Below are 69,540 nucleotides of genomic sequence, written 5' to 3' on the forward strand. Positions count from 1 at the left end.
CCACCACTCTGAAACATCAGAGGCGTGAATTCTCTGTGGAGGATGTCATTGGCCATCTGAGTGTTGAGCAGAATTCGAGGGCAAAAGACACGCACGAAAAGGGGCCGAAGGGACTTCTATCGCCAACATGGTGAACCAGAAGAACTTAAACTCCCACAAGCCCAAGGGAAAGAACGGTGTCCAACACAATACCGACTTTAAGAAGAAGGGTAAGAAGACCTTCAAGAAGAATAAGAAGGATGAGGGCTGCTTTACTTGTGGTTCGGTTGAACATTGGGCCAACAAGTGCCCAAACAAGTACAAGAAGTCAGGACAGGACTCCAAGTCCGTCAACATGATTGTGGGCAACAATGAGAATGGTGCATCTAGGTACGATAATTTATTTACTTTTTTTTAGTGTTTCAGCCCACAGATTGGTGGGTGGACACAGGTGCAGGTGTTCATGTGTGTGCTGACATTTCATTGTTCAGTTCTTACCAGGTCACAGGCCATGGGTCCATATTGATGGGGAATGGCGCGAGTGCTTCTGTTCATGGTGTTGGCACGGTCGATCTGAAATTTACTTCGGGAAGGATCGTGCAGCTGAAGAACGTGCGGCATGTCCCCGCCATCAAAAAGAACCTCGTTAGTGGCTCCCTTCTATGTAGAGAAGGGTTTAAGTTGGTTTTCGAGTCTAATAAATTAGTTGTTATGAAATATGGACTCTTTGTTGGAAAAGGTTATGAGAGCAGAGGGATGTTCCGCCTTTCCCTCGCAGATTTTTGTAATAAAGTCGTGAACCACATTCATTCGAATGTTAATGAATCTGAAGTTTGGCATTCACGTCTTTGTCACATTAGTTTTGGTGTTATGACGCGGCTAGCCAAGTTGGATTTAATCCCGAGTTTCACTTTAGCCAAAGGTTCTAAGTGTCTTTCATGTGTGCAAGCTAAGCAACCTCGCAAGCCTCACAAGGCCGCGGAGGACAGACAGTTGGCACCATTAGAACTCATACATTCTGATCTTTGTGAGATGAATGGTGTGTTGACTAAAGGTGGAAAGAAATACTTCATGACATTGATAGATGATTCCACTAGATATTGCTATGTATATCTGTTAAATACTAAAGATGAGGCTCTACACTGCTTTAAAATCTATAAGGCAGAAGTTGAGAATCAACTTGAAAATAAAATTAAACGAGTCCGGTCAGATCGTGTTGGAGAGTACTTCTCGAGTGAGTTTGATTCCTTCTGTGCGGAACACGACATTATTCATGAGAGGACGCCTTCCTATTCGCCCCAGTCAAACGGGGTTGCCGAGAGGAAAAAATGTACTCTAACTGATTTGGTTAACGCCATGTTAGATACATCGGGTTTATCCAAGGCGTGGTGGGGGGAGGCTATATTGACGGCATGTCATGTCCTGAATAAAGTTCCGACAAAGGATAATGAGATCACTCCCTATGAGAAATGGGCAAAGAGAAGGACAACATTCTCGTACTTGCGTACTTGGGGCTGTTTGGCGAAAGTCAATGTGCCGATCCCCAAAAAGCGTAAGCTTGGACCAAAGACTGTGGACTACGTTAATTTGGGCTACGCTAATAACAACGTTGGCTATAGATTTCTATTAGTGAAATCTGAGGTACCTGACCAGAAGGTCGGTACAATTATGGAGTCTAAGGATGCTACATTCTTTGAGGATATTTTTCCTATGAGAGATATGCAAAGCACTTCTAGACAAGAATCTGAGGAGACTCCTGAGCCTGCCATTCCTATGGATTATTATGAACAAACACATGATGAAAATCCTGAGGAGGATGACGAGGAAACCCTTGGTAGGGGCAAGAGACAATGGACTGCAAAGACCATTGGTGATGATTTCTTCGTGTACCTCGTGGATGATACTCCCACTTCTATTTCAGAAGCGTATGTCTCTCCAGAAGGTGACTACTGGAAGGATGCGGTCCGTAGCGAGATGGATTCCATCATGGCTAACGGGACATGGGAGATCACTGAGCGTCCCTATGGTTGCAAACCATTGGGATGTAAGTGGGTGTTCAAAAATAAGCTTAGGCCCGATGGTACGATTGAAAAGTACAAGGCTAGGCTTGTGGCCAAGGGTTATGACCAGAAAGAAGAGGAAGATTTCTTCGATACTTATTCACCTGTGGCTAGACTGACCACCATTCGAGTATTACTCTCGTTGGCGGCCTCGCATGGTCTTCTCGTCCACCAGATGGATATGAAGACGGCTTTTCTGAATGGAGAGCTGAATGAGGAAATCTACATGCAACAGCCAGATGGCTTTGTGATAGATGGTCAGGAAAGAAAGGTGTGTAGGTTGCTGAAATCTTTATATGGCCTGAAGCAAGCACCTAAGTAATGGCATGATAAGTTTAATACAACTCTGGCATCTGTTGGCTTCGTTGTTAATGAAGCTGACAAATGTGTACACTATCGGCATGGTGGGGGCAAAGGAGTTATATTGTGCTTGTATGTTGATGACATACTGATATTCAGAACCAACCTCAAAGTCATTGAGGAGGTTAAGTCGTTTTATCTCAGAACTTTGAGATGAAAGACCTTGGGTGTGGCTGATGTTATATTGAACATCAAGCTACTGAGAGATAATGAGGGTGGGATTACACTTCTGCAATCCCACTATGTTGAGAAGGTGTTGAGTCGTTTTGGATATTCGGACTGCACACCATCTCAAACACCATATGATCCTAGCGTGTTGATTCGAAAGTCTCAAGGCATGGCTAAAGATCAATTGAGATACTCTCAAATCATTGGTTCACTAATGTACCTAGCGAGCGCAACGAGGCCTGACATCGCGTTTGCTGTGACCAAACTTAGCCGGTTTGTTTCCAAACCGGGTGATGTACATTGGCATGCTGTTGAGAGAGTTATGCGCTATCTGAAAGGTACTATGAACTATGGACTTCACTATACCAGATACCCGTTGGTACTTGAAGGGTATATGATGCGAACTGGATCTCTGATGCTGATGAGATGAAGGCTACAACTGGGTATATGTTTACTCTTGGAGGTGGCGCTGTTTCCTGGAAGTCTTGCAAGCAAACGATCTTAACGAGATCGACAATGGAAGCAGAATTGACAGCATTAGACACATCTGGTGTCGAAGCAGGATGGCTTCGAGATCTTCTGATGGACTTGCCATTGGTTGATAAACCGGTTCCGGCTATCCTTATGAACTGTGACAATCAGACTGTTATCACAAAGGTGAAGAGTTCAAAGGACAACATGAAGTCCAACAAACACATAAGAATGAGATTAAAAGCTGTCAGAAAATTAAGAAACTCCGGAGTGATAGCGTTGGAGTATGTCCATACGGCTAAGAATCCGGCAGATCCCTTTACAAAAGGGCTATCACGTGTTGTGATAGATAGTGCATCGAGGGAGATGGGTATGAGACCCACATGAGTTGCCATGGTAGTAACCCAACCTATGTGATCGGAGATCCCGTGAATTAGGACCTGGGAAAACAAGCCAGTGGTGAACTGAGGAGAGTAACTATACTAACCCACTCCATTGGAGATGTAGTACTCTCGATAATGTATGGTAGGATGACTATTGTCTTAATGTGTTCCAAAGCTTATGTAAGCAAGATGCTATCCTACAAAGCGATCTTTCGAGGAACACACCTATATGAGCCCGACTGCTGGTCACAGTCTATGAGATTGGGGTGATCTCTAGTAAGCTCATGAATAGGCCAGGAGTGTGACTTATATGCTCCACCCGAGGGGTCAGCCTTCGGTAGCCTAGTACTAGTAAGACATGTGGTGAAACTTCTTTATGCCAAACTGACAATTCAAGGCATAGTCCATTATTCAGTTATGAAGGAGTGTAGCTACTTGCTCTAGGTGAAGCTCAACCTTAACAGGTCTTCACTGAAACACTGGTATATCAAAACAGCAATTGGAACAGAGGACACAATGGGCCCTCGAGATCTGGTGGGGGATTGCTGAAATTTGAGATGGGCTCTAGGCCCATATAGCAATTTCTGAAAAATCTCTAAGGGCCCATGTGGGTTTATTGGCACTAGGTGGAGTGGGAAGTTTAGTCCCACCCCGGAAGTGGAAGAGGAGTTGGACCTCCTTATAAGGGTTTCTCTTCTACATGCTATTGGAGCTTGAGAAGAGATGAGGCCCTCGCGCACTCCTCCTCCGCCGCCCGCCTCGCCTTGTCGCGGGTTGCGGGATTGAGCCGAGCCGAGCTCACACCTACACGCTTATTTTTGCCAATCACTAAAGGAGAGTTCTCCGACAGCTGGGCCACGATCTGAGACGTCGGATCGTGGGTTGTTACGGACTCGGACGTGGGTCGAGCCCACGTCTCTCCTCGCGGCTGCGCCTATATAAGTGTGCGGTGCCCCCTAACCCTAGCCGTCACGAACAGATCACATCTGCTCACGCGCATGCCCACCGTCGTTCCTTTGCTGCTGCTGCCGCCGGTGACTCCATCCCGTCCACCGCGTACACGGTCGACGGGAGAGCGGGTCTCCGAAACCCCGTCTCTCCGGTTCCTGTACGGGAGAGAGGAGAATAGGTTTTTGGGAAGCGACTACGCGACTGCTCGCTGTTCGTCTACTTTCACTACGTCCGCGTCGCCCTCATCATCACCATGTCCACCGACGCCGAACGTGCCGCCGCCGAGAAAGCTGAAGCCGACAAGGAGGTCGCCGAGGACTCCGCTGCTGCCACCAACGCCGCGGCCCTCTGCATGGCCTACGGGAGGGTATAACTCGTTTATCCCGCTCCTACTGTTTTCTGTTTTAGCCATGCTAGCGTTATACGTAGATCTTTCTGCACTTAGCGTAGTATGTGCTTGCTTGACTGAAATATCAGTATGCGTTTATTTGTGTCAATGCCATGCTAGTGATTTACTCGTGGATTAATTTAATCGAGAAATTGCCTATTTACTCAACACAAAAACCATGATAACCATTGTCCCTTAGAGGTAGTTCGATGTGTCTCTCAGATCCATGATATAGCAGAGCTGATCGGTTCAGTCGTTCGGTAGATAGTGATGTTCGGTGGCCACGGGGACTGTTCTAGGCATCCGGAGCGGCGGGGTGCTGGTTGGTCCGGAGGCAGACGACCAACTCGCAACGATGGCGAGATCCAGCCCGGAATCGGCGTGTGGTGGCAGGGAAACTTCCGCGAGGCTGAGTTTTAGTTTTGTGGCAGTCAGTAGTGGTGTTGCAAATTTGCAACACTTGGACCAAATAAAGGTACATCATCTGGAGCAGTATTTTTGGCCCCAAACACCTCAAACGACAATTTTTGGGCAAGACCACCATTTTACATCATTTGTTGGAGATGCACTAATAGCATGATAGCATATCAAATACAAAATGCACCTACCCACCTAAAGAAAAAAATATCAAGACTTAATGGACATGGTAACATGGAAGGTTAGGAATGAAAATAGGGGGAGGGAGGGGGCCACCCGAATGAAATTCGGTCGGGGGTGAGGGAGGAGAGTTGGAAGTTTCCGGTAAACATCTGTAGCGTGCCCATAGATGTAGGATTATTGTATCAATACTGTCCTCTGATGTTGAAGAATCAACTAATGAGTTGTGATTAGGAGTGAAATGACAGTCCAACAGCCAATGCACTAAAACTGCAGCAGGTCACAAAATATATGCTCGGATGCATACGCCAGTATCAGGTCTTAGTCAGGAAAGCTGAATGATACACGCACCAGGCATTCAAACAGGGAAAACTGAGGCCAAACGTGTCATCTCTACAAAATTGTTACCGTTACACAATATCACTCTCAATCTTCATCGGTTAAAAAGGAGATGCGGTCCCTGTCCACCCTGTGCTTCCTGCTCTTGAGCTTGGGCAACGCCACCATCCAGGAAGGAACCTCGCAGCCCGAAGATACCAGTACGTTGGCGATGTTCCGCAGGAACGGCTTGTCCTCCTCCGTGAAGAACGTGATCGCCTCCCCCGATCTGCCTGCTCTTCCAGACCGTCCTACATATAACAGGGGAAGGGAGTTATTAGAATCTTATTGCAACAACTATGGTCCGGGGGGGGAAGCCGGATATCTTTCTTACCTATTCTGTGAATGTAGGCAGACGCGGACTCAGGGAAATCGTAGTTGATTACACAGTTGACACCTTTGAAATCCATTCCCCGCGCAAGAACCTCCGTTGCTATTAGCACCCAGCTTTTTCCAGCTCTCAAGTTGTCAACAGCATCTTGACGCTAAAAGTAAGGAAATACAGAATTCAGTCAGCGAGCCTGATGTCAACAGTATTAAAGCAGTGAAAACAGAAAACTACAGGAACAGTAATCAAAATAAGTATCGGTAAATTATGCAAAAGTAATACCTGCTCTTCAGTAAGGTCTCCATGAATTACATCGACTCTAATGTCGTCATATACCAGCTCCCTGTAGAGCTCTTTTGCCCTCTCTTTGCTTTGAACAAAGACCAATACCGGAGGATTCAGAGACTGCAATTGAAGACAATACAACAACAGCAAGTTTCAAGACACACACACAGACTCCTTTTTTATAAGGACAAATGTGCAGTTCAACATTTTCAATACTTTGCAAGTAGTGAGTTTACAGCTATGAGCAGCACAATAGGGCTTAGTTTTGCTACTTATATGCGGGCATGCATTAGGCTGCAGTCTGCTGGTTTGGCATGGCCAGTACAGACCAGTTCTAAAACAACCGAATGCATGGAAACCAGGAGAAAGAAACTGCGAGTGAAAGATCACAACATACTTCTGCAAAGCTTTGGCGAAGAGCTATCAACTTCCCCCTCTCGGTTCCAGCAAAAATCAACTTTTGCTTGATCATTGAGGAAGCTGAATTCCTGTAAGTTAAAAATTACATTATGAAAATATCCCATGCAAAACAGATCTGCTAGTTCACAAGATAGGATACTCACTTTCGTCCCACAATGATCCGAACAGCATCATGCATTATTGTGCGTGCAAGAGCCTCTATTGTTTCAGGCAATGTGGCACTAAACAAAGAACGAATTATCGAAGGGTTCGAGCATGCTTTGACAATTGAATCAATCACTTCAACAAATCCAAGCTCAAAAAGTTTATCAGATTCATCCAACACAAGGTACTCCACCCTGCATGAGGCAGTTATGTGTTATTGCTGAAGTTTGCGCAGATCTGAAAAATGCTTAAGCAAAATGCAAATTCATGACTCCTCGGTAAACCACATGACAACACAAATGACCAAGATGATATGGAACAGAGAATAAAGCTAGCTGATTTGGTCTTGTTATGTTTTGATTCTGGAACAAATTCACTAGAAATGAATGTAATGCAGGTTATTCAGTATTTCTTGGCAAATGAAAACACTCAACAGCCACAGTTTTTCTGATCAACTTAATTTCTTTTCATTTCGGTAAAATTTACCATTTTGTAATGTAGGTGCTATCTGTGTACCCATACAATCATTTAGTGTCGATGAAAATGTTATTAATTGGAACCCCAAGTAACAATTATGATCAAACATAAAAAGGATCACAATATATCAGGAGTGCAATTAAAACATTATTTATGTCAAAATAATTGCAATATGCTAAATGGGTAAACAGAAAAAATCATAACATGATCACAGACCTACTTAAGTCAAGGTCTCTCTTTCGTATAGCATGATCCAAACGAAGCGGGGTGGATACAAGGATGTCGCAGTGCATATCCTTGAAATTACCATCTTGTGACAGATCTTTGGTCATTAGTTTGACACCAAACTTCCTCCCTTTTGCCAACTTCTTGCACTCTCTCGTAGTCTGTGCTGCCAATTCCCTTGTCGGGCAAAGAATAACAGCCTTAACACATCCTTTAGACCCTGGCTATTAGAACAATATACTCATCATAAATCCTGTCCAACAATTCTAAACAACATTACACAATACCATGAAGATTAATACCTTGATTTTCATAAGCATCGGGAGCAGGAATGCCAGTGTCTTGCCAGAGCCTGTTGGTGCACAAGCAAAGCACTCCCTGCCCTGAAGCAATTAATGCAATATAATTACTGTAAACAACTATATGTTTCCATGCATAGGGGCTCAAGTCCAAAACAGAGTAAAAGATCACTCACTGAAAGGAGAATAGAAATGGCCTGCCTCTGGATAGGTGTAGGTTCTTGAAACCCAAGTTTTGACAAGTTCCCAACCAAATATGAATCACAGTCATACCTAGTGCACAAGTAAAAGAGGCTCAGCTTAACAGCTTCAAATGATTACAATAATCCACAATGACAAGAAATGCTAACCTTGAAACCAGTTCTTCAAAGCTCTCCAGTGGTGCTGGAACATTATGTCCCGAAATGTGGATGTCGTACCTCTTCCGGAGGATGGCGGCTCTCTAGAAACCAATACAGAAAATATTAAAAACCAACAGTTCAGTGGTTACAGTTTGCAAACAGACCAATCCTAAGTCAAATCTACCACTATTTTCAATTCAATCAAGACCGTGCTGGAATCGTAACAAAACCACTTTGCTCATCAGTATTTACATATACAAAGGTTTGTGTTGCAAAATAACCTATGATGCTTACTAATTCAGCTCAGCAGAATTTGCTTACCAAAATAAATACATATACTACATTACTACTGAACCCTGATTATGAACATTGGTACATAGCAAAACAGCATTACCTCGATTTCCCTCTCGGCTTCCTTCCGCCGCCTCACGACGGCCGAGTCCTCGTCCTCCCTAACCACCACCTCCACAGACTCCTCCGTCGCCTCCTTCGCCTCCGCCCCCTTGAACACGCTGAACCCCTCCACAACATCTGCAGAAACAAACCAAGCGGGTTCAAATCACCAAGCACAGCCACTCCAAGCACCAAACAGGCAGGAAGCGAAGCCTCACCGGACGCGGAGGCGGCCCCGTCGGCGCGCTTCTTCTTCTTCTTGCTGTTCTTCTTCGCGTTGGCCTTGCTCTTGCGCTTCCGCTTCTTCTCCGGTCCCGGCGGCGCGGCGTCGGGGGTCGCGGGGGCGGGGGCAGCAGGCTGCGCGCCCGTCCGGAACCGCGCGATGTCCCCCGCGAAGCGCTTGCGGTCGAAGCGGGTGCCGGCGAACAGCGCCGACGAGAGGCTCGGCTTCTCCTCCATGGTTGGGTTTGGATTCGCCGCCGCCGGGGAAACCTCCTCCTCGTCTTAAACCCTAGCACGGCCCCACGAGCAGCGAAATGAACCTGGTTTCCTCGCCTGGCCCCACATGTAAGCCACAGAGCTCGGGCTGTTCCCGCGGATCAAAATTCAACGGCTGAGATCTGACCACGAACGCCATCCAGCGCGTCGGTCGCCGTGGGCTCCACGCTGGCGTGCTTATCCGACCGTCTGCCCCACGTCTCAGCAAAGCAGTGAATGACAGGTGGGACCCACAGACCATGACCATTGCCGTCTGCTTCCGCTTCTGGCATGGTATCCAGTGCCTTGCCCGCCTCGCCGTAATCCTGCCCTAAAATAAAAATCCGTAGCTCCAGCCTCGCCGGAATCCCGCCCGCCGGTCCGCCGTCCGTCCCCGCTCGCCGGACCATTTCCCCGCGCGAGATGTTGGTCCCGTGGGGCGGGGTCGGGTGCTGCCTCAGCGCCGCGGCGCTCTATCTCCTCGGGAGGAGCAGCGGGAGGTAAGGAATTTTTTTTATATAGAGAGAAATCGTTTCCTGCTTGGCGATTTCTGGGTTGCTGATTGGTGCTGGTTTTGGTGCTGACTCAGGGATGCGGAGGTGCTGCGATCGGTGGCGAGGACGGGCAGCCTGAAGGATTTGGGTGGGTGAGCTAGGGTTTGGTCTGTCACTCTGTTGTAGGTTGTTTGATTGGCTTCAGGAGTAGCAGTTACTGCAGCGGTGAAATTCATTTCAGCTCTAGTTTTCGGCGAGTGCTGCTGCTCTGAGCTAATCTGGTCCTAGTCTCCCATGTTGGTGATTTCGTTTGCAGCTCGTGGTGATATTGTGTGCATCCCTTGGTAAAATGGCACTCCTTCCGATCCAGAAAAAGTGTTGTGGCTTTAGCTCTTGAACTAAAGCCACAACACTTTTTTTTTGGATCAGAGGGAGTACCTGTTTTGGATCATCAGTGGTTTCTTTGGGTTTGTAGGTAGATAAGTACTACCTCTGTTCCTAAATGTAAGAAATTGAAATTGGCAATTTCAAAATTAAATTGATTACCTAAATTTGTTGGGGGTGCACAACAGTGAAGACAACCCAAATTAGCAAGGGAACTAGTAATTGATTTTTATCCTTCACCTTGCATGAACTCACTGAGATATACTAACATAGGCATTGGTTCCTAGTGCTTGCTACCTGCCACCGTCCTGGCGCCCTCAGCGGATGGCACCCATGGCCCTGCCCACTGCTGCAGCTGCCGTGCGGCCGACTGACCAGCCACTGCAAACCACAAACATGCACTGCGCTTTGCCCACGCATTGCTCGCCCAGCCGCCCTGTCCTGCTCAGCTTGCTGCCTGCCTGCCTGCCTGCTGTGACTGCCTCCCTTTGTCCGTTGCCACGTCCGCTGGCCGCCGTGGCTCCGTTTTCAGGTTCAGAACAGGCATCAGGTGAGGCTGTTTGAGCGAGAGAAACATGGGAAGCTCCCAATAGTTTTTCTGTTGATGGCTTGATCACCTCTGTGCTGCTCGGAAGAAGCAGGACATAGATACATGTAGCAGGTCCTGGGTCTAGCCGGTGCAGTCCTGCGTTTTTGGACCGAGTTTTGCTTTATGTAGGCTTTTGCTAATTTTCATTGGGCCTCCGAACTACTCTGAATGTTCTTGGCAAATGAGCTGGGTGGTCATGACTCATGAGACCAACATGAATACCTGCTGGCTCCGCCCATGTTTGTCACCACTGTCTCCACGGCAGCATAATTTGTTCTTCTGCAATCCAAGAGTTCTGGCTTTATCTTGTTGGCTTTAAATGAAATTCAAAAAAGCGGTTGGCGCAATTCCTAGTTTTGCCTCTGTGTAGTGCCTATATCGCCTAAGTGCATGCTTAGCATGAATAAGAGCTAGGTGTTCTGCTGACGCACAGCGTATAGGCATGCCTAGTGTGATTAAGCGCTGAGCATACTGCTGATGCCCAGCGCCTGGGCATGCGTAAGCGCACATCTAGGCTCGCCTTTTTTACCTATGGCTTTAATATGGTCAAAGTCCAGCATTTACTTCAGATATGGTCAAGAGTTAGAGTGTTAGACCTTTCTTATCAGCATGCTTTACATGTGATATACTTTCTACGGAGATTGTCATTTGGTATACTTGGTTAAATACGTAAAAAAGAGGATATGTTTTAACATTTCTTATCTCTCCTGAACAGCTGCTATCTTGGACACTGCAAGTAAAGTCCTGCCACTTGTAGTGGCAGTTTCTGGGCGAGTTAGTTCAGATACACCACTTATATGCCAGCAAAGTGGTATGAGAGGTGTAATAGTCGAGGAAACGGTAGCTACTGATTTGTTGTTTCTGTTATTAGTAGATGGGATTGTTGTTGGTAATTGTGGCACTATGCTAACTTTTTGTTCTTTGTAGGCAGAGCAACACTTCCTGAAGCACAATGATGCTGGATCCTGGATTCAAGATTCTGCTGTGATGCTTTCTGTTAGCAAAGAGGTTCCATGGTACCTGGTAATGTGTTCTAGTTCTTTTTTTGTTGCTCTGTCAATACATAATTTAGCCTTTGATTATTCCTATTATGTGTCCAAACTTGGAATTATCTAGAAGTTTATTTCTGCGAAGCTTGGGTTATAACCTCCCTCTGTCTTCTCTGGAGTCTGGACTACCTTCTCTATTTGTAGACCAGATTTATAGCAAAGAAGAGCATATGCATCCCTAGCTGCTAAGATAGTGCTATAGGTGAGAAAATGTGTCAGAATTAATGGCCAGCACGGTGCGCATGGTTGCTAAGTCTAGTATATATAGCACAAAACTAAGCTTGGCTGGTGATGTTAAATCATCTGTTCTTCACAGATAAAACGAAACTGTAAAATATTTGGTATCAATTAGCACCTATATGCGGTGCTATATGCTATGGATGGTTCATGGCGAGAGCAGCTAACAGTATTATTTCAAAAAAAGCATGCACTCAGCACCCACTTTAGTCGTTAAGTCCTTAGCTTAGGCACTGTTAATGTATTGATGATATGCCTATACTTGTTTAACAGAAGAAATATGCATAAGCTTAAATCACACGAAGTTGTTATATAAACATAAACGAAGTGACTGCTCATAAAAGAAAAGATTTATAATTCTAAAATCACTATTTGTTTATTTAGTTTGAAAATATCTTGTGATTTTGTGATACCTTGCAAGTTCAGTTCTTTTCTAACATATAATTCATCGCCAGGATGATGGCACTGGGCGTGTCTATGTTGTTGGCGCTCGTTCTGCGGCAGGGTTAATTTTAACTGTTGCCAGTGAGGTTTTTGAGGAGTCAGGGCGAACCCTTGTACGTGGAACTCTAGATTATTTACAAGGACTGAAGGTTTGTCTAATCACGTTTTGAGCAAGACCAATGCTTATAGGATTGCTATTCATAATTTAGCATTAATCATTGTAGATGCTCGGAGTAAAGCGAACTGAAAGGGTTCTTCCAACTGGAACTTCATTGACTGTTGTTGGTGAGGTAATAACCGTAGATTTCATTGAGTTTCAAGGTACTGTGAAATTTTGTTGACATAGCTAAATTTTTAGTCCCTTACTTTTTGTTCTGCATTTTTGTGCTGTACGACCAGGCCATTAAAGATGATGTTGGAACTATTCGGATTCAGCGGCCACACAAAGGACCATTTTATGCATCTCCAAAAAGCATCGATCAACTTATCTTGAATCTCGGGAAATGGGCCAAGTAGGGAGATTATGTACAACATTCTGTGTCTTTGTTTAGGGATCTTGCTGCTAATTGCATGTCTTTGTACAACAGGTTATACCAACTTGCTTCCATGGGCTTTGCAGCTTTTGGTGTATTTCTTCTTGCTAAGCGTGCACTTGATCATTTTCTACAAAGAAAGCGCCAGCGTGAATTTCACAAGAAGTATGGACAAACATCAGTTTCTTTTATTTATAGAATAACAAAGGGGGAAGGTTCTTTGGAAAGCAATTTCGTTCCTTTTCTGTTCAAGTGCTCAGGGGGTTCATTCATCTGTGCTTGACATCATTAGAATTATGTCCCTTTTTATCTTGATCACCAAGTAGTATTTTAATGTCTTGCAAAAACTGCATTGTCCACCTGCAGCTAATATATTTCTCTAAAGATCACATGCAGTTGAAAAAAAATGCACTAAAGACACTGTATGTGAAATGTTTTACTCGTGGAACTATTTTCATTCAGTCAGTACCACAAATTAGCAATCATGCATGGAACTGAATACCAAGATACTTTGGAAGCACCAAACATTCTCTTAATTTGGAATTTCAGAACATTGGTGTTATGTAAACTTATGTATTCATTTTGTACATACAGGGCTCGTGCTGCTGCAGCACAAAGGCAGGCTAGGGACGCTGAAGGTGATTTTCTTATAGATTGATTAGTCTGTTGTAAATGTTCCTGTCTTATGATATCTTTTACTATTATTATATGAAGGGGGCAATGGAACATCAGACGGAGAGCCTAAGAAGGATCAATTGGTATTAGAAATATGTGTCATATGCCTTGAACAGGAGTATAATGCAGTTTTTGTGCCGTAAGTACCTTATTTTATACTCACATTTCATCATATAATTTTACATGTTAATAATAAAGCTGTTTTTCTTTTGACATTTTCATTGTGGATAATCCTGAGCATATGTAGTACACATTTGTACTGTTTACTGTTTCATTTTGGTCAAGAACTGGACCTCGACCAGTTGGCTAGAGGCACCTGGGTGTGAGTGCAGCCTGCTATCCTCGTTTGAGCTTCTGTGCTCCACACAGGGTGCCTCATGGTTGTCTGCCCCTATTTGAAAAGCCACAGGGATTGCATGTGGGTCTATTGGTGGAATGTTTTTTTTTGTGTGTTCAGCACCTTGCATTTAACTTGCCTACCACTATAAATGATCAAGCAAGTTAGTAAACATGATAAAGTATTAAGTTATGCATTTCAATTTTAGCTGGAATCAAATATTTGAACCATGGGTTGTTTTGCCTTTGAAATTCCAGGCGTCATTTACATTTTCTTAGCTCTGTTCATTATGAAGATGTTTTTCTCCTGAATCATCTCCAGCTATGCTTGTTGATAAGCATCTTTCCCTGCTACCTATGCTCTTATTATATTGTCGCCACCAAAATGTTCATGAGCGAGTCATAACCGACCATTATGCAGGTGTGGCCACATGTGTTGCTGTATGAACTGCTCTTCTCACGTAACAAACTGTCCACTCTGCCGACGAAGAATTGACCAAGCTGTCAGAACATTCCGTCACTGATGGCACTACATGATGCAAAATCCTGCGCCTGATAACACCAGGTGAACCTCATCTTTCGAAACCACCTGATACTTCCAGTTCCAGTCGCCGTGGCTGCCAGTGTGCCGATATCTGGAACGCGGAACTGAGCTGGAGCTTGTGAATTGGAGTTTTGCTTTACTGACGAAAACTTCAAGCAATGGAGGCTCATAGTTCGCGGTTGACGCTGCGCCAGTTGCTGATCTTCCTTGTACTTTACAGTTGTGTACAGAGTGTTCTTGTGTAGCGCCTTGTTTCTAACAGCGCTCTGATTGACAGCATGGATGCTAGTATTTACTGGTGGATCAGTTGATTCTATCCAAAGGAACTGCTATGTTGTTTGACATTGTAAAGGATAATCATTTCTTCTGATAGTATATCGGACACCGCCTTTTGATGTTCTTGTGTGCTCACTGTTCGTTTGATTTTGTCTAGCCACAGAAGAAGAAAATGTGTAAAATGTCAGGTGCTTTGTCAAGCTTGCTTTCTTGTATGCATAAACTCGGTACTGTTATCAACGGTCAAGATTCTCGACACCAGTTTTTTTTTTTTTTTGGAGAAGGATTAGGGCAAATCCAACGGTTCCTCTCGAGTATCTCTCCTGTATCGCATATGGATACACTTGTAAAAGGATTTTCCCCTGAATTTTCTTCAACTCCAGCAGCTCTCCTTAAACATTTTGCCATGGTTAAAATCGAATTAGATTGATTGTTCAAAAGAGTTCGGCTACAGGCTTACAGGCTTTGGTGCATCAGGGATTGGGATTACCACCATTGCCAAACAACCTCACGGGAAATCCTAATCCAAAGCCCATACCCTCACACACCGCGTGGCGAGGGCGACGTGGATGAGGTACATCGGGAATAGCCGATCTGTAGAGTGAACACTCCCAGTCCCATCTGCGCGTGTAACCCTAGTCCGGTACTCCTCCCCCCTCCCCTGCCCCGGATTCCCAATCCCAGTCCCATCTCCCCCCGCCGCCCCGCCCCCGCCGTCTCTCCGAGCCACCGCCGCTCCCGAGGTATCACCCCTGCCCCCTCCCTCGCTCCCCAGACAGACGACGGAGTCTGAAACACTCTCGCACTTTCTTCCGCGTCCTGCTTCAGATTACCTCTCCGGTCTCCGCTCGCACCTTAGAGTTCGCCGTCGCACCGCATGGCGGCGGCGCGCGATCCATCCTCCACGTACGTGTCTGCATCCACTTCATATCAGTCACTGATTTTTCCCCTTTAAGCACGCCATTGCTCTGCTCTGCTGTGTGACTAGCGACCCACGTTTGTTTCCACAAGTTCATCACTCTGCTGCACATCGATCAATCAAATTAAGTTTCTCATCTTCCATGTATGTTCTAGTGATGGATCAGAGCGAGGGCTCCGCCAGGATTGTGCGAGGCAGAGGCAGGAACAAGAGGAAGTGGACAATGGACGAGGACGAGGAGCTGGTCAGGGCCCTCTGCGAGGTGTCCACCGACCCCAGGTTCAGGGCCGAAGGAGGGGGCTTCAAGAACTGCTACACCCAGGGGATAGAGGGCCTCCTCGCGCAGCGGCTGCCCGGCCGCGGCATCAGGGCCAGCCCGCACGTCGACTCCCGGCTCAAGGTGCTGAAGCGCAAGTTCCACGCGATCAAGGAGATGCTCGCGTCGCCGGGGTTCTCCTGGGACGGCTCCAGGAAGGTCGTCCGGTGCGAGAAGCAGCGATACGACGACTACTGCAAAGTGAGCCATGTTTTAGTTAGTGTTGTTGGCATTGTAACCCTTTCTCTTTGTGATGTGTCTTTGTGTTGATTTGTTTCACCTCTGCAGGATAATCCTAGAGCCAGGGGGATGTACGGTGTTCCATTTCCGCATTTCGATGTGTTTGATGCGGTGTATGGCAAGGATAGAGCCGCTAGAGAAGTGGTTGAAGTGTCCGAGGAAGCCACCGCCGACATGGAGAATGGGAATACAAGTGAAGCCGGGGATGATGAAGGGGAGGAAGATCAGATGTGCACCGGACCGTCAGGTCGCTCCTTGGATGCTACTTCGAGCTATAAAAAGCAGGAAAGATGTAAGAATGGCGGTAAAAGGAACAGGGCTGAATCGAATTGCCCATCTCCGGACACGTTGAAGGATGTGCGTGGTCACTACCAACGCGCCAGCCAGCATGTCGACACGATGGCCGAAGCAATGGAGCTGTTCAAGGATGTACACAGACACTTTCAGAGTGTTGTTCAGCATGCCGGCGCCATGGCAGCAGCAATGGAGGCGTTCAAGGGCGCATATGATCAATTTCAGAGTGTTGTTCAGAATGCGAGCACAGCCACAACAGCCATGGAACAGTTCAAGGATGCGCATGATCAGTTTCGAAGTATCATCCAGAATGGCAGCGCGACTGAAGCAGTTATTGAGCCTCATGCTGATCTGCGAGAAAGGTTGTCGCCTGAGATGCCCCAACAGGATGCCAGAGTAAGAGCCATTGCCGAGATGCAAAAGCTTGGGTTTACCGGAAGCGAAGTGGTCAGCGCTGCGAGTGTTTTCGCAAAGGAACCGGACCAAATGGGCATGTTTTTAGCACTACCCGAAATCTACAGGAGGGAGTACATACTCGAGATGCTCGTCATATCACGAAGAAATCTATCCCTCCCATAGCAATAACTAGAATTCAAAAAAAGGGAATGACAATGGTATGTTAACTGATCCTAAAATCCTGTATGTGCGCATTGCCCTCCATTGTAAGAAATGTTTAAGGCTTGGTTATTCTGAATGTTTGTGTACAACATTGGCATTTTGGATACAACAAAGTAGAACCTGTATCCTAGATTCCTATCAAATGGACAATTCTAGGCCTCCTTTGGTTTAGAGGAATCTTGTAGGAATTTCATAGGATTGGATTTCTATAGGAAAAAATCCTTTAGAGCACTTTGGTTTGTAGGAATGGAATCCTATTCCTATGGAGGAATTCTTCCTATCCTCCACATTTCATAGGAAAATAAACATTAGCCTAGACTCAATGGAAAAAATCCTGTGATGTGAATCAAAGGACATCTCCTTTCCTATTCCTACTCATAGGATTTGAGCTACATGTCATCTCATTTTCTATGACTTTCCTATTCCTACGATTTTCCTATCCTATGAACCAAAGGTTAGTATATCGATTTTGGACATAGATGAGCCATTAGCTTTTGTTCTAGACTTGCATATTTTTATTCATTTTTTGTCTATGAACATTGCTTGTACTCAACTTTGTACTAAATCAGCGACACCTATTTTGGGACGGAGGGAGTAGTATTTAAGGATAATTATCAATCTCTATACAAGCTCATGCCTGGAACTGCTGAACTACCATAACCAACATTTGCGGAGTGCTAGTTTCTACTATGAGGGTACTATCTATGCTATCAGCAAGAACACACTCTTGCACGGATTTAAAAGGCCATCTGATAACTCTGTGTGCTTGTTTAGAAGGGGTAAGATGGTCTGTATCTGTTTGTCATGACTCTTATTCTGTGCATAGGTTTTTTTCTTGTTTGTTTATATTTTCTGTCAAACTTGTTCACACTTGACGTTTATATACTGCCAATCTTCTTGTTCAGACTTAACGGAATCAAATGATCTGAAATGTTTTTCCTTTTCCGGTGAAGCTTATTCATGGTTTATTCCCTTTTCAGGTGGTCAATCTCTCCGATTTTAGCTTAAAGCAACATGGAATGAGTGAAGTTCTAGGAGTACAAATTTAGTTTGGTTGCAGCAATGGCGGTTGAAATTTTAGTCGTACATATGTAAATGGTTGCATATCTAGCATGTTCTAATGCGCTGTGTTGGGGAGGTTATCCTATGACCGAGTAAAGCTCGGCGTTCCTCGGAACCGGATACTCAGTCATTCATTTCCTTACACCAAGCATCTGTACCGCTAGTGATTCCATGCTTGAAGATGGTCCCAGTGAATCCATGCTTTTAAGTTGGTACGGCCCAAGGGTAGTGGGCAATCTGTCCCGTTCCAATTTATTTTTTTAATAGGTTTTCGCCCGGTTTCCCTCAAATAAGCCGAGCAATCTGTTTTTCTTTCTTCTTTTTTGGCACTCGCCTTTTTGCGGTGCATTCCTCCTTTGGAGGTGTTCTTGTAATACCTCTTTCTAATCAATGAATTTGGCAGCTCTCTTGCCAAGCTAGACTAGACCTAAACCACCACAATACATACAAGACGCCAGAAAAAAAACCCACGCCTTTGCCGCTACAATACATACACGAACACCCTACAAGACGCCGGAAAGCAAAGGCCAGACAACACACTCGATGGAGCACTCGAGCGCCTACAACCGCAACTATTATACCGGGCTGCCACAGGCATTCCACAAACCTCGAGGACAACGGAGACAAACAGTAAGTCCAAAAGAGCGAAAAACTAGGCCGCTCCAATCCCACGAGGCTAGCAGACATAACTCACCAGACGCTGCTTGCTTGTGAAGGGTGTTCGTGTTGCTTTCATCGTTAACCAAACAACCAGCTCCAAACGGAAGCACAAAATAACATCCACCTAAAACTGCACTTCAGGTGCACAGCATGGAAATGATTTAGGAAAGAATTTAATGAAATTACATTTTGCTTCCAGCTAAAAGGGAGTTTTTCTTCACAGAATCAGGCTGATAGCTTGAGCTATTTATGCTACACCCTTTGTTAACAAAATTCACAATTCTGCAGAATAACATCATGTCTTGCATTTTCGGATGCAACTACTCGGATTTGTTTCTTCTGCACATGCAACTATTCAGAGCTTCAACCTGAAACTGTATGAAGTTGCTGCATACCACACAAATCATGAATTCACATAAAGCAAGAAGGTATGCCACGAATGGGCATGCACGGAGAATGCACCGATCAAAGAAAATAAAACGTAGAGCAGAAATAATGCAAAGTGGACGATGCTGATGTTATAGCATCATCATTGCAAGTTTAGCAAGCATCCACAAATACCAACAAAAGAGAACATGAAATGGACCCGAGTCTTTCTCTGACAATATTATTTGCAAACGAAGATGACATCATAGCTTGGGCAGTATTGCTTCCATGCCGCTTACTGAGATACTAGCAAAACCCACAGAAATTCACTCCTTTTTCCCGATCCCATTAGACATGTTGTAGATCCCACGGCCCTGATTGTTAATCAAGAAGACATGTCAATAACTGAGAGGAAGCAATATCAAAGAGCACAAGTAACCAAGGCATCAGATGGGATTTTGAACTTACAATCATGAACAAGCTGGTGCCAGCAAGCGCAAGGGGAATGGCAACGGAGGTGACCACATCGTAACGGCCTTTAAGGTGGATATGCTTGCTCAGCTTCTGGAAATACTGCTGCTTCTGAACGAGCTTCTCGCGTGGGTAAAATGGTGCTTCTTCGAGCGTCATCCTGCATACAAAAACTACTCGTTCAATCCTAACCCTTAGATGGAAGAGCAATTGCCATAGATAGTTCTAGTATAATAATTGCATTACGGCTGTGAACATCTCAAGATTCAGCAACAACAACCTTTGAATTCATGAAACCGGTTTAACTCCCACACAGATTTCTAACAGTTGTTCAGCTACTCTCATGAGCAACGACCAAAATGGGGAATGGTTACTTGATGTACAATCCACTACGTTACTTCATCTACCAGGCATTTTTGAATCCAAGGATTCTTTCTGAGCAGCTCAACGTATTTGAATTTAGCACATTAACACAACATTTCAGTGATCAGAAAATTCAAATAATTTGTATCTTCTACCGGTAACATGGCACTTTCTAGGCTATCATTGATCATGACCAGAACCTCCGTCACACCATCGAATCAGGAACCCAAAAAATTCATGTGCGTTCACCACGTTACAGCAGATCTAATAAACCAAAGAGATATCGACGAACTCACACAGCATTACTAACCTAGCAACAGCATACTGCTTCCAAAGAAAAGCATTTCAAACAGATAACCCGATCTCAAACTAGGCTAAACAAACGCCAGTAGACCACATCGGACCGAGACCAAGGCCCGAGGAGACAACTACCCATCCTAAAGCAAAAGAGCATACTCATCGAAATGTCCACGCCGCCAGGCGAATCTCCCGGGCCAGTAAAACGCATCGAGGGGTCACCGGCGCGTCGGGGACCAACGACTAGATCCCCCACGCATACACGTGAATCTAAGATATCGCACGAACGCGTACGACGGCTCGTTCGCCTCACGTCGCGTCGAGGACGCGGGGCCCCTCGTCCCCTCGTGCTGGGTTACGAGAGATCGTGGGGAGATCGGGGTAGGAGGGGAGAAGGGAGATCGCCGCGTACCTGGCTGGCTGGGGCGCGCGGGGGCCGGGAAGCGACGGGGGCGGCCGGCGGCGGCGGGTGGATCTGGAGGCTGGGGATTTGGGGGTAGCGTTGTGACCTGGAAGGGACGAGGAAGGGAAGGGAGGAGAAGGGAAGGAAAGAAGGGGTCGAGCGGTTGCCGGGGGTTGTTGGGTCAGTTGGGCCTCTTCGTCGGCCTGTCAATTATCCGGAATCTAGAGTGGGCCATATAGAATGCCGCATGGAGTTGACCTAGCCCGCTAAGTCAAACTATTACCAGAGAGATAGAATGTCTCAAAAAAAAAACAGAGAGATAGAACTTTTCCTAAAAGAAAAACCAGAGAGATGCAACCCCCTAAAAAAACAGAGAGATAGAAGTTCATTGTTTGTCTTTCATCACTTGTAATTCCGTACATGAATTTAGAAGCTCAAACTAAAGCTCACAATCTAGCTAGGCATGTCACTACTTTCAACCACACTTATGATCCTCTTTGTATTATGATGATTATTGATCAATAAAGCTTAGTTGATTGTGCTAAAAACACGTGATGTTTCAAAAAAGCATCCCTCATGCTCCGTCTAAAGATGAAGATGTTCTGGAAAAAAACAAGAAATGAAGAAAGAAGTGTTGTGGATGCGATTTGAAGAGATCATCTTTGGAAACTAGCTAGGAGTGTCAACCTGTTCACATACATTGGCACTTCCATGCGGAGAAGGTCCGGGACAATCTGAGGATTTAGCCCTTCAGAGGATTCACATTGCGACGAACTGCAAATATGTCGTGGAAGAAATCAAGCAGGGCACGGTTCAAAGCTATGGCGCCACCATCAAGAGATCCATACACGAGTTGAAGCCTTCACTATCTACACCTTTGTCCATGGGTTTCGTAATTTTAGTTTGGAAGCTCACAATCTCCACAATTTCTAGTCCAGTACTACTCTTACCCCAGGCCCGCTGAAATCTCACCCCGGTCCTCTTTTTCTCTAGTCCACCACTACTCCACTTTCTTTTCATCCACGCCCTCATCGTATGTCGTCGCCGATGTACCTCTCCGGCCGCTGCCCGGGCATCCTTGGGCGTCCGCAGACCCTACCCACGAGACTGTCGGCCTTGGGGTACGCCGTTGTCCACCCACGAATCCCTTCCATCTGCAACCAGGTACCCTCTTCATCCCTGCCAACGCCGTCCATGGTAGACACCACGCTCGGCAGGTGTTCTGTGACGCCCCGATTCAATCGTACACTAATCATACACGCAAACGTGTACGATCAAGATCAGGGACTCACGGGAAGATATCACAACACAACTCTAAAAGAAAAAAATAAGTCTTACAAGCATCATAATACAAGCCAGGGGCCTCGAGGGCTCGAATACAAGTGCTCGATCATAGACGAGTCAGCGGAAGCAACAATATATGAGTCCAGACATAAGTTAAACAAGTTGCCATAAGATGGCTAGCACAAACTGGGATACAGATCGAAAGAGGCGCATGCCTCCTGCCTGGGATCCTCCTAAACTACTCATGCTCGTCGTCAGCGGCATGCACGTAGTAGTATGCACCTCCGGTGTAGTAGGAGTCGCCGTCGACGGTGGCGTCTGGCTCCTGGGCTCCGGCATCTGGTTGCGACAACCAGGTAGAAGGGAAAGGGGGGGAAGAGGGAGAAAAGCAACCGTGAGTACTCATCCAAAGTACTCGCAAGCAAGGATCTACACTACATATGCATGGGTATCTGTGTAAAGGCTAATATCGGTGGACTGAACTGCAGAAAGCTAGAATAAGAGGGGGATAGCTAGTCCTGTCGAAGACTATGCTTCTGGCAGCCTCCATCTTGCAGCATGTAGAAGAGAGTAGATGGTAAGTTCACCCAGTATCATCGCATAGCATAATCCTACCCGGCGATCCTCCCCTCGTCGTCCTGTGTGAGAGCGATCACCGGGTTATATCTGGCACTTGGAAGGGTGTGTTTTATTAAGTATCCGGTTCTAGTTGTCATAAGGTCAAGGTACAACTCCGGGTCGTCCTTTTACCGAGGGACACGGCTATTCGAATAGATAAACTTCCCTGCAGGGGTGCACCACATAACCCAACACGCTCGATCCCATTTGGCCGGACACACTTTCCTGGGTCATTCCCGGCCTCGGAAGATCAACACGTCGCAGCCCTACCTAGGCACAACAGAGAGGTCAGCACGCCGGTCTAAATCCTATGGCGCAGGGGTCTGGGCCCATCGCCCATTGCACACCTGCACGTTGCGAGGGCGGCCGGAAGCAGACCTAGCAACCTCTGTTACAAAGGAAGTCATGTTACGCGGTCCAATCTGGCGCGCACCGCTCAGTCGCTGACGTCACAAAGGCTTCGGCTGATACCACGACATCGAGTGCCCATATCTTTCCCATGTAGTTGGTTAGTGCGTATAGACCAAATGGCCAGACTCAGATCAAATACCAAGATCTCGTTAAGCGTGTTAATTCGAAGTATCCACGAACGCCGACCAGGGCCAGGCCCACCTCTCTCCTAGGTGGTCTCAACCTGCCCTGTCGCTCCGCCACAAAGTAACAGTCGGGGACCGTCGGGAACCCAGGCCCACCTCTACCGGGATGGAGCCACCTGCCCCTTCAGCCCCCATCTTCGAACAGTATCATAAGTAATGTAACAGTATAAAGTATATAACATATGCCTGTGATCACCTCCCGAAGTGATCACGGCCCAGTAGTATAGCATGGCAGACGGACAAGAGTGTAGGGCCACTGATGGAATACTAGCATCCTATACTAAGCATTTAGGATTGCAGGTAAGGGTAACAACTGTAGCAACAATGACAGGCTATGCAGCAGAATAGGGTTAACCGAAAGCAGTAACATGCTACACTACTCTAATGCAAGCAGTAGAGAGAAGGAATAGGCGATATCTGGTGATCAAGGGGGGGCTTGCCTGGTTGCTCTGGCAAGAAGGACGTGTCGTCAACACCGTAGTCGAACTAGGAGTCGCCGGCAGTCTTAGGGTCTACGGGAAAGAAGTAACGGAGGGGGAACACAATAAATAACAGAGCAATCAAAGTATCACAAAGCGTAACATGGCAACGCGCGGTGCTAGAGATGACCTAACATAGTAGGAGGTGTTACCGACGAAGGGGCGAAACATCCGGGAAAGTATTCCCGGTGTTTCGCGTTTTCGGACAGATGAACCGGAGGGGAAAAGTTGCGTGTTCGCTATGCTAGGGATGTGTGGTCGACGAACGGGTTGCGTATCCGGATTCGTCTCGTCGTTCTGAGCAACTTTTATGTACAAAGTTTTTTCCATCCGAGCTACGGTTTATTTTATATTAATTTAAAAAGAATTTAATCCTTTTCTAGAATTAATGGATTATTTTAATTCGAAAATGCACTTATGATGTCATCATGACGTCAACATGACGTCGGCGGTCAAAGTTTGACCATTGACCTGTCAACTGACAGGTGGGGCCAGTTGCCATTGACTTAGTTTAACTAAACATAATTAGCTAGTTTAAGTAAGTGATTAGGTTAAGCTAACATATTTAATTAAGTTAATTAACTTAGTTAACTAATTAATTAATTCATTAATTAAATTATATTATTATTATTATTTTCTTATCTCCTTTTTAAAAAACGGTTCTGGGCCGGGCCCCACTTGTCATTGGCACAGTCGCCTTAGCGGGCGTGTGGGTTACGGGCGCTGGCGCCCAGCCCGATTGGGCATACGCCCAGATCGAAGGGGGGGAGCCGCCGGCCACGGGCACGGCGATGCCGGCCGCCTGAGGCGGTAGTGCCGAGGCCAGGCGAGGTGAGGCAGCGCGCGGGCGCGGCGGGTGACCAGGGGGCATGCGAGAGGAGGCGAGGTGGCGCGGCCGGGCGAGGACGGTGCCGGAGTGTGCGGCATGCTGCGGCGGTACGGGCGCGTGCGCGCAAGACAACGGGAGCCGAGGTTGTCAGTGGCGCGGCGGGCGCAGCGGTGGGTTGCGAGGCCGCGCGGCGGGAGCGGCAAGGCGAGGCGAGCCGCGGCGGGGAGCAGGGGCGTGGAGAGGTCCACGGGCATGGACGTCGGGGCGTACGAGGGAGAGAGGAGGAGAGGCAGAGGCCGAGGGCCTCACCAGCGGGGCGTAGGGCACGGGGCAGCGGTTGTCGAGGCGGTGGACGGGGACGATACACGGTGGGGAGGAGATCCGGCGAGGAAGCATTCCAGCAACGTGGTGCTGGCGACGACGGGCGACGGCATGGGGTCGGCGACGAGGCGAGGCCACGGCTCAGGCGGGAGCGCGCGAGGGAGAGGAGGGGCGCAGAGGAGTCCGGAAGGGGCGGCGCCGGCGCCGGCTGGCGGCGGCCCTAGTGGAGCGGCGACTTCCATCAGGCGCGGGCGTGCGGGAGGAGGGGATCGAACAGGAGCACCCCTCCTCCGTGCATCCGCGCGTGTGTGTGTGTGCGTCGTGGGTGGCGGCGCGGGGAGGGAACGGGGGAGAGTGGGGGATCGTGCGGGAGAGAGTGGGTAAGGCCTAGGGTTTGCGGGGCAGAGGCCTAAGTAGGCCAAGGGCATGGGCCGGCCTGGCTTGGCTGGGTCATGGCCCAATTGGGACAGAGGGGTTTACCCTTTTTTGTTTTACTTTTTTGTTTTATTTGTTCTTTTTACTGTTTTATTTTATTTAGTGCGTCTAATCATATTATAAATATGTGGTTTCACCACCATAATTACTTAGGATTTATAATTTTTGACATTTGAAAACTTTTATTGTTTGCTTGATTTTGAATTTGAATTCGAACGGGATTTGATGCATCGCGAGGTTAACAACAGTAATCGTGGTGACGTGGCATCGTTAATAGAGAATTACTGTAGCGTAACTATCAGGGCGTCACATGTTCGCTCAAATGTCATCGAGCTTTTTTGAACTTCCACTAGTAGAAAACAGGGCTTTGGTTCGGCCAGAAAAGAGCATTAATCCCGGTTGCATTACGAACCGGGACAAATGTGAGCATTAGTCCCGGTTCGAGCGGCTAGGGCACCGTACAGGCATTAGTCCCGGTTCAAATGAGACCTTTAGTACCACGAACCGGGACTAAAGGGTGCGATGCCCATTAGTACCGGTTCGTGGCACCAACCGGTACTAAAGGTTAGACCTTTAGTCCCGGTTCGAGCCACCAACCGGTACTAATGGGGTTTGAGGCATTAGTACGGGTTCATGGCACGAACCGGTACTAAAGGTCCCATTTTCAAACTCTACCCCCCGGTGGATCGCCTTTTCAGTTTTGTAAAAAGCAAAAGAAAATGATAAAAACTTCAAAAATTAAAATCCTTCCAGATGTAGTTATGTTACTACATGTACTAGTTAGGAAAATTTAAAAACTTAAATTTGGACATGTTTTGCAAAAAGTGTAGGGAAAATGTAAAACGGCTATAACTTTTGCATACGATGTCAGAAAAAAACGTATAATATATCAAAATGTTCAGCACGAAAATCTGCATCCGATTTTGACCGCCTACGGCCTGTTTGCAAATTTTTAGAATCCTCAAATTCTAAAAGAAAAAAAGTTATGCTCAAATTTCAGGGTTTTTTTGAATTTGTGTTAAATCTGGTCAAACTACTTATTCAAGAAGTATTAGTGTTACTAAATAATTATTCAAGAATATTAGTGTTACTAAATAATTATTTCAGTTTTTTTGAATTTTGGTCAAATCTGGTCAAACTGGGGTCAAACAATGGTCAAACTGATTATTCAAGAAATATTAGTGTTACTAAATAATTATTTCAGTTTTTTTGAATTTTGGTCAAATCTGGTCAAACTGTGGTCAAACAATGGTCAAACTGATTATTCAAGAAATATTAGTGTTACTAAATAATTATTTCAGTTTTTTTGAATTTTGGTCAAATCTGGTCAAACTGTGGTCAAACTATGGTCAAACTACTTATTCAAAAAATATTAGTGTTACTAAAGAATTATTGTTTTTTAGAACAATAGTTTCAAACTCAAACAGTGAAATGTGTGACTTCATGCTCAAGCTAAATTCCTAGGGTTAATAGGATTGACATCTTACTATTGTCAGGAAAACAACAAGTGCAGTCTTGGAAACGAGGGAGAATAGAACCCGGAAGTTAAGCATGCTCAGGCTGGAGTAGTGAGAGGACGGGTGACCGTCCGGGAAGTTAGATGATTTGGAATGATGAGGGGTGATTAGAGATTAGAGGTTAAATTGAGCAGTGATGAGGGGTGGTGATTAGAGGTTAAAATAATTCAGAAATTTGAAAATTTCAAAAAAAAAAATCAAAAAAAACAAAAAAATCATAAATTTTCCTTTAGTACCGGTTGGCGCCAACCGGTACTAAAGGTGGACCTCCAGGCAGCGGCCACGTGGAGGGCCTTTAGTCCCGGTTCGTGTAAGAACCGGGACTAAAGGGGGAGGCTTTAGTAACGACCCTTTAGTCCCGGTTCCAGAACCGGGACTAAAGGCCCTTATGAACCGGGACTACAGGCCCTTTTTCTACTAGTGTTCTTCTTGTTTCTAGAGAAGCACGATGGTGGGGTACTCCGTGTACGAGGATGATTTGTTGTGCGATACGTGGTTGGCCATCTATAAGGACTTTGTAGGCATGAACAAGGGCCCGGCCTTTTGGCAAAGCTTGCATGATCATAAGCGAAAGAACTTGACACCCTACAACATGCACGTCATCCATGCACACAATGTGAAGTCTCTAACGCATCGGTGATACACCATCTCTAACTACGTCACGAAGTTTTACTGTGTGATTCACCATGTGGAGACAAGTTGCCATTGGGCGCATCAGCCATCGAGATAGTAAGTGTTCTTTCTGTTACCCTACATGTTGGTTAATTCATTCATTCATTCAATTTTGATGTACACGTGTGCCATGATTTACTACATGACCGAGGGCAGACCATTCACGCACATACATTATTGGATGAAGCTCAAAGGGCAGTTTGTGTGGGACGACACGTGCCGGTTCTGGCTCTAGTGTCATTGAATTTAGAATATATTATTTTGAAAAACTCATTGAACATCTGGTTTATCTCGTTGAATTTGAACTATTGTTGTACTAGACATATTTGCATGGATGAATTGTGCTCTTTCTATAATTACTTTAGTGCTACGGGCTATATTTTTTATATAAATTATGTCTGAACTATGTTGAATTCTTTGGTGTTTGCATGAACTTTAGAGGTAATTACACCGATGGTGTTTGAACTTGTTATGGATGTTCAGTTTAGTGCCTGAACTTGAAAAATACATTGAACTGGTTCTAAAACTTGGCTAGTGCGTGCAAATACGGTGCTAAACACACATGTAAACGTATATGCGCTGACGTGGCACCCCACCTGTCAGTATAGAAGAAAAAAAATGGAAGGTAAAATTATGCTCATTTGGAGCCGAACCGCGACCTCCTCTTTGATTATTTACGCGCTGACCACTACACCGAAGAAACAACAGTGCAAACTAAGGCGTGCACTACTTTATGTATGATAGCATGACTTTTGGTGCTTAAATAGGGCTGAATAGGGTGCCCATTTAGTACAGATTAACTTTTTTTTAAATGTTAAAAGTCTGTAAATTATAATTCATAATAATAAAAGTTAGATTCAAATATTTGTGTATTATTAATAATTACTTCCTGATACACAAATATTTGTGTCATTAATAATTACCTTGTGGTATAAAAATATTCGTGTGCACGTATTGCTAATTTAAAAAAAAAGGCCCCATGTCATGTTGTGGATTACATATATTTTTGGTACATAAATAGTAACCTCATGGTACACAAATATTTATGTGAAGATACGATAAATATATAGATATATGTAATAAAATAACTTACTAAAAAATGTCTTTAATTTTTAGAAATATTCACTTATTATTTAGAAAACAATAGTTTAAATATAAGCCATGAGTGTTTAAAAATGTTTAGTAAGTACAAACTTTTAAAGTATACAATCATGGATTATATTTAAGAATGTTCGTCAAATACAATTTTAAATGTTTAGTGAATACAATCCATACATAAGGTAATTATTAATAACACACGAATATTTGAATCTAAAATTTATTATTACGAATATAATTTACAGACCTTTTACATTTCTCTCTAAAAAAATAACATGTCCTAAATGGCCCACTGGATGCAGCGCATTTAAGCACCAGAATCCTTTTTGTTTCCTCGCAAAAAAAAAAGAATCTTTTTTGTTTATCATTCATTAAAGTAATCTTGCTTCGCCACTACAAGTGGCCCCATGCCATGTCAACAAATACGGGGCCACATCAACACACTACACGTCTACATATGAGATTAGCACCGTATTTGTACGAGTCAGCCAAGTTTTAGAACCACTTCAGCGTATTTTTCAACTTTAGGCACTAAAGTGAACATCCATGGCAAGTTCAGACACCACTGATGTATTTACCTCTGAACTTTACCTGGTTTGTTAAAATCGGCTTTGAAATGCATGCAACTATGGTTGGATAGTCAGTTTCCGCATCAGTGTTCATGGACTAGTTCTCACGTGTCCACAGATGGAAACGGTGTCCAGTTTGAGGGTAGCACTGAAGATGCGTCGCCTCAAACCAAATGACCGGTACACAAAGTAACATCAAAATAAAAGTACGATCAGGATCATGCACTACGTCTACATGTGTTACTTTCTCTGCCACTGCCAAGCGCCGCCTTCCACTTGACGGCGACCTCCTCTAGCGCACGGCGCGACGGCCCCTCCGGTGACCACGCATGTGCTGCCGCTTTCTGCAGGTCCTCGGCCCGGCGCCGCAGCTTCTGACCCCCCTCCACGAGCTCCTTCACGGCGGTGGCGATCTCGTGGCGGGTCACCAAGCATCCGACTTCCGGCGGCACTCGCAATGCCACTCCAAGCTTCTCTTCCAAAATAACGGCGTTCATCCTCTGCTCCGCGTACAGCGGCCACGCGAGCATCGGCACTCCGCACCCCACGCTCTCCAGAGTCGAGTTCCACCCGCAGTGCGACACGAAGACGGCGGTCGCGGGGTGGGACAGCACGCGCACCTGAGGCGCCCACGCCGCGACGGCCAGGCCCCTGCCCCGCGTCCTCCCCAAGAAGCCCTCGGGGAGCCACGCCAATGGATCTTCCTCGTCGTCGCCGCCGTCGGTTCTTGGCATCCGCACGACCCAGAGAAACCTTTGGCCGCTCGCCTCGAGACCAGCCGCGAGCTCGGCCGTCTGCTCCACAGAAAGTGCTCCGCCGCTCCCGAAGGCGACGTACACCACAGAACCGACCGGCTGACGGTCGAGCCACTCCAAGCATGGTGACAACGCTCCCGCGTCGGCTTCGTCGGGATCTGGCCGCCGGACGAATGGCCCCACCGGGAACACCGGCGGGAAGAAGAACGCGTCTGCAACTTGCTCCGGTGCCGCCAGCCGCTTGAACGCTTCCGCGGTGCCAAGTTCCATCTCGTAGAACGTGTTCACCAACAGGCCATCGGCAGCGCGGATCCTCCGGCCCAACTCGACAACCTGCTCGTAACCCGGGTGCCTGGAACTGCCGCACCCGTCGGGGAGGTCCTCGCGGCACAGCGAGACGCCGCCGAGAAGCTCGAGAGGCACCGCGAAGTCGCGGTATTCGCCCGGGGCGGCGTCCTCGTGGAGCTCCAGGATGTGGCGCGTGAGGGCGACCAACGCCAGGTTGCTAGGGATGAAGAGGTACCCCGGGACGCCGAGCTCGGCGGCGACGGGCAGCGCCACGGAGCAGAGGAAGTCGGGCACCAGCGCGGCGAGCGGGGCGGCACTGGAGCCGTCGTTGATGGAGCGGAGGAGGGCGCGGATGTTGGGGACGGAGCGGCGGACGAGCTCCAGGAGCACGAACCCGTCGTGGGCGTCGGCGGGGAGGTCGTCCATCCGGACGGCGGGGAGCGCGGCGGTGGCGACGGAGGCGGGGAGGCGCGGGAGAAGCTGGCCTGCCGGGCCGGAGAGGTTGGTGAAGGTGACGATCGTGGCCGCGAAGCCGTGGAGCTCGACGAGCCGCCGCGCCAGCTCGGCCATTGGAATGAGGTGGCCGGCGCCGGGGCTGGCCAGAAGCACGACGTGCGGCCGCGGCCGCGCTCTGGGTGGCGCGGAGCCAGTGCTGGTCAACGACCCCATTCCGCCGACGGGTTAATTCTTGCGGTGCACCGTGCGTCCGTGAGCGAGATGCTGGTTGTGGTCTTGTGGATCTGGATTCCAAGGTCCGATCCCATTCGGCATGTTACGAGGTAGAGTATACAGTTTTTTGGGACCGTGCTGCGGAGGTGCCAGAATTAATCCCACATGCCTGGTCAGAGCCTCGCAGTCACAGCACCGCGAGGGAAGTCTGATTTAAATCTTGAGTTTGTAGAGAGCGACGCAAGAGCTGTATTATACCTACGGTTTTCTACGAGTTGAGAAGGGTTACGTAAAGACTTGCATATTTTAATTGGTGATTACCAGGGGCACGAGCCCACCCTAAAAATCCGGTGGGCAAAGTTTGATTAGTGGGAAGGAAAGCTCCGTACGCTTAGAGCATCTCCGACAGTAGCACAGAAGTTTCGCGCCTTAAAATAGTTTTAGCACGTCACTATAGCATTTTTAGTGCGTCGGACCCAACATTGGTTTACCAGATACCCAAAAACGCGCGTCCAGAAAAACACGCAATGTAAGTTGTGAAGCATGCGCAATTCAGCGCCTCAAATTTGCATCATGCGATAGTGTTTTCCAACGGGCGGCTAACCCTTTTTTGCACGCGCATTATTTTACAGCTTCTGCTGGAGCTGTCCGGCGCTCAAAAAACCCGAATTTTAGCGAGCGGATTGGGCGCCTGTTAAAGATGCTCTTACGTACTCCCTCCGTCTGGTAAAAAATGTACATATAGAATTTTAGGACAAATTATGAAGTGAAGTAAAAATGCATGGAAAAGGTACAAGCCACCATCTCTCTTCTTTTTAATTACCCAACCTCCAATGAGCTAAGTGCATATAAAAATTAAGAAGACCATGTGTAGAATGTTATTGGTCTTGATTACCGTGTGATAAGAAAGAAATGTTATTTTCTACTTTGAAGTGCATTGGGAAGTTAGGAGTACACTCTTTTTATGAATAAAATTTATAGCCAAACGTACATCTTCACCGGACGGAGGGAGTAGATGTCTTCGTAGGTATATATTTTTGGCGACACAAGTGAATCCTGACATTTAAATCCTGAAGTCCATACTCTGACCACACGGGCAATGCTATACCTATGTAAAAAAGGTACGTAAGCTAAGGCCTTGTACAATGGGAGATGCTTAGGGGAGGTGTTTAGAAAAATAAACCAGATTTTTTTTAAGCACCGGTGCCTATTTGTACAATGGGAGATGCTTACGTAAACTAAGCGTCTATCCTGTAGAAATAGGCACCGGTGCTTTAGAAAAATTCGGTTTATTTTCGTAAGCACCTCTATAAGCATCTTCCATTGTACAAGGCCTAACAGGGTGTCCAACGTGGGGGTTATTATCGGGTGTAGAGAGAGGGAGAGGCCCGCCCCCCTGAAAATCAGGGGGAGAAATTAATTGGTTGGAAGGATTACGTAAAGCTGCGCGTAAAATGTTCCGTTGGTGTAGTATTATCGCTGACCACACCGATCCCAGTCCTTTTCGACCTTCAGGCGTGTTTAGGAGTGAATTTGATGATGTTGCATTGGGAGACTCGGATTGCTAACTTTGACCATCATCACTGCAGCAGCTTGGCCTCCGCGTACTGCATGGTGGAAACGCCTCAACCACCATAGCGTCGAGCCCGTGCATGGCTTGCTGCTGCTGCCGAGTCGTGATGAAGCTCAAGAAGCCGGCGGCGGGGCAGAGTCGCGAGTGTCGTCGTGGCGCAGGTAAATGATGGAGCCCCCTGCTATGGCATGGTCGGCTGCGTGCTACTGGCCGACGCGGTCGTGCACATCAGGATCCCCTCGAGCAGCGCATGTTCCATCATTATTCATTGGCAACCACGCGCCTAGGAGCGTGCACGGACAGACGTGGATTTTTGAAGCTCAGACTTCCGAACACCTGTTATTCTTACCCTCCAACATTACTTTAACAACTATGCTACACAACTAACTTATTACATGATTTTTTTTCTATTTTTTGTTTCTTCAAAACAAAACAACAGACAAACCTTAAAACTTTGCAGGACAACAATACATTCTTACTACAATGTGGGGAAAAATCAGATTTTTTCGTCCAACATAAATAGAGAAAATGAGATTTTCTTTTTGAGTAAAAAAATATCATTTTTAGTATATATGATTCAGAAAAAAACCTTAAAGTTATTTCCTACATTATAGTTAGAATGTTTTGTTGTCCTGTAAAGTTTGAACTTCATACGCAAGTTCATATGTTGTTTCATTTGAAAGAAGCAAAAAAGACAAAAGTGCTAGCACGAATCGCGGTGCAGAAATGGATGGCTAGATAAGGGAATGTACCAATGCCTGTGCTTTGATAAATGTTAACCGTACATGGACGACGTGTGCCTTCTTATGTACTTTTAATTTTTGGTTCATGTGTTATTAATCCTGAGTATTTATTCCACCCAATCAAATCTAATTGAAATGTATTGGAACTGATTTCCGCAGCAACACGCGGTGTATCATCTAGTTTCCCTAATTCTCGAGAATTTGGAGGAACCCTAGGTTATTACTCCTTCTGCAAAGAAGTATAAGAGCATTTAGATCACTAAAGTAGTGATCTAAATGCTTTTATATTTCTTTACAGAGGGAGTATATGATTAGAATGTGGTAATGTATTTGATCTATATAATCTTGTTGTGATGATTATTTTCACTGTGTTGTGTGAACGTTGAATGCATTATATTTGACCCATGACGTTTAGTGATCTAAATGCTTTTATATTTCTTTACAGAGGGAGTATATGATTAGAATGTGGTAATATATTTGATCTATATAATCTTGTCGTGATGATTATTTTCACTGTGTTGTGTGAACGTTGAATGCATTATATTTGCCCCAAGTGAATGTCATGGATGTCAATGGCACGGTGGTGATAGAAATTGCCTCTCTCCTTAGTGGACCTTTGGTAAGGGAACAGCCGAGATCTATATGCATTAACTAAATCCAGGGGCGTTAATCATCATCATACTTGGCTACATCTATGGAGGGATGATGATAGTTTTGCGTGATACAGAACTACGGAATTAGTGCATATCTTATTATTTGCTCCGCCCTCACAAAAACATACATCAAAATGATGAAATATTTAAACATTCACTATCATTATATACTAGTGGGGAATCCAGAGCTCTCGAGAATACCTTAATGCAATTCCTATACTACTCTTCCTTTCTCTCTCACACCCCTCTTTTACTCTAATTACAAACACATACGTCACTTGACTTGACATGGTTTGAAATGTGCACTATAGTTCTTTGCTCACAAACACTACAATAACTTGCAAGCATCGCACGATGAACCTCTAGGTTGCAAGCACAACACGAGACCACTAGGCACTTGCAAGCACAACACGACAACCTCTGAAGGTGCAAATGACCATTTCCTTCGTCTCTTTCTGGGATCGCTACTACCACTAAGCAAGCAACTACCAGATTGTTTAGTCTCTCCCATCCAAACTTACTAACATAAATCTTATCTGGCTGACATTCTGAGATGGCAAATGAACCCTTTTTATTGCAGTTTTGTATGAGCGAGATCAAACGGTGGTAGTTTTAAACTATCTGTCATGTCACTCCAAAGAAACTACCACCCCTCACAAGTAAAATTGCTAGCAAAATCATTCACAAATGCCACCACTCCTGCTGAACGTTCGCCAGCTAAGGGGGTCCTTCAGCAATCATTACCAATTTATTAATTTTGATTTATGTTGGTTCTCAGGGGCACATGTTCCATCTATCCATGTATGAAGACTGGTATCACAATCTCGATGGACCCTTTGATAATAGCTAGGAAATTTTGGAACCTCAACATATTTACAAAGCTGTTGCCATGACTCCTAAGACCCTTCAGTAATCCCTTGAAAAGTTCGTGGCATGGAACTCCATATTTACAAAGCTGTTGCCCCTAGCAATTAACCGAAGACTCCTGATTCTGTGCTCAAGTCTACATCAAATTCTAAAACCAAGACAGGAATCAGTAGAAGTCAAGCACTCCTGTGATGGTGATCGGAGGGTCGATCAGTACACGTTTCGCTTGTCCTGATGAAAACAGCTGCGGCAGCATGTTTGCTTCCTTTGGTGCAACACCAGGGGCTGTCCAAAGAGTAACATGTGGCCAGTCATTTTTGGAATCGATCTTCTCGCCATTTACAGTTCCAAGTTGTGCCTCGAGAGCAGCCATCTTATCAGTGTAGAGGAAGGCGTTAAACGACACTGGGACTTCCTGGTTCTGGTAGACTCCATAGCTAGCAACTGCAGCTACACCATGGGCTCTTTTGTGGGCAAGGGTGACATGAGCCTTGCTTAGGTTATCCTCCACTTTTATGCCGTTGAGAAAATTGTTTACATCACCATCATTTTCGCCCAACTGTTACAGTTACCCAATGTGTAAATGGTTAAATTAGAGAATCATCCATGACTGCTGCATGACGACAAAACCTAGCGGCAGCAGTCACATGACTACAAAAACTAGAACTGGGAAAGTTCATACACCTTAAGGACTAAGTTGAGCGCATATCTTACCTTTCGGAGAAGGCTCAATATATCTGCCTGGGGTACTGTAACCGCAGCAAAAACGATATTCCCAAACCTTCGCTTTGCAGTATCAGGAGTTTTGACATCACCTTTTGCAACAGCCTTCAACTGTTCCAGTACTTCTTTCACCGCAACATCAAATGGAACCTAATAAATGAGAACATTATAACAAAAGAAACGCATCCTCTCTTTCTGTGCAGTGAAATTTGTAAACGTCACAGTAAACAGCTTCTTATGATTCCACAGAATACCAGTGCAAGTCCCTAATTAAAGGTCATCATTTATAAACTACAAATTGCAAAACCATTCTATTGCCTAAACACAGAAAGTAAATCTAGAACTAACATGGTTACCTGAATGGAGGTAAGATAATTAGCATTCCTTGACAAGACCACACGTAGTCTTTTCTCCCACTGAGCCCATTCTTGAGCATATGAACCTTTTGATGGCTCCGCTCTGATATGACATTATTGTGAAAATCAGCCAGCATACAAATAATCATGAATTTGATAATGCGTCGCTAGTTATGAAAAAAATGACAGCTGAAACTGCACGAAGTTTGTACTCCGAGAAGGGTGTACAATGAAAACTGCTTAACAGTTTCATACCTCCCATGCCTGCTTTGATGCAGTCTGAATAAGCTCATTCCCTCGTCTAAGATAGTTTTGACATCACCAGGCAATGGAGCTCTGCATGAAATTTAAGTAGCAAACTAGCAATTCAGTGGATACAAGTACGCAAAGCAACATATCAATCAGAATGTACGAAGAGGACGTAGCCATTTTCTCTGGCACATGACATGAAAAACCGCACATTTATCTGGATAACAAATGTATTGAACAAGTTGTCTTCCTAAATGTTTAATCAAGTGAAAATAAAATAAATGTATAGCTCTACTAACATGGTATTGTAGAGACATGGAATGAAAAATGGATTGCCCAGCCATATAAAAGAATGGGGCAGACAGCATCAAGAATATAAGAAACAGGACATTTCATAAACTAGTGGCGGAAATAGTAACATTAATCTTACCTCTCTGGCTTCAGGAGAGGCATCTTAACCAAAGAGCCAAAACGCTCATATAATTCACTTTCAAATTCTCTTCGGGACTGAAATTAGTTTATTGATGAACATTGATAATTTGGTATATTCCAGCAGGAGTTGAAACAGTTTTTCATTAAATGTACATACCTTGCCATCATAGAGGTTGTAAAACATTAGCAAAATATAGCCAGCATTTGGTGATGCTTTGTCCAGATTTCCCTTTTATAAATTATGGAAACAATTTAGAATGTATAACGGTGAGTATCAACAAACTTGTGTAAGAGCAAATATCGTGTACATACCGGATGATTGACCCGTTGGAGTACACGAAACATGAAAACAGCAAGAGCTTCAAGAGAGAATGGATTTGAATCGGTGCCTGTTGATTCAAGGAACAAGAAGAAAACTTATGAAACTTATTCAAGAACAAGGCATGACCAGTTGTAAACAGAGATGTATGCAATAAAATTTGTAATGTCGATCCAGAATTTTAACAATCCCCTTGCAGGATATATGGAAGAGTGGATTTTCAGAGGACGAGCGCCTTCAGTATCTTTATCTGGGCCATTAAATCCGGACTCGTGATTCTGGAACCGTTGACCATCTGGATTTTCGCACAGTTGATTTGTTGAATACAAGTAGCAAACGCGTAAGCGGTGGCATAGGGATGCAACACATGCTGTGTTGTTTCCTTCCAAGGGACAGGGGCTGGCGCTGGAAAGGGTGGTGATGCAAAGGAACTGGACCGACATGGGAGGCTCTACTGCCCGGCCGGGATGCTGGCCCTTTCCTCTATTTCTGCCGATGCCCACTCTCTCTCTCTCTCTCTAGACAGCGCTATAACTCCGACGACGAAAAAAAAATCAACATTCTTCTTCTTTGCGAGGAAAAGGTCTAGATCCATCATGGTCTGCTGGAGTTCATCCCAACACAGATGTGGTGCTGGGCTGCAACACCAGGAGTGAAGGCAGTAACCAAAGAATGGAGCTATGGAGCTCGTGACTCTGTCGTCTTCATGAGGGTATTGCTTATGTCCGCTAATGGAGGTGGCAGGAGTGCACGATGGTCGTGGAGATTGCTTAAGGTGGCGAGGCACCAGATCTGGCAGCGTAGACACCAACCCTGCCAAGATCTCAGCCGGCATTAGTGTGGCCTTTGGTTCCGTCAGTTCAGAATTGATTGTTCACGGCAGGGTAGATTCAACCAGTTGTTTCTGTATATTACTATTCTCTTACCTGGTGTTATAACCGGACCATATCTTACCTAATTGAGTTTTTCTAGGATTCAGGGGCAATATGGTCATATTTGTGCCATGCCAATCTTGGAGGTTAGTTTTGAGGATTTTGTCTGACCTGTACAAGTCAGATCGTAAATCTGGTGGTGAACCAGTGCATGTGTTCTTGTTGAAATTTGGTTGGACTCCAATTCCTGATAGTTATCTATTTGTTCATGCGTTAGGGCCTCTAAATCCAGAGTCTCACCACTGATTGAATGGATTCAAATGGAATCGACACTAATTGCAAATTGGTTCTCACTTAATTGAGTTACTGCATAACGGTGATGCTTTGTTCATGTTAATGCGGCAATGGTTCATGTCGTGAGAAATTTTTGATAAAAAGTGGTGATTTAGGCGTAAAGTTTTGATACTCAAAATATTGATGTCTTGTGCAGACCTGCTGTTAACTGCAGATCATGACACTGTTAATTTAGATTAGTCAAGCTCAAGCCAATATTGCAGCGAGCCTTTTCTCCTTGAAAAAAACAATCAATGGTGATGTCAATTGCAAATCTTAATCACAAACTATTCAAATTTTGAAGTAAGACCCATGTATGTGTGTCAGTGGGCATGCCCCGGCACAGAAACATGTTTGGCCGCATTGACTGCCGTGGCCCATGAGCCAGGCCACCCTTCTGCGGATGAAATAGGACATCAAGTAATCAATCTTCCCTACCTATACTGCTGGTGAATATATCAACATAGCCGATCCCAATGCACCTGTGCGGACATGATTGCGAGCTATCAGGTGCTCGTCCACCAAAAGGACTTATTGGGAACCTAAGCCCCTATTGTGGCAAGTCAATAAGAGGCCTCAAGGAGACTATTAATGAAGTCATGGGGTCCACATGATCTCTAGATTGATTTGAGTGCGATGTGTCAACACAATTCAAACAGATGCAAAAGTTCCCAGAGAAATGCAATTTGATGTTTCTCTTTTGAGTTCCTTGCGAAATGAAAAATAAATAATGAAGCACAAGTTACCTTCAGAATCAGGAATAACAGGAACAGCAGCAGCCTTTGTCATCCCACACATATCCTCAATCTGGAATAAATGATTTATCAGTTCAGTTCTTCCTATATTGTCAGAACCAATTTTCAAGGGGAAACAAAGCAAGGAAACAGTAATCTTGCCTGCCGCCAGACTTCCTCATTTGGTGCATTTTTATCAGCAAGGGTTATTCTAAATGGTTTCTTTTTTCGCTCATCAGCAACCTTTTGCCAGTATCTTCCTGTAAGGGTGGACAGTTAACAAAATGGTCAAATAAATAATGTATTACTTTGGCCGAAATATAACACCTAAAACAGCAGGAAAATTCTGAAGCAATAGGTAGCGACACAAAATTTGTGGCAATCTGAAAAACACTGACACTGATATACTGATAAATCTCTACTGCTATAATGCGGCAGTTATGAAATTGGATTTGCCACACTTCTTTTGTTTTCTCGTCAACACAACATTGGCAGTCCATTTCTCAGCTATCTACCAGGCATGCAGACGCGTAATCGAACAGCTAAGAACTACCGGATTCGCTCCCTGTTCTGGCGTCCCAGGGGCATACACATGCCAAACTCTGTGTACAATAATAAACAGAACAAAATATTCAAACTACATCGGCATCCCATGCGAGGGGCATTAAGAATATTCCTGCCACCTCATAATATGCATGTGCGGCACCGGCACAGCAACATTACTTTGCGTGTTTTGCCCCTCTCTGTATGTAAATAATACTAGCTCTGAACATGTTTATTGGTCCGAAAGTGCTCCGGAGATGTAAACTGGGGATAATGTTCTATCTCTAATCAAGCTGGCTAAAGTGGTCTACTGTCCATGGAAAATTTATTTCTTGGCAAAAAGCAAAGCTTATCAGCTGCTCTTTAGAGAATAATGAATAATATCTTTGTCAGACCAAGGCACACACCAATAATCAATTATCGTGGTGAACAATAGGGTAGTCCTAGAGAAGGCACAGCTGTGATGATCGACTATATGTGACCACTAGAAAGCTGGAACAATTGAACGCATCCACACTCCAGTTTGTAGATCTAAGAACAAGTTGGGCCCGATGAACATCACTAGAAAATGTTGCCAAATGTTCCATACCTTTAGTACGATCTCCCATCAAACTATGAAGAGGACGATTATCACCAAGGCCACCGGGCGTGTTTAATATTTGCTCACATAAAGCAGACTTCGCACAACCAGGTATACCTGAAAGAAGAATAAACATGACAAAAGAAGATAATGAGCAATAGTAATTAGTAAGCGAGAAATGTTTGGCAGCAGATATATTTTATCAAAAACTGTTTCAGGTATGAACCAGGTGTTGCATGACTTCATATGATACGTTGATAATAGATATAAGGAGGTAATATATATACAAACACGGCATTACTGAAGAAAACAAGGTTTGTCTGGCATTGAGGCATACTGACACCAAACTTAGGGCCTATACGGTCTGGCATAAAGCATATGCTCATTGGATTTATAAGCTTAATCCAAGCAGCCAAAGACCAAAGAACAAGTATTTTATGCTTACGGATATGAACATCTGCTAGTACCCAACTTCTATGGCTAATTAATCTGCTTTATCTGGTTTATAAGCTATTAAGTTCAATAGCTGACATAAGCCAAAGCCACGCCAAATAGGGTTCCTACATCTTATAAATGCTCAAGCATGTTCAAAAATTCAGAACCAAGAATCTGTCGTCCTTTTTCTATCTTTCTTGAGCAGTGGTAAACATTCTCAGTATCCCTATTATTACAATCACCGAGTACAATTGAAAATCAATAATCTTTAAGTCTCAGAATCTGGTCGAAATCAAAATTACCAGGAAAGAAGACAATAAGGCCCTCAGTTTTCGAAACAACGTCCAGGGATGTCGACGTAGGACTAGAAGGAGCTGTCCCACGTTCTGGCTGAAGGTCACCCTCTTCATCTCTCTGTGCATCAAGTATGGCCAAGAAATTTTCTGTTTGAACCAAGTCACCAGCAGCCCCTATCAAAGCCTGGTTTGCAGGACTACGCTTAGCATATTGTTCAAGGAAAGGTTCTGCTTCGCTAAGATATGTTGAGGATGGCAGCTGCTTATTTTGATACTTTCTTCTGATGTATACAGCCCTACAATGGGTAACCAGTTTAATTAACACAAACGTTTGCAAGAAACTAAGGATACATGCTATGAAGAGAGAATTTAGCAATATACCATTCGTCCAACATTTTGGTGAGCTCTTTCTGCTTACTTGCTGATGTTCCCCAAATCTTCATTTGCCTATTAACAAATTCAGGAACATTAATATCAGGGAAAGCACTGTTTGTATACGGTACAAAAGCAGCAAGACCATGTAATTAGTCACAATTGGCAACTCAGCTACAGCAATTACATGTGGTAGAATCTTCAAGCATGAAATCATCACTTGCCGAAGGAAAATTCTTGAATTTCACAAAGTTATAGACATCTGTGTGTCCCTGCCTTATAGGTATTGTCATTCGCTGTTATATATATACCAACTAGGTTGAAGGCTGGAGGATGTGTTACAACTGTTTTCTGAAATTACATAAATTATGGAGAGCACGAAACTAAACCAGCAATTATAAAGTTCACAAAATAGTTAATTGTCTCAATTGGCATTGATTTCCTATCAATTGTTCATAGAGAAGCAGAGGTGAAGCTTGAAAGTTGGATAAGAGATTGGCCTACATGGCATACCTCAGGTAATAAGTTCTATACGCAGATGGGCCATCTTTGAAGAGGGTGGACAGGCCATTCCGAATTAAAAATGTCCTTATCTGTCAGGTAGAAATACAAGAAAATTCTTAGAAAAAACATATTCAGCAAAGTTAAACCTATACAGTTGTAGACCTCTCCCATGTGCAAGAATAAAGAATCTACTGAAGGAAAGGGAGTCCATAGAGAAATGTCAGGGGGAGATCCGCAGGAAGTAACAGGAACGCACAACCATAAGCATATTAGTACCATTGCAAAACTTAATTACCAAATTCAACATGAAAGTAACCAATCCCAAGTAAACAGCATAGTATTCATATCTCAAGAAGTTGACCAATCAGCCAAGTCCCAAAAGAAGCTGAAAACGATAGCAAAGTACCTTATAGGTCAGAAATTTGAGTTTAACCATCAAATTTGAATCCTCATCAGCCAGACCATCCTTACTTGACAAACTTGAATCCAAAGCACCATTGATATTTCTCAGTAAAGTGTTACTGTCTTTGGAAAGTTCAGCAGCCTTCTTATTATTCGCCTTGAACAGGTTTACATCAACGAAGAAACCTAACCATGAAACGTAGATCAGTCAAAGGCACATCAGTGCATGTATTAATTGCAAGAGCTAAAAATTGATTGTCATGAGAGGTGAAAGTTTTATATAAGAAAAGGTTCAACTTACCTCTGTACAGTGGCCACAACTCTTGATTTTTCCTATAAAGGGAATGCAGGATTCATTAGACCTAATAAATCTCAAAAAGAGAAGCATAAAGAAAATACTTCCATAAGCTAATGAGATAACTCTCTCCAATTCATATTACAAGGCGTAACTTAGTCAGGAGTGGGAATTCAATAAGCCCATTAATAGTATAGGAAAATGACCATGGTAGCCATGAAGTCATTGTCTATGGAAGGAGAAAACAATTAGTACGAGTATTTAACCATAAAAATGAAGGGAGATGAGAGATGAACGGTGGCAAAAGCGACAAAAAATAGTTACTTCCAAATGCAGGCCTTATATTTTTAAGAAGGGTGCAAAATTAAACTTTATAGTTTGATGAAATGGAGGGAGTCATACACAAGTATGATTTCACAAGCTTACCTCATCTCTTGCTGATAGCGTCTAAAAACAGAATCACTGTACACATGGATAACCATCTTGTAACACAAGTTATCATTTGAAAGAGAATCAACCTTTTGATAATTCCAGTAAGATTTGAAAGATGCAGAGAAATTTTTCCGCTTCATCAGACCAATCATCTCCTGTAACAGTCCAGAACAGGAAGAATTACCATATAACAAGCTATTGGCTTACTGGTGTTGCAGTTAACATGCATTTAGAATGGGAGTATCTCTATTACAGTCAAGAACAATCTATTGTTGGACAAGAACCAATAAAATCTGCTAACCTGTAATTTCTTAGTTGCATAGTCCGTGGGATGTGCTTGCAAAAAATGAGTGACAACTGATTTATCAGCATTTCGAGACTGAGCCTCAAGACCACTGTATCCAAACCAATCACGGTGGTCTGGACACATTGAAGATCCAACATTTTCAAGAAGGGATTTAATTTGCTGTCATGTAAAAGTAGAAGTTACAGCAAGGTAGAACCAATACAAAGTTAAGACAAAGCACGAAGGAGAGGAGAATACCACTTCACAGCATTAAATATTACCTGCTTCTCATCTGACCTATTAGCAGCACATATGTCTCGTAAACTTGGTCCTAAATCAGAGTCACCTGCATATAATAGTAACTCTGTGAATCAGTAGACATATAAAGTGTTTACAACTTCACAGATAAGAAGTCTCAAACAATCTCGGAACACGATCAAATGCATCAGAAAATCTTTGTTAGGATAGATGCATATTGTACTACTTGAGAAGAATTGAACGATTGTGATTAACCTCTGTGATCTACAGATCCAACCATGATATATCAATTGCTAATGATTACAAAATAGTTATGCATGTAATGTGTAGGCATTTTTTTTGGAAAACGGCAAATCTCTGTATCTGTATCGGACTATCAGAATATGTATTTGACTATAAGCATTGGTGTTGCAGAGTTTAGCTCAGAGTCGGAAGCACACTAAGTGACTGGCAGGATTAGCACTGCCATGGTATAAAAACTACAAATATAATAAAACCAAAAAAAAAAAAGGAAGCCTGGTTTTCTTTATATGAGAGGAAGTCGACTTCAACTTTTTTTTAAAGAAGACACTCAATATTTAGATGAAAGCTTGGTCAAGGTCATCTATAGATAAACCGAAACCTTCCTAAATAACTCATCTATTCACTCAAACAACAAGATAGATTCATTATAGTGGCTTACCTCCATCTAATGAAGGTATTGGAAAGTTCCTCAAAACCTCTTCCATTTGAACTGAACTTTCACGACTAACAATACGGGCAACCAGACCTTCAAGAATCTCACCCTGCACCATTACATGATCCTTTGACCCTAGAACAAATAGTTAGTACTTTGATAGTGGGGAGAGATAAAAATATACCAGACCAGTTTAGAGCAGCAATGTAGACAAAAGAGTATCAGGAAAAAAGAACTTTCAAGATAGTCATACCGGGCACAGATATGTCAGCTATTTCATCAAGGGCTTTGCATACAGGTGTGGCAGTACCCTCTTCACACAAAGCGTCATAGGCAGCAAAGAATGAAGTGGCAGATTTCCTAATGGAGATGTAGACAGAAAGCATAACAACGTTATGAGCGGACCCGGCGCCGAATGAATATGTGCATTCATCCCAAAGTGATACTTGCATGCGATCAAACAGATGAATGAAATGAAAACTGTTCGGTGACAGGCACCAAGAAAAATCTGTAGGACAATTTCTAGCAATAATGCAATATAGACAGTTCACTTAAGAGCTCCAAGAGGATGCACATCAACGTAACAGTTGATGATACACAGGAGAACAGAACAAGAATTTAGTAACTTCACAAGCATAGGTTGACTGATTTTCATATTCAAGCAACAATCTAATGTGGCAAACATATTAACACAGCACTTGCTTTTGAAACACTGGACGGTTGCAAAACATGGGATGTCACAATTAAGAAGTAGATTGGAGGTCTTCTCTCTTCTGTACAGTGCGACTACATGAGGTACCATTATTAAATAAATAAATTGTACCAAGTCTTCCACCCTCCCTTAGTCCCATTAAATGGGCAATGCAGATATCATGTCAAACACTGTGGGTGTGCATATATGAGCGTCTGCATTTGTACTGTTTTTCTAAAAGTATATTGTGTCAAACAAGGCAGCCAAACACTATAGGCGGAGAACCTTCCACGCATGAAGTTATCAGATAGGCACCTTGTGGAAAATAGCCAGACATGATTTGTTGGTAGCCGCCATTTCCGACAAAATGAAATCACCTCTGGGGTAGAATAGAACTGAGGCTTGCCATGGCCCAATTCTGTCACAGCTGTAACCACAGCTGCACAAAAGCCAAAATATAATTGATATAACATCATACCAAAGGAGATTATCAATAATGAGGAAGTTGATGAACTGGAACAAATGCAGCAGGTGACTTCATACTTCAGAAGGAAAATGTAAGAATAATGCAGCATTTACAGCTTGAATGCAATATCAGAATGAAATTATGGCGAACAAAGTATACATTGAACAGTGAACACTTTAGTCAGGAGAAAAATAGGCATACCATAATCATCCTTTGGCCTTTGCCCATGGTCTCCTAATACAGCTGTCACAAGTTCCATTGAAATACATATTCGGTTTTTCTAGAAGCACAAAACAGGGGCAAAATCAGAAATCTTAAGAGAACTGCTGAGAACAAAAGGCACAGATGATAAAGAATGCTTGATTGTGCTTAATTCCAACAAACTAGCTCCAACAGTCAAATAAGCACCAAGGCGATTTGTGATTTAATTGGAAAGCATTAGATTTTATATTTGCTTATGTGAGTTTGTACAAATTTGGAAAGATGTCAAATTAAGGAGCTGGGATAAAAAAAATCAAAGTGCAAATATATATATATATATAATAATAATAATTACCCTAGTTGCACTCATACTGTAAGCTAAGACTTCACAGTGGATAGTAACATACACATATCCCTAGACTATGTTACTACCTTCATAGTGGGTAGTAACATAAGTGTGGTGTCATGCAAAGCTTCATTTATTAGGTTATAGACTCATATTGCATTGGGACATGTGATGTTACGGTAACTAGCTAAGTTACTCAAACTACCTCTCTCCTCATTAACTCATTGCCACATAAGCAAATTTGCTGAGTTGAACTCGATGTTACTGCTGAAGTTACTCCCACTGTGGCTAGTCTAAAGAATTGATGTGTATCAAGTACTGAAAGGCCCAGACACAGGAACATGGAGAACAAAAGTCAACACATGAAATTCTTGACAAAAGCTGCAATGGGTGTGGAATACCTCGAGAAAATCATTGAATTCCGCTTGCATTTTAGGAGCTTTGCCGCCCCAAGCTTCACGAAATAAGCGACCCAGGACAAAAACGCCCACGGCGGTGAAGCTACAAGCAGAATTTATGCCTTCAGTCAGAACACAAGTAGCTCAAGGAAAATAATGCAGATAAAAGAACAGAGCGTACATATTTCCAAAGCTGTTCTTGGCATATGCACCACCACGGTGACCAGCATACATGAATAGAGATCCTGAGTGCTTTTGCGTAACCTGGAAAAACAAAATATCTTAGCAGGATATACACTTCTTATTAGGCAGCAGGGTAATCACATCGAACAAACAGTATAGACTCTAGTTTTAGTTCCCAAAAGGCAATTAATTAGAAGGAAATGACGAATTAGATATACCTCAATGGTAGCTAATCCCTGCGACACGATCTCAATCATCCGAGTTCTTTTCTGCAATCACACAGGTGGGGTCACAGTGAAAATTCTAGTTAATATTCCATTTACTAAATGGGAATAAGAGACACTAAATGAGCCAGATCCCACTGTTACTAAAATATCACCTGTATAGTTAGCTCATTAACATATTCTCATCAAAAACAACTAAATACGTTCATATTAATCAAACCCATCAAGGTCTATAGAGCTACATTGCAGATTGCAGACATCATGTTCAAGCATACAATGGCTGAAAGTACAGTGGAGTGCATGGATTACTCAGCAAAAAAAACTCTTATATCACAAATGCCATGGAAACCTATCAAAGTGAGCAATACTGATTTAAAAAGTTGGAAACTAGGCTCCTTTTACTCTTTTAGCATTGCGGTAGATTCTGATAATTCCGTTGAACCACTTTTAGATATTCTTATTATATTTTGTTTGTTGTGTCCCAAATCATACAAGGACAATCACTGGAAAACTAAATTTATCTATTGATCTGATTTACTAAAAGGAGTAATAGACTTTCAAGTTTCAACACGCTCTTGTCAAACACATCAACCGCAAACTAAGCCCAAGTGTAGCAGGACAATTAAGGTGGCCTGTCTTATAACCATTATAAAGTATGGCTACTGGAAACAGCGGAACAAGGTCGCAAATCATGATGTTCAAGGTCTATACAGCTACAATGCAGACTGCAGACATCATTCTCAAGCATCCAATTGGCTGAAAGTACAGTGGGGTGCATGGATTATACTCTGATGAAAAAACTCTGTTTCTGCACAGTGGAATAGAAACCTCGAAAAAAAATGAGCAATACTCTTTTAGCATTACGGTAGATTATGAAGTTCCATTGAACCGCTTTAGATAGCCGTGTGTTGCATTTATTGTGTTCCAAAACCATATGAGAACAGTCAGTGGAAAACAGAATTTACGGATTAATCAGATTCTCTAAACAGAGTAATAGACTTCTCACACGTTCTTCTCCAAACCAACTTGTAAACAAGCACATCACATCAAACGCAAACTGAGCCCAAGTGTACCAGGAATATTACGGTGGGCAGTCCCATCAACTACTCATAATGTTGAGTAATTAACTATGAAGTTGGGTCAATGAATGGCTACAGGAAACTGTGCAACTAAACCGCTACTCGTAATGTGAACACCGAGCAGTTCCCCGACGGTTACTCAGGACACACTCGCGTTGTCACAAGGTGATCGAAGCAACGAGCAATTCAACAAACACCATGAGGGGGACCCAAGCAGCCACGCACCTCCTGATCAGATTTCTCGTTCTCGAACTTGGGGTAGAAGGTGGCCCTGATCTGCGCTTCGGTGAAGGTGTTGTTGTCGACCGAGAACTCCGCGGCCCCCTTGATCAGCCTGGAGAGCTTGTCGCCGGCGCCGCCCTGCTCGGCGGCGGTGACCGCGGAGGACGAGGACGAGGAGGCCGAGGTCGCGTAGCCCCTGGGCACCCACACCTGGGCCGCGCCTGCCGTGCTCGGCGCAAGGGCCATCCTCTCGACGGCCGCGGACGAGGGGGCGGGGGCGGCCTTCGGCTTCCATCTCTGCTGCGTCTGCTTGCCCTGCGGGAGACGCGGTTAGGGTTTGGGAAGCTCGAGAGGAGGAGGAGGAGGAGGAGGAGGAGGGAGGAGGGGCGTACGTGGTCGCGGCGAGGAGGCATTGCGAAGGGCGGGGCGGGGAGGAGGAGGGGGAGGAACCGCCTGGGGCTGTGGGAGAGAGAGAGGGAGAGCGACATATAAGTGCCGGGCACGACGCCGGGGCGGGGGATGGAAGTCGGTGGGGATAGTTGCGCCGCCGAAGGCACGGCGGGTTCAGGAGGGTTTAGCGGCGGTGGCAGGAATGCAATGCTAAGACTTGGGCCGGGCCATTTTGGGACGGCCCGAGGCTCGCCTGCAATGGCATTATGGTGGGACAGTCCACTACCAAGTTACAGCAGTAGAAGCAACAGAGCGCTCGACCAGCGGGTTTTTTTCTCAGTGAGCAAGCGCTGGGTTTTTTAGCATCAGTTTTTCTTGTTTCATCATTTCTAATGTTTTGTTCATTTATTTATGGAAAACGCTTAAAACCATCCGGCTGATTTTTCTCTCTCGTAAGCCTCCTTCTTCGAGCGCCACGTGCCCCCGTCAGGCTGTCCACCGTTTTCCCCAATAGCCCAACCTTATCTATCTCTACGAAGCGTCCTCCACACATTTTTCTTTCTTCTCTCTTTTTCCTTGCATCTCATCGCCAGAGGCCAGAGGAGACGAGTCATGGCGAGCACCACCACTAGCAGCCGGAGCTCCTCCGCTGCATTGCTGGAGGCGGCATGGCTGCAAAAGCACCATCCATGGAGGAGGCCATGGCGAACACCACCACATCAGCAGGGGGACCGGGAGTTGCAGTCGACGATGCAAAACGGCGGTCGTCGACGAGCGCCAGTGCTGCAACGCAGCAACTCGTCCATGGCCGCCGGGATGTGTTGCAACCTCGACTGCACTGCAGTGCAACCTCATGCTCCCGCAGTGGAGCGCTCGTCGGTGATGGCGGAGCTGCAGTGGAGCACTTGTCGGCGACGGTGGAGCTGCAGTGGAGCGCTCGCGCGATAGCGGCAGAGCTGCAATGGAGCGCTCGGCGCCCATAGAGGTCTGGAATGGGGTCCTCGTCGCCGGTGGCAGAGCAGCAATGGAGCGCTCGTCGCTCGCGGAGGAGCTTCAATGGAGCACTCGCGCGACGGCGGCGGAGCTGCAATGGAGCGCTCGTCGCCCGTGGGGAGCTACAATGGAGTGCTTGTTGCCGGCAACGGAGCTGCAATGGTGCGATCCGATGCAGCACTCGCACGACCGGCGGCGATGATGCGTTGTGGCAGGTTGGTCTGTGCAAAAAAGACCTGCCATGGCCGGTGGCGGTGTTGTAGGGGAGGGACCGGGTTGCTGGTGTTGGGAATCGTAGCATAATTTTAAAATTTTCCTACGTTCACCAAGATACATCTATGGAGTGTACTAGCAACGAGGGGAGGGGAGTGCATCTACATACCCTTGTAGATCGCGAGCGGAAGCGTTCCAATGAACGTGGATGACGGAGTCGTACTCGCCGTGATCCAAATCACCGATGACCGAGTGCCGAACGGACGGCACCTCCGCGTTCAACACACGTACGGTGCAGCGACGTCTCCTCCTTCTTGATCCAGCAAGGGGGAAGGAGAGGTTGATGGAGATCCAGCAGCACGACGGCGTGGTGGTGGATGTAGCGGGTCTCGTGCAGGGCTTCGCCGAGCTTCTACGAGAGAGAGAGAGGTGTTGCAGGGGAGGAGGGAGGCGCCCAAGGCTGTTGTTTGCTGCCCTCCCTCCCCCCCACTATATATAGGGCCAAGGGAGAGGGGGGCGCAGCCTTGCCCCTTCCTCCGAGGAAGGGTGCGGCCAGGGGGGAGTCCTTCCCCCCCAAGGCACCTCGGAGGTGCCTTCCCCCTTTAGGACTCTCCCTTTTTTCTTATCTCTTGCGCATGGGCTTCTTGGGGCTGGTGCCCTTGGCCCATATAGGCCAAGGCGCACCCCTTACAGCCCATGTGGCCCCCCGGGGCTGGTGGACCCCCTTGGTGGACCCCCGGACCCCTTTCGGCACTCCCGGTACAATACCGATAAAGCGCGAAACTTTTCCGGCGACCAAAATAAGACTTCCCATATATAAATCTTTACCTCCGGACCATTCCGGAACCTCTCGTGACGTCCGGGATCTCATCCGGGACTCCGAACAACTTTCGGGTTTCCGCATACATATATCTCTACAACCCTAGCGTCACCGGACCTTAAGTGTGTAGACCCTACGGGTTCGGGAGACATGCAGACATGACCGAGACGCCTCTCCGGTCAATAACCAACAGCGGGATCTGGATACCCATGTTGGCTCCCACATGTTCCACGATGATATCATCGGATGAACCACGGTGTCGAGGATTCAATCAATCCGTATGCAATTCCCTTTATCAATCGGTATGTTACTTGCCCGAGATTCGATCGTCGGTATCCCAATACCTTGTTCAATCTCGTTACCGGCAAGTCTCTTTACTCGTACCGCAATGCATGATCCCGTGACTAACGCCTTAGTCACATTGAGCTCATTATGATGATGCATTACCGAGTGGGCCCAGAGATACCTCTCCGTCATATGGAGTGACAAATCCCAGTCTCGATCCGTGCCAACCCAACAGACACTTTCGGAGATACCCGAAATGCACCTTTATAGTCACCCAGTTACGTTGTGACGTTTGGCACACCCAAAGCACTCCTACGGTATCCGGGAGTTGCACGATCTCATGGTCTAAGGAAAAGATACTTGACATTGGAAAAGCTCTAGCAAACGAAACTACACGATCTTTTATGCTATGCTTAGGATTGGGTCTTGTCCATCACATCATTCTCCTAATGATGTGATCCCGTTATCAATGACATCCAATGTCCATAGTCAGGAAACCGTGACTATCTGTTGATCAACGAGCTAGTCAACTAGAGGCTTACTAGGGACAGGCTGTGGTCTATGTATTCACACATGTATCACGATTTCCGGACAATACAATTATAGCATGAATAACAGACAATTACCATGAACAAAGAAATATAATAATAACCATTTATTATTGCCTCTAGGGCATATTTCCAACAGTCTCCCACTTGTACTAGAGTCAATAATCTAGTTACATTGTGATGAATCGAACACCCATTGCGTCCTGATGTTGATCATGTTTTGCTCTAGGGAGAGGTTTAGTCAACGGATCTGCTACATTCAGGTCCGTATGTACTTTACAAATATCTATGTCTCCATTTTGAACACTTTCACGAATGGAGTTGAAGCGACGCTTGATATGCCTGGTCTTCCTGTGAAACCTGGGCTCCTTCGCAAGGGCAATAGCTCCAGTGTTGTCACAGAAGAGAGTCATTGGGCCCGACGCATTGGGAATCACCCCTAGGTCGGTAATGAACTCCTTCATCCAGACTGCTTCCTGTGCTGCCTCCGAGGCTGCCATGTACTCCGCTGCACATGTAGATCCCGCCACGACGCTTTGCTTGCAACTGCACCAGCTTACTGCTCCTCTATTCAATATATACACGTATCGGTCTGTGACTTCGAGTCATCCAGATCTGTGTCGAAGCTAGCGTCGACGTAACCCTTTACGACGAGCTCTTCGTCACCTCCATAAACGAGAAACATATCCTTAGTCCTCTTCAGGTACTTCAGGATATTCTTGACCGCTGTCCAGTGTTCCTTGCCGGGATTACTTTGGTACCTTCCTACCAAACTTACGGCAAGGTTTACATCAGGTCTGGTACACAGCATGGCATACATAATAGACCCTATGGCCGAGGCATAGGGGATGACACTCATAGGTTCTATATCTTCTGCCGTGGTCGGGCATTGAGCCGTGCTCAATTGCACACCTTGCAATACAGGCAAGAACCCCTTCTTGGACTGATCCATACTGAACTTCTTCAATATCTTGTCAAGGTATGTACTCTGTGAAAGACCAATGAGGCGTCTTGATCTATCCCTATAGATCTTGATGCCTAATATATAAGCAGCTTCTCCAAGGTCATTCATTGAAAAACACTTATTCAAATAGGCCTTTATACTTTCCAAGAATTCTATATCATTTCCCATCAATAGTATGTCATCCACATATAATATGAGAAATGCTACAGAGCTCCCACTCACTTTCTTGTAAACACAGGCTTCTCCATAAGTCTGTGTAAACCCAAACGCTTTGATCATCTCATCAAAGCGAATGTTCCAACTCCGAGATGCTTGCACCAGCCCATAAATTGAGCGTTGGAGCTTGCATACTTTGTTAGCATTCTTAGGATCGACAAAACCTTCCGGCTGCATCATATACAACTCTTCCTTAAGGAAGCCGTTAAGGAATGCCGTTTTGACGTCCATCTGCCATATCTCATAATCATAGTATGCGGCAATTGCTAACATGATTCGGACGGACTTCAGCTTCGCTACGGGTGAGAAAGTCTCATCGTAGTCAACCCCTTGAACTTGTCGATAACCCTTAGCGACAAGTCGAGCTTTGTAGATGGTCACATTACCATCTGCGTCCGTCTTCTTCTTAAAGATCCATTTGTTTTCTATGGCTCGCCGCTCATCGGGCAAGTCAGTCAAAGTCCATACTTTGTTTTCATACATGGATTCTATCTCGGATTTCATGGCTTCTAGCCATTTGTCGGAATCCGGGCCCGCCATCGCTTCTTCATAGTTCGAAGGTTCACCGTTGTCTAACAACATGATTTCCAGGACAGGGTTGCCGTACCACTCTGGTGCGGAACGTGTCCTTGTGGACCTACGAAGTTCAGCAACTTGATCTGAAGCTTCATGATCATCATCATTAACTTCCTCCCCAGTCGGTGTAGGCACCACAGGAACATTTTCCCGTGCTGCGCTACTTTCCGGTTCGGAAGGGGTGACTATCACCTCATCAAGTTCCACTTTCCTCCCACTCAATTCTTTCGAGAGAAACTCCTTCTCTAGAAAGGACCCGTTCTTGGCAACGAAGATCTTGCCTTCGGATCTGAGGTAGAAGGTATACCCAATAGTTTCCTTAGGGTATCCTATGAAGACGCATTTTTCCGATTTGGGTTCGAGCTTTTCAGGTTGAAGTTTCTTGACATAAGCATTGCATCCCCAAACTTTTAGAAACGACAGCTTAGGTTTCTTCCCAAACCATAATTCATACGGTGTCGTCTCAACGGATTTCGACGGAGCCCTATTTAAAGTGAATGCGGCAGTCTCTAAAGCATAACCCCAAAATGAGAGCGGTAAGTCGGTAAGAGACATCATAGATCGCACCATATCCAATAGAGTGCGATTACGACGTTCGGACACACCATTTCTCTGAGGTGTTCCAGGCGGCGTGAGTTGTGAAACTATTCCACATTTCCTTAAGTGTGTACCAAATTCGTGACTTAAATATTCTCCACCACGATCTGATCGTAAGAATTTTATTTTCCTGTCACGTTGATTCTCAACTTCACTCTGAAATTCCTTGAACTTTTCAAAGGTTTCAGACTTGTGTTTCATTAGGTAGACATACCCATATCTATTTAAATCATCAGTGAGAGTGAGAACATAACGATATCCTCCGTGAGCCTCAACACTCATTGGACCGCACACATCGGTATGTATGATTTCCAATAGGTTGGTTGCTCGCTCCATTGTTCCGGAGAACGGAGTCTTGGTCATCTTACCCATGAGGCATGGTTCGCACGTGTCAAATGATTCGTAATCAAGAGACTCCAAAAGTCCATCTGCATGGAGCTTCTTCATGCGCTTGACACCAATGTGACCAAGGCGGCAGTGCCACAAGTATGTGGGATTATCGTTATCAACTTTACATTTTTTGGTATTCACACTATGAACATGTGTAACATCACGTTCGAGATTCATCAAAAATAAACCATTGACCAGCGGGGCATGACCATAAAACATATCTCTCAAATAAATAGAACAACCATTATTCTCAGATTTAAATGAGTAGCCATCTCGAATTAAACGAGATCCAGATACAATGTTCATGCTCAAAGCTGGCACTAAATAACAATTATTGAGGTTTAAAACTAATCCCGTGGGTAGATGCAGAGGTAGCGTGCCGACGGCGATCACATCGACCTTGGAACCATTCCCGACGCGCATCGTCACCTCGTCCTTTGCCAGTCTCCGTTTATTCCGTAGTTCCTGTTTTGAGTTACAAATATGAGCAACCGCACCGGTATCAAATACCCAGGAGCTACTACGAGTACTGGTAAGGTACACATCAATTACTTGTATATCACATATACCTTGGGTGTTGCCGGCCTTCTTCTTGTCCGCTAAATATTTGGGGCAGTTCCGCTTCCAGTGACCACTTCCCTTGCAGTAAAAGCACTCAGTCTCGGGCTTGGGTCCATTCTTTGACTTCTTCCCGGTAACTGGCTTACCGGGCGCGGCAACTCCCTTGCCGTCCTTCTTGAAGTTCTTCTTACCCTTGCCCTTCTTGAACTTAGTGGTTTTATTCACCATCAACACTTGATGTTCTTTTCTGATCTCTACCTCAGCTGATTTCAGCATTGAATATACCTCGGGAATGGTCTTTTCCATCCCCTGCATATTGTAGTTCATCACAAAGCTCTTGTAGCTTGGTGGAAGCGACTGGAGGATTCTGTCAATGACCGCGTCATCCGGGAGATTAACTCCCAGCTGAGACAAGCGGTTGTGCAACCCAGACATTCTGAGTATGTGCTCACTAACAGAACTGTTCTCCTCCATTTTACAGCTGAAGAACTTGTCGGAGACATCATATCTCTCGACCCGGGCATGAGCTTGAAAAACCAATTTCAGCTCCTCGAACATCTCATATGCTCCATGTTTCTCAAAACGCTTTTGGAGACCCGGTTCTAAGCTGTAAAGCATGCCGCACTGAACGAGGGAGTAATCATCAGCACGCTGCTGCCAAGCGTTCATAACGTCTTGGTTCTCAGGGATTGGTGCTTCACCTAGCGGTGCTTCTAAGACATAATCTTTCTTGGCTGCTATGAGGATGATCCTCAGGTTCCAGACCCAGTCCGTATAGTTGCTGCCATCATCTTTCAGCTTGGTTTTCTCTAGGAACGCGTTGAAATTGAGGACAACGTGGGCCATTTGATCTACAATACATAGTGTAAAGATTTAGACTAAGTTCATGATAATTAAGTTCATATAATCAAATTATTTAATGAACTCCCACTCAGATAGACATCCCTCTAGTCATCTAAGTGAAACATGATCCGAATTCGACTAGGCCGTGTCCGATCATCACGTGAGACGGACTAGTCAAGATCGGTGAACATCTCCATGTTGATCGTATCTTCTATACGACTCATGCTCGACCTTTCGGTCCTCCGTGTTCCGAGGCCATGTCTGTACATGCTAGGCTCGTCAAGTCAACCTAAGTGTATTGCGTGTGTTCCGAGGCCATGTCTGTACATGCTAGGCTCGTCAACACCCGTTGTATTCGAACGTTAGGATCTATCACACCCGATCATCACGTGGTGCTTCGAAACAACGAACCTTCGCAACGGTGCACAGTTAGGGTGAACACTTTCTTGAAATTATTATAAGGGATCATCTTACTTACTACCGTCGTTCTAAGCAAATAAGATGCAAAAACATGATAAACATCACATGCAATCATATAGTGACATTATATGGCCAATATCATCATGCTCCTTTGATCTCCATCTTCGGGGCACCATGATCATCTTTGTCACCGGCATGACACCATGATCTCCATCATCATGATCTCCATCATTGTGTCTTCATGAAGTCGTCACGCCAATGATTACTTCTACTTGTATGGCTAACGCGTTTAGCAACAAAGTAAAGTAAATTACATGGCGTTATTCAATGACACGCAGGTCATGCAAAATAATAAAGACAACTCCTATGGCTCCTGCCGGTTGTCATACTCATCGACATGCAAGTCATGATTCCTATTACAAGAATATGATCAATCTCATACATCACATATATCATTCATCACATCTTCTGGCCATATCATATCACATATATCACTTGCTGCAAAAACAAGTTAGACGTCCTCTAATTGTTGTTGCAAGTTTTACGTGGTTTGTAGGTTTGTAGCAAGAACGTTTTCTTACCTACGTATGACCACAACGTGATTTGCCAATTTCTATTTACCCTTCATAAGGACCCTTTTCATCGAATCCGTTCCGACTAAAGTAGGAGAGACAGACACCCGCTAGCCACCTTATGCAACTAGTGCATGTCAATCGGTGGAACCTGTCTCACGTAAGCGTACGTGTAAGGTCGGTCCGGGCCGCTTCATCCTACAATGCCGCCGAAACAAGAAACGACTAGTAGCGGCAAGAAGAATTGGCAACATCAACGCCCACAACTTCTTTGTGTTCTACTCGTGCATAGTAACTACGCATAGGCCTGGCTCATGATGCCACTGTTGGGAATCGTAGCATAATTTTAAAATTTTCCTACGTTCACCAAGATACATCTATGGAGTGTACTAGCAACGAGGGGAGGGGAGTGCATCTACATACCCTTGTAGATCGCGAGCGGAAGCGTTCCAATGAACGTGGATGACGGAGTCGTACTCGCCGTGATCCAAATCACCGATGACCGAGTGCCGAACGGACGACACCTCCGCGTTCAACACACGTACGGTGCAACGACGTCTCCTCCTTCTTGATCCAGCAAGGGGGAAGGAGAGGTTGATGGAGATCCAGCAGCACGATGGCGTGGTGGTGGATGTAGCGGGTCTCGTGCAGGGCTTCGCCGAGCTTCTACGAGAGAGAGAGAGGTGTTGCAGGGGAGGAGGGAGGCGCCCAAGGCTGTTGTTTGCTGCCCTCCCTCCCCCCACTATATATAGGGCCAAGGGAGAGGGGGGGGGCGCAGCCTTGCCCCTTCCTCCAAGGAAGGGTGCGGCCAGGGGGGGAGTCCTTCCCCCCCAAGGCACCTCGGAGGTGCCTTCCCCCTTTAGGACTCTCCCTTTTTTCTTATCTCTTGCGCATGGGCTTCTTGGGGCTGGTGCCCTTGGCCCATATAGGCCAAGGCGCACCCCTTACAGCCCATGTGGCCCCCCGGGGCTGGTGGACCCCCTTGGTGGACCCCCGGACCCCTTTCGGCACTCCCGGTACAATACCGATAAAGCGCGAAACTTTTCCGGCGACCAAAATAAGACTTCCCATATATAAATCTTTACCTCCGGACCATTCCGGAACCTCTCGTGACGTCCGGGATCTCATCCGGGACTCCGAACAACTTTCGGGTTTCCGCATACATATATCTCTACAACCCTAGCGTCACCGGACCTTAAGTGTGTAGACCCTACGGGTTCGGGAGACATGCAGACATGACCGAGACGCCTCTCCGGTCAATAACCAACAGCGGGATCTGGATACCCATGTTGGCTCCCACATGTTCCACGATGATATCATCGGATGAACCACGGTGTCGAGGATTCAATCAATCCGTATGCAATTCCCTTTATCAATCGGTATGTTACTTGCCCGAGATTCGATCGTCGGTATCCCAATACCTTGTTCAATCTCGTTACCGGCAAGTCTCTTTACTCGTACCGCAATGCATGATCCCGTGACTAACGCCTTAGTCACATTGAGCTCATTATGATGATGCATTACCGAGTGGGCCCAGAGATACCTCTCCGTCATATGGAGTGACAAATCCCAGTCTCGATCCGTGCCAACCCAACAGACACTTTCGGAGATACCCGAAATGCACCTTTATAGTCACCCAGTTACGTTGTGACGTTTGGCACACCCAAAGCACTCCTACGGTATCCGGGAGTTGCACGATCTCATGGTCTAAGGAAAAGATACTTGACATTGGAAAAGCTCTAGCAAAAGAAACTACACGATCTTTTATGCTATGCTTAGGATTGGGTCTTGTCCATCACATCATTCTCCTAATGATGTGATCCCGTTATCAATGACATCCAATGTCCATAGTCAGGAAACCGTGACTATCTGTTGATCAACGAGCTAGTCAACTAAAGGCTTACTAGGGACAGGCTGTGGTCTATGTATTCACACATGTATCACGATTTCCGGACAATACAATTATAGCATGAATAACAGACAATTACCATGAACAAAGAAATATAATAATAACCATTTATTATTGCCTCTAGGGCATATTTCCAACAGCTGGAGGGGCCAGCCGCCCGCAGGGGTGGTGCTGCCGCGAGCGCGACCACCGTTGCAGCAATGGCATGCGAGCGCGGCATGGCGGCTGCGATTGTGAGCTCGTCGGAGCTCACCGCCCTAGGCATCTCGCGCGTGTGGAGAATTTTGTTCGGTTTTTTTTGAACATAGAGAATTTTGTTCGTTGGCTGTGAGGCGAGGAAGACGAGGCCACAGCGGCGTTGTTTTTGCCTGAGAACGACGTGAGTAAGTTGAATTAATCCAACGGCTCGATCGGACGGCTGGGGACCGACTATTTTTGCTACGAAATAAGTCGGCTTTTTTGTAGCAGCCGCCTTTATTTATTCTTACTTACATTTCGATTCTAAGACATAAAAATTGTTTATGGCACATTTTTAAAATGTTGTATAAAAAAATTCACGCGACTAAAATGATGATAGCATTAAATAATGTTGCTGACATTTAGAAAAGTGTTCACACGTTACAAAAATGTGCTCGTGACATTAAAAAAATATATGCATGAAAAATGTTTGTGTAGTTCAAAAAATGTTTCATACCATTCAAAAAAATGTTCAGCGTGTATTTAAAAATTGTATTACATTTATTCAAAAAATATTCCAATGTGTATTTCAAACAAATATTTATCATGTATTTGAAAAAATGTTTACACAATGTAAAAACATTGATTAATTTAAAAAACATACCATTAAAAAAGTTCAATGTGTATTTAAAAAATGTATAATATGTATTTAAAAATGTTCAAGACATGTATTTAAAGAATGGTCATCATGTATTTGACAAATGTTCAACATGTATCAAAAATAAGTTCCGTGTGAATACAAAAAATATACAACATGTACTAAAAGAGTATACATGTATTAAGAAAAGAAGAAAAAAAGAAAGAAACTGATAAAAACACATATAATCAAAGAAGAAATAAAATAAATAAAAAATGAAACATGTATTGAAAATATTTTTAGCAGCCTTTACCCCCAAATTAAATAGATATTTGACTATTCATATGCAACATGAGTTAGTTCCTTCAATAGTTCGGATATTGAAATGCAACATGGCAGATCTATCGACAACGAGAAGGATGTAACCAACAACGTGCCAAAAACAATGATGAAACCAACAAAGGATAGCAGAATGTACCAATGTGATGCTTATGATCTACGAATGTTGTGTGTGAGGCTAAAAATGTATGTTTATGCCACGAAATGCAATGTAAAAGATTCGTATATGTGCATATGAGATGAAATATTGACAATATTTGTATGTGATATTGATAATAGTAGTGCAACCCAAAGCTGTCAATGATGAAACTCTGCTTGGGGCCCTTGTGATTGTCGGCACTCGTCGGTTGACCCACCTATAATGATGAAGTCTCGTTGACCTGGAAGCACTGACGAGTCGTTGCATATCGGCGGTGATGCGCTTTGGTCGGTCAGTGTTGTTTTGGCCCTATAGTACTGATTACATCAGATCTTCAAATACACGCTACAAGAAGGGAACACTTGCAACACCCTTAAAAAAATAAAATTACATTATAGTAGGAACACTTTCATGACAAGAAACTTGGGAAAACATGTATCGAGTAAGCATTATGAGAAATGTCGGAAAAGCATCTTGCACAGGCCTATCACACACTTGGATGACATTTTTGGGCCTTCCATGACAAGAATATTCGTGTAGAAGAGAGGGCAGGAACTTTTCGTCCATTGCTCGGGTGAGTTACACCTCGCTCGATATACGCTCGGTGGTACCGACCTGGCCATGCTCGGATGTCAGCCTCTCATACAAACGCCACATGTGGGGGGGGGGGGGGTAGTTTGTATCTAATATATTTTCAAAATACTGTTCATGCATTTAAAAAACAATTTTAAAACGAGTGGGAGAGGGCGGTGGATGAACAAAGTGCATGAAGCTCACGGAGGATGGCCCTCATATCCAACTCGATGGGGTTGGTTTTAAAAGTTTGAAACATTCCCTAGCGCTGGCGTGGTCCAATGACAAGTGTGTCATGTGGTGGTCTGGGTCATTGCCTTGCTATTGATCATGTTTAGACGCTTTGCAAGTAGGTGGACACGGCGACACTTTCAATAAGGACATGAGGGAGGATAAGCAACACTGCCACAACACATATGGGTGCTGTATTGAAATAGATGATGTGGAATTGTTGAGGGGTCTCGAGTCGTGCTTATTGTGAGAGGAGCATACAATTTTGTTCTCCAGTTACAATGCACACACATGTTTCCTAGTATAGTTAAACATATGAAAAAGTTGTTTTCATGCCTAAGCCCATGTTTGTTTGGGCTTTTACTTATGCTTTTGCAGCTTTTTCATTCTGGCAAAAAAGCCACAAAAGCTCCTAGATAGGGACTTTTTGCTTTGGCTCATGAATCAATATTGTTATGTGATGGTATAAGCCAAAAGCCGAAGCAAAAAAAAACACCTTTTTAGGAGCTTATTTGGCTTTTTTTTTACCAAAGTGAAAAAGCTGTAAAAACAGAAGCAAAAACCCATACAAATAGGCCTAAGTCATACAATTAGATGGTATATATTTTTCTTTGCTCGGACTCCCTTTCTTGGCTACAAAAAATGTGATACCTGTCGTGCTTCTTTTGTAAGCAAGACCTTCAAATGGATGACATGGAAACTTGTTTTCTAAAATACCTTCAGAAGGACACAAATTTGAATTGGAAACTTAATTAAAATACATGTTTGACAAAATTAAAAGGTAAATATCTATATCGGCCAACCAACCTTGTTCTCCCCGCTTGCTCGCTTTTAGTAGGCTCCTTCTGTAAGCCACATACGTTGGTAGGGCCCACCAACCGCTTATCCTTTATTTCTTTATCCTATCAAACGGAGAGCACTCAACCATTCATCTTCTCCCGCACCTCTCTCCTGCTCGTGTCACACCTCCCACCTGGCAGCTCACCAGCGATGGCCGCCACCACCCCATGCGCACAGTCGTGTGCCCGCACACGCGTACACTCCTATCATGATGTGGCGTGCAAGGTCATCGGTATGGGGACGACAGGGATCGCATGTTGCGCCCCTAGCCAGTCACCGGGACGACGAGCTGCGATGACAAGTCCCTCACCCCTCGCACATGAAGACGCCATGACCGTGTGCCACCCACCCGAGTAGTCCTCCTCTGTCGTGGTCATTGCGCGCTCCGACGGGTCGTGCTATAACCGGCGGCCAGCCGTGTTACGACCAATGACCGGACATGCTGCAGCCATGATAGACGAAGATGCGCCCGTCGGCGGGCGTGCTACAACCGCCCACGGGGGAGTTGCACCCATCAGTGCGGCAGTGTTGCAACGAGCGATGAGAAGAGTTATGACGGGTCTGTGGCGTGCAAGGACGTCGGAACCCGCTACCATTTTTATTGGGCTCCTCTTTCAGAAGCACATTTTCTTTAACGAAAAGCACATTTAGTAGAAGGGAAAATTTGTGTATGAAGGAGAACCATATTTTGAGAAGAATAAAACAACAACATCTACAGGTCAAATTTAGTAGCTTCAGAAATTTATGTGATTTCCTAGAAAACAATTATGCGGTTGATACACCTCATTTTGGGATGTGCTTATGACCAATACAAACTAAGATTGATTTTTGTACCACCGAATTTCCGTAAAGCCAAATTAGCAATGAATTTTCTATCTGCCTTTACCATCCTCTTCCTATTTATATGATAGAAATTCGTCAATAGGATGCAGAGGCGTCCAGGTTTTTTAACTGAAGAAATCCTATTTATGGACTGAGAAACTGAAGACGTTCTACTACTTCTTTCTTCAGTTAAAAACAGCTGGATTAACAGCGCGTGAGATTGCCGCGGTCGAGCTTGAGTTGGATCCCAGTTCCAATTCAGCCGGCGACAGCTCCAATCCGAGTTGGGCAAGAATCAGGAGCTCTCCCCTGAATAAATGGGCGGCGCCGGTGGGAGCAGCAGCCCCAATTCGATCTGCTCGCCCACCTTCCCGATCTCCAGACCTAGGCACGCCATCGATGGCGGCCAAGGTGCTCCAGCTCCGCAGCGCCGACGGCAAGGTGCTCGTCGCTCCGGCGTGGGACTATCGCCCGGCCGCCGCCCAAGCCCTCCCGCTGGAGATGCGGGTGCCCTCGCGCGCCCTCGAGAGGGTGCTCCAGTACTGGACCAAGCACAGCCTGGCCAAGGCCACCGGTGAGTCCCGGGAGTCCCTCGCCCGCTGGGACGCCGACTTCCAGCGCCGTCTCGACGAAGACGGCCTCGTCAAGGAGGCCGCCGCAGCCGTCCAAGAACTCCGCCGCCACGGCGTCCACCATGGAGGGCGTCCCCGTCGCCACGCCGGCACGGGCGCATCTGGTGTCGCTGCTCCAGCCACCGCCACCCGTGCTGATCCCGTCCGTGCCTGGTGCCAACTCGTTCACCACCTCAAGGGTGTCGACCACGGAGAACCTAGCCCAGCGCCGACGGCGCCCATCGCTTTCCATGCCTCCGATATTGCCGTAGCCGCACGCCCTGGGCCTGCCACCACCTTGCCGGCCGCTGCTGGTGCTCAACCCGTTGGTGTCCGGTGCGCCATCCGTGCCCGTGGACGCCAGATGGCTGAAGACGAGGAGTCCGCTTGCCACCACCGCAAGCTCCCGGCTTCCAAGGCTTCCAAGCCTCGCTCTTCGGTCTGCCTGCCTGCCACTGCTGCTGCGCCCGTGAAGAAGGTCTCTCGTCAGGTCGCTTCCAAGGCTTGCTCTTTCGTCGGCTCTACACCACTGCCTGCCCCTGCCACTGCTGTGAAGAAGATGACTCCAGCAGCTTCAACTCTGCGCGCAAGAAGGGGGATGGGGGAGCTCAGCTGCAAGGTTCCGAAGCAAAACCAATCGCCATTGCCTGTCATTGCTGTTGCAGCACCAAGGAAGCAACCAATTCCTTGGCTGCGTCCAGTGGTATTACGCCTTCCCTAGTCTTTTAGTTGCTTCCTAAACCATGCACACATAAGTTTCATTTAATCTTTGTCCCTCCAGGTTCTGCACTTGCTTACCAAGATTTCTAGTGTTCTTTGAATCCCGTTCAGTCATTAGTAATTTTACTAGTGTCAGCAGAGTCTCCATCTAGTCTAGGCAGCAAAAACCTTGTTGAGATGTGTACGACATAGTTACCACCGCATCCATACCTGGTCCTAAGTTAAGGGTTTAAGTAAATAAAGGGCATTTTCAATAAATCAAAGTAAAGCAGATGAGCCTAAAAAGGAAACTCATGTACTGCAATTCCGGAACGAGACAGAGCGTAAAACGCACTCGCCGCAAAATCCAAAATGCCCGTTTGCTACCCGGCTTGTAGCAGGAAAAAGGAGTAGAATTGAACTTGTCGATACACACGTAATCTTGTGAGCTGCCTAGCATTTGGAGACTATGCTGACTCTCCTGTAAAATTAATCTTGGCTGAATTGGATTCTTAGGCACTGGCGTCGTGGTGAGTTAAAGTTGCAGTTTCCGACGAGTAGCATTGGTTGGTGAACTCTTGTGTGTATGTGTGAGTGAAGCTTTGAGCTAAGCAAGTCCTTGATGTACCGACTATCAAGTCCTCAATGTACCGACTATCGAGTCATATTGTAATCAATATCAGATATGAATGAAAAATTGTTGGCCTGAATTTGAGCAGAGCATTTGAGTAACTCTATTTATTTATATGTTTCTATGCGTCTTAAAACACTCCGCTGCTCTTGTCAGAAAAGTATGTACACGAGGTACGATCCGATGGATGCACCTATGATTTCACAATCCTTTGTTGAGTTGTGAAGCGCATGGACATGTTTGGGGGAGTTTGAAGACAGACTTTATGGTTACAGAGACTGCAATCTGATTGTCAAATAGGTTGCAGCTGTTTGGCAAATAGGTTGGGCTTTTCTCAGATCATGTTAACTTTTCACTTGGATTACAAATGTCAAGAATGTGAAAAAGGTTTCGGTGCAACAGCAGTCTTACCTTCTCTGGCTCCTTGAGAAATTTTCCTGTTCATTTGAACATTACAAATTCCACTGTCTATCCTAACATCTTCCCCAAGCAACCAAATATTGCGCTTGTACCGTTGGGCATTGCTTGGAACCACTGGATCTAATTTGTTACTTTTAAAGGAGCGACAACATGCTCAGAAGAACCTGATGATATTTAAAACTTTGCTACGTATCACCTATCAGGTGGTTCATATTCTGGACCCTGAATATGCAGTGCTTGCATTTGCAGTGCATGAAAACTGAATTTTAGGCATATTAAGACAATATGGTTACTACGCCCATGGGAGACAGCAAATGATAATTTTGTTGGAACTTTTGCGTGCTCGAAGGCCAAATCATTCTAGAAGACATAATTTCCTTTTTAAATATATTTTTCTCTTCAAGCAAGAATGCTGCCAAGATCTGTGCATCATGAACAATTTCTCTGAATCCATATGCAAATGTGGTACAGAGCATGCTGCTTTCAGTTTGCTCTGTTAGCACAAAACAATTATAATGATGTTATGTTTTTTCCCACCAGAAACTGAACGAGTACTGCATATTCATCATTAAACTGAAACTAAATGATAAGTATGTCAGTACAGAGGTAATGTTCTTTGCTACTGTTCTTCATCATGCATGCATGGGGAACGTATATGTGGAAGCTTCTCCTGTGGATCATGTTTTTTTTTCTCGGGCGGAAAGTACTAGTTTCCTGCTGCATTTTTTCCCTTGTGTGTTCAGTGACGAAAAAAATGCCTTTTTCTGGAGTTCTGCTGCATTTTTCTGATGAGTGTTGAATGATGAAACAATTTCCAAGATCTTACTGAACTTATTTACGTATACAAACATATTCTGAACTTATTTAAGTATACAAACATATTCTGAACTTATTTATGTCTACAATTTCCAAGATCTTTCTGAACTTCTTTCTGGGCCATTCTGAACTCAGTTGTTTTCTTAAGTGTTTTTCCTTCATAACGTTTTTCTTTTGGTGTTCATTCCTAATCTCATCGAACTAGCTAAGTTGTTTGATTAGACCGATGAATAATGAATATACAGAATCAATAAACCATTCCGAGTTGGAACAGGCCAACAACCATGTCCATTAAATGAATAAAACCACTTGGGCCAGAAAGATTTTGAGGGAAAGCACATGGAGCTGGACGGCTGGACCATGTTTTTCTTTTTTGTGAGGGCTGGACCATGTTTAATTCTTTTTACTGCACACACCCTTAGTTTTCGCGATGTGCTATGAGCATCCTGCGACCATTGCTACTGATGGTGATAATCTCAGTGATTACTTCGCTCGAGAACTAAAGATAACTAGTAGGTTTTGGCGCGGGGGCACGTCGTGCTCGGGATGAGATGTGTTTGCTAGGTGATGGTATTTTGTATTCATGACAATGATAGGAAAATATGGTGTTAAATAACATAATTTAGGATTAGGAAATCCACCATTTTTTGTTAAAATGACATCTTGGACATACGATTATATTATGGCAGTAAGGATCTTCCATTCGACTCCTTCCGTTTCAAATTAATTGAAGTTTCAGTTTTGTCATAAGTGATAGAGGCGAGGGGTCCCGATCTTTCGGTGAGATGATAACTATTGATTTGATGGAGCCGACTTTGACGATCCGACTACAAATGTGCACGACGTTGCGCCTTAGCAATCGCTAAACCAATCTCCCGAGGTTACTCTCGATGTTGGAAGCACGATTAGCCTGACCACGAAGGTCTATTCCTGCATGCTATCGAAGAACAAACAAGAATATGATAATGCAATCTGAATAGGGAGCTTAGATGTGACATCCTTAGAAAACATCTAGATGTGAATTAGACAAACTGATCTGAATATTACGAATATAAATGAAGTATTGATAAAGGTGGGGATCCGAGAGCGGTCTTGGTCTGGTCGTTGGACACAAACAAAATACACGAAGTTGCAATGGCTAACTTTTAACTAAACAAATCCCAAGGAAAAAGGTACTAGATTGATCTATTTATATAGCAGCAAGGGGTGGCGGCCAAGGAGGTGGGAGGACGTCCCAAGGCAGCCTAAAACTAACGCTAGGTCGTACAAGGTTCATGGGCCCAAGTGGAGGTGATGCAACACCTTTGGACTTGTAATTTGACTAGGATTCTACAGCACCACCAGGTTGTTTTGTCAATATCTCAACTCTCCGAACGAATTTAAAGGTGAATCCAATTGGGTTGGAAAGAGCACGAAATCTACTTTCCAACAAAAAATGAATCACCCAATTCAGAGTCCATATGAAAGAGTTATTGGCGTTTTGAGTCAGGTATGTCCATGCAGTCCGAATCTGAATTCAGAACGTGAGAGACTTGAACTCTATCTTCTCTTGGCCCAAAAGTGACGTGAGAGGACTTTTTGAACAACACCTAAACTTCTCTTTTTTCCCTTATCTTCATATGTGGATTGTACAAATATTTCATATACCTGCAATTAGACATGGCACAAAAGTCTGTGAAATATTTTTGTCCTAGATAACATAAATAAATTATTGCATAGTTTGCATTAAAAATCACCTCACAAATATACATGTATGCAATATTTTTGGTCGTATCCAAGATAGTTATGTCCTCGTCAAAAAGTCAAACTTATTTAATTTTTGTCAAATACATTGAAAATTTTGATGGTCAAATCTATATTCATTTGGGAGGTAAGAAAGAAAAAACAAGTTTTCCATGAATACTGAGGTAAAAAAAAGTTGCACTTTTTGTCGCTGTCCATTGCTGAATTTTTTATTGCTCATACCTCCCAAATGATTTGAGCTTGAATTTGTACATGTTTCCACTGTAACATGGTTTCCATCTTATATTTTCTGCTTTTGTGTGAGATTTTTTTTTCTGAGAAGATGTGAGCTTTTGTTTTCGAGAAAAATATTGCGAGCTTTTTCTAGGAGAGTGTAAGTGCATCTAGTGCCCCTTAGTGATTTTGGTGTATTGAAGACTTATAGGTTAAGGAACTAATGCGTTTGTGAGTGTACACAGATCTATAAGTCTATGAGGAGTTTGATAATTACAGAGAAAGTCAACCCCTAAAAATGAAGTTTTTCGACTGAAGACTTTGGATTTCTGAAGACTTTGAAGGTGAAGAAATTGGTTGACCTTGAAGACCTGGTATTCATTTGAGGAATATGAAGCATGAAGACTTTTGTTTTCGTAGTTTCATTTTCTCTTTCTTGAGTCATAGGAAACACTGTACTGTTAAAGGGGGTCGAGGAAATACTAAAGAAAAATTTCCATGTGATGCTCAACCCAAAATCCTACACCTACCAATCCCTTCGAGTGAAGCCATTGGAAATCTCATACAGTTCAGTCATATTCTTCAGTGACAGAGACGAAGTTCTTCTGGTCTCTGAGGAATTTGTTCTGACTGAGGAGTTAGGAATTCGCCAGTGCGGATTGCCTACACAGTGAGGAACATGATAGCCCTGAGGAATTTGAACCTCAAATTTCCGACCGTTGCTGTGCTATGCGCCAGCTGTCTCAAAATATCTATCCACCTAACGGTCATATCATTGAAGGGCATTTATGTCTTATCATGCGGGCTGCTCCCTAGGCTATAAATAGCTGCCCCCTACAACCACTAGCTGGTTGGCTGCTCCGAGAGAAACCGTCACTTGTCATTTGAGAGCATCCCATCCTCCGAGGACTTTGAGCGAAAATCATCAAGTGAGGAAAAACCCCAAACCCAAACACCTACAAACCCAAAGTGATTGAGCATCACTGAAGAGATTGATTCTGCGTGGATCCGACGCTTGTTACCTTTGAAGACTGTGCTTCTTCCAGACGGTTAGGCATCATGGTCTAGAGCATCCAAGAGGAAATTGTGGATCGCCGAGTGACCGAGTTTGTGAAGGTTCGGAAGTCACCTGAAGACTTACCACGAGTGATTGGACGAGGTCTGTGTGACCTTAGTTCAAGGAGAATACGGTGAGGACTGTGTGTCCGGGACTGGGTGTCCTCAGGTTTAAATACCTAGCCGCTCCAACCAGACGTACAACTGAGACAGTAGTTGGAACTGGTCTACCAAATCACTGTCTTCATGTGACGCCCCCGATTTGACCGTACACTAATCATGCACGCAAATGTGTATGATCAAGATCAGGGACTCACGGGAAGATATCACAACACAACTCTAAAACATAAATAAGTCATACAAGCATCATAATACAAGCCAGAGGCCTCGAGGGCTCGAATACAAGTGCTCGATCATAGACAAGTCAGCGGAAGCAATAATATCTGAGTACAGACATAAGTTAAACAAGTTTGCCTTAAGAAGGCTAGCACAAACTGGGATACAGATCGAACGAGGCGCATGCCTCCTGCCTGGGATCCTCCTAACTACTCCTGGTCATCGTCAGCGGCCTGCACGTAGTAGTAGGCACCTCCAGTGTCGTAGAAGTCGTCGTCGATGGTGGCGTCTGGCTCCTGGACTCCAGCATCTGGTTGCGACAACCAGGTAGAAAGGAAAGGGGGAAAAGAGGGAGAGAAGCAACCGTGAGTACTCATCCAAAGTACTCGCAAGCAAGGAGCTACACTACATATGCATGGGTATATGTGTAAAGGGGCATATCAGTGGGCTGAACTGCAGAATGCCAGAATAAGGGGGGGATAGCTAATCCTGTCGAAGATTACGCTACTGGCCATCTCCATCTTGCAGCATGTAGAAGAGAGTAGATTGAAGTCCTCCAAGTAACAACGCATAGCATAATCCTACCCGGCGATCCCCTCCTCGTCGCCCTGTTAGAGAGCGATCACCGGGTTGTATCTGGAACTTGGAAGGGTGTATTTTATTCAGTATCCGGTTCTAGTTGTCATAAGGTCAAGGTACAACTCCGGGTCGTCCTTTTACCGAGGGACACGGCTATTCGAATAGATAAACTTCCCTGCAGGGGTGCACCACATAACCCAACACGCTCGATCCCATTTGGCCGGACACACTTTCCTGGGTCATGCCCGGCCTCGGAAGATCAACACGTCGTAGCCCCACCTAGGCACAACAGAGAGGTCAGCACGCCGGTCTAAATCCTATGACGCAGGGGTCTGGGCCCATCGCCCATTGCACACCTGCACGTTGCGAACGCGGCCGGAAGCAGACCTAGCCTAGTGGCATTCCAGTCCAATCCAGCGCGCGCCACTCAGTCGCTGACGTCACGAAGGCTTCGGCTGATACCACGACGTCGAGTGCCCATAACTGTTCCCGCGTAGCTGGTTAGTGCGTATAGACCAAATGGCCAGACTCAGATCAAATACCAAGAACTCGTTAAGCGTGTTATGTCGAAGTAACCGCGGACGCCGTCCAGGGCCAGGCCCACCTCTCACCTAGGTGGTCTCAACCTGCCCTGTCGCTCTGCCACAAAGATCCACTTGCGGGTACTCCTACGAGCCGACCCGACTTTAGTCACCACAGGTATCATGTATATAGTATATAAGTATATACCCGTGATCACCGCCCAAGTGATCACGACCCGATAGTATAGCATAACAGACGGACAAGAATGTAGGGCCACTGATGGGAAACTAGC

At 45.1% G+C, this 69,540-nt stretch overlaps 7 protein-coding genes across 9 annotated transcripts; 3 read left to right on the forward strand and 4 right to left on the reverse strand.

Annotated features, from left to right (window-relative positions):
- Positions 1 to 5,599: 5,599 nt before the first annotated feature.
- Positions 5,600 to 9,180, reverse strand: LOC109782150 (DEAD-box ATP-dependent RNA helicase 57). The gene is made up of 11 exons (XM_020340744.4): positions 8,866 to 9,180; positions 8,649 to 8,785; positions 8,264 to 8,355; positions 8,090 to 8,186; positions 7,917 to 7,997; positions 7,606 to 7,838; positions 6,912 to 7,106; positions 6,746 to 6,836; positions 6,346 to 6,468; positions 6,070 to 6,220; positions 5,600 to 5,986 (listed from the first exon to the last, which is right to left on the reverse strand). Exons 1-11 carry the CDS (start codon positions 9,104 to 9,106, stop codon positions 5,784 to 5,786), a joined length of 1,644 nt encoding a protein of 547 aa, XP_020196333.1. The 5' UTR covers positions 9,107 to 9,180; the 3' UTR covers positions 5,600 to 5,783.
- A 171-nt stretch (positions 9,181 to 9,351) lies between these two features.
- LOC109782151 (E3 ubiquitin-protein ligase SP1) lies at positions 9,352 to 14,804 on the forward strand. Its single transcript, XM_020340745.4, has 11 exons — positions 9,352 to 9,624; positions 9,714 to 9,766; positions 11,307 to 11,431; positions 11,519 to 11,614; positions 12,333 to 12,470; positions 12,546 to 12,611; positions 12,721 to 12,833; positions 12,909 to 13,019; positions 13,449 to 13,492; positions 13,569 to 13,668; positions 14,287 to 14,804. The coding sequence occupies exons 1-11, from the start codon at positions 9,548 to 9,550 to the stop codon at positions 14,387 to 14,389; spliced, it is 1,026 nt and encodes a 341-aa protein (XP_020196334.1). The 5' UTR covers positions 9,352 to 9,547; the 3' UTR covers positions 14,390 to 14,804.
- A 490-nt stretch (positions 14,805 to 15,294) lies between these two features.
- LOC109782152 (uncharacterized) lies at positions 15,295 to 18,553 on the forward strand. 2 transcript variants are annotated; one of them, XM_020340746.4, is made up of 5 exons: positions 15,299 to 15,428; positions 15,514 to 15,591; positions 15,760 to 16,121; positions 16,209 to 17,068; positions 18,053 to 18,385. In XM_020340746.4, exons 3-4 carry the CDS (start codon positions 15,762 to 15,764, stop codon positions 17,031 to 17,033), a joined length of 1,185 nt encoding a protein of 394 aa, XP_020196335.1. In that variant the 5' UTR covers positions 15,299 to 15,428; positions 15,514 to 15,591; positions 15,760 to 15,761; the 3' UTR covers positions 17,034 to 17,068; positions 18,053 to 18,385. The 2 variants fall into 2 exon arrangements, with proteins under 2 accessions (XP_045088581.1, XP_020196335.1); XM_045232646.2 differs by lacking the exon at positions 15,514 to 15,591 and having other exon boundaries at positions 15,295 to 15,428; positions 18,053 to 18,553.
- A 734-nt stretch (positions 18,554 to 19,287) lies between these two features.
- Positions 19,288 to 20,896, reverse strand: LOC120974980 (uncharacterized). Its single transcript, XM_040401709.3, has 3 exons — positions 20,704 to 20,896; positions 19,629 to 19,791; positions 19,288 to 19,534 (listed from the first exon to the last, which is right to left on the reverse strand). Exons 2-3 carry the CDS (start codon positions 19,788 to 19,790, stop codon positions 19,487 to 19,489), a joined length of 210 nt encoding a protein of 69 aa, XP_040257643.1. The 5' UTR covers position 19,791; positions 20,704 to 20,896; the 3' UTR covers positions 19,288 to 19,486.
- An 8,303-nt stretch (positions 20,897 to 29,199) lies between these two features.
- Positions 29,200 to 31,523, reverse strand: LOC109782146 (hydroquinone glucosyltransferase-like). The gene has a single exon (XM_020340740.3). The coding sequence runs from the start codon at positions 30,822 to 30,824 to the stop codon at positions 29,331 to 29,333; it is 1,494 nt and encodes a 497-aa protein (XP_020196329.1). The 5' UTR covers positions 30,825 to 31,523; the 3' UTR covers positions 29,200 to 29,330.
- Positions 31,524 to 34,522: 2,999 nt separating this feature from the next.
- On the reverse strand, positions 34,523 to 48,108 carry LOC109782153 (tRNA ligase 1). Of its 2 annotated transcripts, none has more exons than XM_020340748.4 (27): positions 47,960 to 48,108; positions 47,571 to 47,873; positions 46,261 to 46,311; positions 46,041 to 46,123; positions 45,863 to 45,962; positions 45,116 to 45,194; positions 44,764 to 44,887; positions 44,011 to 44,117; positions 43,764 to 43,892; positions 43,105 to 43,169; positions 42,839 to 43,003; positions 42,532 to 42,692; positions 42,112 to 42,143; positions 41,815 to 41,996; positions 41,418 to 41,497; positions 40,914 to 40,979; positions 40,539 to 40,828; positions 39,811 to 39,918; positions 38,841 to 38,938; positions 38,691 to 38,751; positions 36,733 to 36,809; positions 36,578 to 36,649; positions 36,419 to 36,495; positions 35,995 to 36,075; positions 35,740 to 35,842; positions 35,375 to 35,533; positions 34,523 to 35,219 (listed from the first exon to the last, which is right to left on the reverse strand). In XM_020340748.4, exons 1-27 carry the CDS (start codon positions 48,053 to 48,055, stop codon positions 34,827 to 34,829), a joined length of 3,342 nt encoding a protein of 1,113 aa, XP_020196337.1. In that variant the 5' UTR covers positions 48,056 to 48,108; the 3' UTR covers positions 34,523 to 34,826. The 2 variants fall into 2 exon arrangements, with proteins under 2 accessions (XP_020196337.1, XP_020196336.1); XM_020340747.3 differs by having other exon boundaries at positions 47,571 to 47,882.
- Positions 48,109 to 61,729: 13,621 nt separating this feature from the next.
- Positions 61,730 to 63,642, forward strand: LOC109782156 (uncharacterized). Its single transcript, XM_073508049.1, has one exon. The coding sequence runs from the start codon at positions 62,022 to 62,024 to the stop codon at positions 62,952 to 62,954; it is 933 nt and encodes a 310-aa protein (XP_073364150.1). The 5' UTR covers positions 61,730 to 62,021; the 3' UTR covers positions 62,955 to 63,642.
- Positions 63,643 to 69,540: the final 5,898 nt, after the last annotated feature.

This window comes from Aegilops tauschii, chromosome 2, assembly GCF_002575655.3.
Source record: "Aegilops tauschii subsp. strangulata cultivar AL8/78 chromosome 2, Aet v6.0, whole genome shotgun sequence".
Classification (NCBI taxonomy): domain Eukaryota; kingdom Viridiplantae; phylum Streptophyta; class Magnoliopsida; order Poales; family Poaceae; genus Aegilops; species Aegilops tauschii.

What these genes read in the sequence shown, in the direction of transcription:
- LOC109782153 (XM_020340747.3), bottom strand. Translation starts at nt 48,055, where the DNA reads ATGTCGCTCTCCCTCTCTCTCTCCCACAGCCCCAGGCGGTTCCTCCCC. An exon ending in GTCTGGCTATTTTCCACAAG is followed by an intron (nt 44,118 to 44,763) that starts GTGCCTATCTGA and finishes CATCTCCATTAG; the next exon opens with GAAATCTGCCACTTCATTCT. An exon ending in AGCTGACATATCTGTGCCCG is followed by an intron (nt 43,893 to 44,010) that starts GTATGACTATCT and finishes TATTTGTTCTAG; the next exon opens with GGTCAAAGGATCATGTAATG.
- LOC109782156 (XM_073508049.1), top strand. Translation starts at nt 62,022, where the DNA reads ATGGCGGCCAAGGTGCTCCAGCTCCGCAGCGCCGACGGCAAGGTGCTC.
- LOC109782151 (XM_020340745.4), top strand. Translation starts at nt 9,548, where the DNA reads ATGTTGGTCCCGTGGGGCGGGGTCGGGTGCTGCCTCAGCGCCGCGGCG. An exon ending in GTGTAATAGTCGAGGAAACG is followed by an intron (nt 11,432 to 11,518) that starts GTAGCTACTGAT and finishes TGTTCTTTGTAG; the next exon opens with GCAGAGCAACACTTCCTGAA. An exon ending in AATCTCGGGAAATGGGCCAA is followed by an intron (nt 12,834 to 12,908) that starts GTAGGGAGATTA and finishes TTTGTACAACAG; the next exon opens with GTTATACCAACTTGCTTCCA.
- LOC109782152 (XM_045232646.2), top strand. Translation starts at nt 15,762, where the DNA reads ATGGATCAGAGCGAGGGCTCCGCCAGGATTGTGCGAGGCAGAGGCAGG. An exon ending in GATACGACGACTACTGCAAA is followed by an intron (nt 16,122 to 16,208) that starts GTGAGCCATGTT and finishes TCACCTCTGCAG; the next exon opens with GATAATCCTAGAGCCAGGGG.
- LOC109782150 (XM_020340744.4), bottom strand. Translation starts at nt 9,106, where the DNA reads ATGGAGGAGAAGCCGAGCCTCTCGTCGGCGCTGTTCGCCGGCACCCGC. An exon ending in TTTGAAGAACTGGTTTCAAG is followed by an intron (nt 8,187 to 8,263) that starts GTTAGCATTTCT and finishes CTTGTGCACTAG; the next exon opens with GTATGACTGTGATTCATATT. An exon ending in AGAGACCTTGACTTAAGTAG is followed by an intron (nt 7,107 to 7,605) that starts GTCTGTGATCAT and finishes TGCCTCATGCAG; the next exon opens with GGTGGAGTACCTTGTGTTGG.
- LOC120974980 (XM_040401709.3), bottom strand. Translation starts at nt 19,790, where the DNA reads ATGACGCTCGAAGAAGCACCATTTTACCCACGCGAGAAGCTCGTTCAG. An exon ending in GCACCAGCTTGTTCATGATT is followed by an intron (nt 19,535 to 19,628) that starts GTAAGTTCAAAA and finishes ATTAACAATCAG; the next exon opens with GGCCGTGGGATCTACAACAT.
- LOC109782146 (XM_020340740.3), bottom strand. Translation starts at nt 30,824, where the DNA reads ATGGGGTCGTTGACCAGCACTGGCTCCGCGCCACCCAGAGCGCGGCCG.